This window comes from Psammomys obesus, unplaced genomic scaffold, assembly GCF_907164565.1.
Source record: "Psammomys obesus unplaced genomic scaffold, mPsaObe1.curated_primary_1811, whole genome shotgun sequence".
In the NCBI taxonomy this organism is placed as follows: Eukaryota; Metazoa; Chordata; class Mammalia; order Rodentia; family Muridae; genus Psammomys; species Psammomys obesus.
Genome location: NW_026585797.1, coordinates 32,932,638 through 33,004,466, shown reverse-complemented (window position 1 = coordinate 33,004,466; position 71,829 = coordinate 32,932,638). Strand labels below are relative to the sequence as shown.

At 40.2% G+C, this 71,829-nt stretch overlaps 2 protein-coding genes across 3 annotated transcripts; both read left to right on the top strand.

Moving 5' to 3' along the window:
- Positions 1-5,087: 5,087 nt before the first annotated feature.
- Positions 5,088-16,268, top strand: LOC129670656 (nephrocan). Its single transcript, XM_055599225.1, has 3 exons — positions 5,088-5,276; positions 12,582-13,483; positions 15,821-16,268. The coding sequence occupies exons 1-3, from the start codon at positions 5,088-5,090 to the stop codon at positions 16,266-16,268; spliced, it is 1,539 nt and encodes a 512-aa protein (XP_055455200.1).
- Positions 16,269-30,339: 14,071 nt separating this feature from the next.
- Nus1 (NUS1 dehydrodolichyl diphosphate synthase subunit) lies at positions 30,340-60,472 on the top strand. 2 transcript variants are annotated; one of them, XM_055599401.1, is made up of 5 exons: positions 30,340-30,942; positions 47,908-48,033; positions 48,887-49,036; positions 53,685-53,746; positions 54,587-54,680. In XM_055599401.1, exons 1-5 carry the CDS (start codon positions 30,507-30,509, stop codon positions 54,614-54,616), a joined length of 804 nt encoding a protein of 267 aa, XP_055455376.1. In that variant the 5' UTR covers positions 30,340-30,506; the 3' UTR covers positions 54,617-54,680. The 2 variants fall into 2 exon arrangements, with proteins under 2 accessions (XP_055455376.1, XP_055455375.1); XM_055599400.1 differs by lacking the exon at positions 53,685-53,746 and adding an exon at positions 57,840-60,472 and having other exon boundaries at positions 30,344-30,942; positions 54,587-54,686.
- Positions 60,473-71,829: the final 11,357 nt, after the last annotated feature.

Below are 71,829 nucleotides of genomic sequence, written 5' to 3'. Positions count from 1 at the left end.
TGGAGAAAGACAAAAGAAGACACTTAAGGTCACCTTCTAGCCTCTCTATATACATGGCTGTGTACATGCATGTGTACTTGTATGTGCGTGCACACACACATGCAAATTAAACAAACAAACAAAAAACAAAACTCTTTCTGCTAGGGGAGGAATGCTGTAACTGGATAATGTTGGTGGTTAAGACAGTCCACTATTTACCTAGGAAATTCTAAAAGCAGTTGCTTTTCAAACATACCTTTGATAAATGCAGCAGGGCATAGCTAAATAGATTTTATACTGTCTAATGGGTTAGACATATTGTTTAAAAAACATTAGTCTTTAAATTTCAAGTAATTTTTCCAACATATTTAGCAATATTTAGCACATTTCCAAATATTTAGCAATATTTTATCTTATTTTTTAAGTCCAGTATAATTTAGGCTTTAAAAATGATATTTTTTTTCTGTTCCACAATTAAAGGGTCTCTCTCAGGTGGTATATTTTGTATGGTGTACCCAGAGTTAAAGCATGACAAAAAGTTTTCAGTTCCCATTACTACATTTGTATTCCTTTGCACTGTTAAGACTAACTTTTAAGTTCTTTTCCACTGTGACCTGCTCCATACTCTTCATTTACTCTCTCCCATGGGTCATTATCTAAAACCACTCTTTATCAGTGGCTATCAGCATTTACCGGTCATTGATTCTTCTCTTTATTCACTGTCAAGTCATTGTTTGCTTCTCAGATTGTCAGTTTTCACAGATCAAACACAAACTCCCCCTCATTTACCTCCTTCATTTATGTTTCTAATAGATTAATTCTATAAGCAGCCTCCCCCAAGAGGTGCATTCTCAATACCCTTTAACATATTCTTTCCTTTGTACTTCAAATTTAGAATGCAAGAATGCTTTTTTGTTTGTTTTGAGACAGGATTCCTCTGTATATCCTTGACTGTCCTGGACTCACTTTGTAGAGCAGGCTGGCCTTGAACTCACAGCAATCTTCTTTCCTCTGCCTCACTGTGTGGGATTAAAGGCATGGCCACCATGCTGGGCTTACAAGAATGCTTGACAGAACTATTTTTGAGATTTCTTTTGTAGTCCAGGATGGTCTTGAACTCACTATTCTTCTGCCTGAGCCTCTTGAATGCAAGTGTGTACTGCTGTCCCCAGCTATCTTCATTTTATAAGAGAAAGCAAAACAAAAAATGAAGTGTATATGGTTTTTGTTTTATTTTAACACCTTTGTTCAACATGCTCCAGAATAAACAATTTTGAAAGAATTGTGTACACTTTTTTAAAACCCTTAAAGTATTTTTTTAATCTAAGAAATCCATGTTTCTATTTTTGAAAAACTTTCTGTTTACCATTTAGTTAGTCAGTTTGTAGTCAGAACACGAGCTGATACTCCAAGTGCCAGATCCGGTCCTATTTAGGTAAGTCAGTTTCTTTTCTGGACTTCAGTTTTTGGTAGATAATAGAGAAGAGATTATTAAGAATATTATCTCTAAGTTTTCTTCTGATGCGGACATCCGTTGACAGCCATTAAAATTCATCCGAATATCAAAACAGGAGTTAACTCCTCCCTTTAACACAATAGGAGCACTCATTTAAATGCGACTTCTGCAGAGTTCTTCATGATGCCTTTTGTGGTAATGGCTCCCAATATGTAATTTCAGAGTACGGACCAATTATGTTTGATCCTTGATTGTGATAAATCAGGAAAGGTCAATATCCATTCGCTTTTCCTGCAGTTTTTCTTCTTTTAAACAATTGCACTACTGACATTTTGAACTGTAAACATTCCTTCCTATGGGTGACACCCTGTTCCTGTAGGGTGTTTAGCAGGAGTATCTCTGCCTGTTTCCCACTAGAGGCCAATGACACTGTCCCTTCCCCGACAGTTTCATGACAATCAGAAATGTTTCACTTTGCAAGTTGTGTTTCAGGAAGGGTCCATATGTTATTGTTCTTGATTCTGGTCATAACTTAAGGAAAACTTTCAAACCGTGCCTGGAGCTCTTGAAATACTGCAAATAAAAGGAGAGGAACTCCTTGCAGCAGGAACCCACTTAGGTGGCACCTTCCTTGATTTCCACACAGAATAGTCGCCTCTACGAAAGAAGAAGTAATGGTGTCAACATCAGAAGTCTGAATAAGACCCAGGAGAAGCTGCGGTTGGAAAATCAAACCATTGTTGCCAATGAGAACTCTTATGTCAGGGTCATGTCTTTTAGGAACACTGGCCTGCAAGATTTATTGAATGCCACTGGAGACATTCCTATTGCTGGTAGCTTCATTCTTAGGACCTTCACTGACCTCATTCGAGCAACTTTCCAGGAGGTGTGTCTTCTAGCTGCTACAGGTCCCAGGGACTGACTGGCAACCCCTCACAGAGGCATCTTTTGTACACAGATTCTCCTCCGCAAAGGGAACATGGCCATTTCATACAGCCATGTTCCCCCAGCCGCTTTGGTGCCATGGATGATGGCTTGGGAAGTTCTGTGCATGCGCAGCACCATCTCTGGTAAGCATACGTGAGAGAGGTCATGCCTGAACGAAGGAGATAAGAAAGAAAACAAAGGGTCTGCTGAGAAGGCCATGACCAAGGAGAAAGGTCATAGTGTAGGGTCTGTGTCAGCTTCTGAATGCAATCGGGCTCTGCCTGAGGTGGAGGACTGCTCTAAGGTTCTAAGTGACAACTGTGTCTACACCCTGAAGACCTGAGGGAGTGTCAAGGCAGCTACTGGGGACTGATCTGTAACTCTCACTGCTCAGGCCACTGAATGAGTTGGCACAACCACAGATTGTTTGTGAGGTCTTCTGCAAATACGCAAAATGGAAAGAAAGTGGATAGTAAAATAAACAGTTTCTGAAAAACAACATCAAAAACCTTTCAGTGGAGAGAGACAGTAATAAAAGAAGTCAGGAAGAAACTGGGTTTGGAGAAGCTGAACTAAAAATCTAATCCAAGCCCAGTTCAAACGCAAAGACAATTCCTTGAGACTGTTGTTTTCTGTGCTGAAAGATTAAATCCAGATTTTCGATGCATATGGAATAGAGCTGTTGGGAGAATATTGTGTTTCTGTGCTTGAGCAATATATTGTATTCCTCTATTGGCATTTCTTTCCTCCAGAAAACCAGGTAAAAACATCAGAAGTGTTCTGAACTCTCTGATATGAGGAACCATATGCCTTATCCTTCATCTTAGGAGACTCAAGTTCAGGGACAAGAAACCTGAACCATATGTGGCTAGCCCTTGGTCAGCGAGTAGAAGCTCCAGATGTCAGTAGAAAGAAGCCGAACAGTGGGGCATTTCCTGTGGCTATTTCTGTTTTTCTTTTCTTTTCATTCTTTTTTTTTTCTTTCTTTTTTTTTCTTTTTGGACAGGGTCTTCCTAAATAGAACAGACTTGCCTAGAACTCACAATCCCCCTGCCTCAGTCTCATGAGTTGGAATTATGGTACTCTGCACTGCCAGGGCTATGGTTACTCCCTCGCACAATAAATAATCAAAGGAGTTCTTAACCTCCAGATTAGATACTAAAAAACATGAAAGTAATTTTATGTCATCTGTTTAGCAATGTACAGACACACATAACAAGTCTAGTGACAATTTCTCTTGTCTTTCCAAAGCCTAAGCATAGAAAGGGGCTAGAAAAGTAATGTTTAACTTTGAGATAGGAATAAAGCTGATGTGTCCCCCTCCTTGCTATCTTTCTTAAAATTTTTATCACATTTTGGTGTGTGTGAGAGAGAGGGGACAGAGGAGAGGCAGGCATGGGGAGGTCAGCGGACAGCTTTTGAAAGTTGCTTCTCAACTATAGGTATCAGGAATTGAACTCATATCATTAGGGTTGTAGGCAAGTGCCTTTACCCACAGAGCCATCTCAACTGCCCTTTTAAATTTTTCTTCCATTTTTTTTAAGTCAGTGATACACTTTGATATTGGGAAATTTTGAAAACTTAAAAAATAATTATTATTAGACAAAAGCAACAAGGTATTTAAAAGCAAAACATTGATAAAAAAGAAACCTTTCACCACTCTTTGTCTCTGATAAAATAAAATAACACAAGAAAATAAGAAAAAAACATCAGGAAGACACATAGTAGCAGGACTCTGGAAGTCAAATCAGTTGGTTATAAGGTCAAAGACAATGCTTGCAAATGGCACTGGTATGTAGAGGGCTGAGGGTCTCTGGAGAAGCTTTTTGCAGTGAAGTGTTGCTTTGGAGCACTTGCTGAGGCTCAGCAGCATGACAGAGTCCAGATCTCAGTTCAACACTTGCAAAGGCTTCAGCAATGCAGTGCCCAGTGCAGGACAAAAAGCCACAGCAGAGAACCACACTGAATAAATGACCCTGTCCATCTACACCTTTACAAGATCCCACAATCAGCAAATCCCTGTGAAGAAAATAAAGACCCTCTTGCCATTACTACAAGAAGAAACAGATAATAGGCTTACTTGGTGTTTTGTTTTTAATATAGTTAATATTTTGAAGTGAGAAAGAGTTTTTCTCAAAACATTGTATTTAGGTGAATTAAGAGATAGATAAACCAAGCTCCTTATCTGTGGCTCTAAATATTTCACATTGCAACCCATTGTTTCATCTAGCAATAAAACGTCACTGAAACAGTAACAAGTAGAGAACCTGCCTGTTTCCCCTTAATAATTAATGTGAGAGGAGAACACCTGCTTGCTTAGGTCCTGAAAAAATGGTTTTAATATAGGGTCATAGAAAATGCAAAGGTTTTATGGCCCACTATAAAACAGCTCTTTGTCTTTTTCCACTAATTCCTTAGTGTCACATTTAACAAAACGAGGAAACTACAGATAATAGAAGTGTTTGCAGTTTAGACTTGCAAGTCATAAATAACATAGGGTTTTGTTCACCTAGAGATATTAAGGCAGCTTATCAATGTTTACGCCCTTTTTCTTTGTAATGATTGCTAACCCAGACAAATGGAGCAAACGGAGGTTTTTCTCCCCCTTGTCTTCTCACACGGACAGAGTACACATTCATAAGATTCTGTTATCAGAGTTCCTAGTATAAAGAGTAAGGTGTCACCTAAACAGTTGGTTGCTACCTGCAAACCTCTGTTTTGAAAGATGCACCTGCTCTGTGCTTTTCTTTTTTGGCTCTCTCTTAGCAATGGCCTCAGTGCTAACTGTCCAGGACGATGCAGTTGTGATTCTATGCAGTCTGTACAATGCTACAGGCTCATGGAGGTACCGCTGGGCATCCCTTCCACCACCAAGAGACTCTACATTAGTCACAGCAGAATCCAGCACCTTCAGGTAACAGTGTCCTTTCCCCATTGAAGTTGCAATGATTTAATTCTTGGAGCAGGGTGTGGGATGAGTATGAGGATTTTTAACTTGAATAATCCTAATTGTAAGGTGCTATATCTCAAGTTAAGCTGTTGTGCTACCTATTTGTTGGACATTAGTGAGATGTTCTATGCCTCTAGATATTTCTTTTTAGGGAACTAGCCACATAACACTCTGTCCTGAGAGTCAGAATTTTATTTTGTTTTTTATGCAACAATTTAAAAATCAAGCTGTGACAAAGTACACATGAAGAATGGGCTCTTTCTTAAAAAGAACATTGTCCTGGAGAACAAGTCCTTTCAAAGGAAAAGGTTTTATTTTGCCCCATAGGTAGCAGAAAAGAATGTCATAAGACTATGTAAATGAAATGGCAGATCGGACTCATTCATACAAATCCACAGCCAGCCAGGTACCAGGGCTTTGGGAGAACCCAGATGGAGATACGTTGGATTTAATTTTGTCAAGTCCGGTGCAGTTCTCATGATGTGGCTTGAATTGTGACTCTGGAAACAGTACTACCAATTTGTCTGACTTTCAAAAGTTAAGAGAAATTTTACTTTTGATCTTTGGTGTTTGGGAAGGCAAGGGAGGATTAGGGTTCTCTCTAGCTAGATACATGACCATCTTAGACAAACTACTAGCAAACATCTGTGTCTCATTTTTTGTATCCTTGATGAAGTGAGAAGGTTGCATTAGATATGTCCTCCTCTAGACAGAAACATCTATCACGTTCTGTTTCTTTCTTCAGTATTAAGTGCATCTTCTCAGATGATCAAGGCCTGAGATAAGAAACTAGCTCTTTGAGAACTAGAGAGCTAACTCCTCTATGAGAGGCTTTAGGTTAAGCTATCTGACCTCCCAATAGAGGCAGCCATGCAGCTTCATTTGGTTAATTTCTTCACTCAAGTTTAACAAACTTTTCCCCTAGTTTATGTTCCCTAAATGGCATGGTATTACTATCGAGGCTCGACGTGCACGATCAGCCTCATCTGTTTGCCTTCCCCTTCTACTCTAATAGCACCTAATACCAGAGAGCAAGTCTGACCTTGCCTGTCGGGTCTTACCATTTAAACAAGACAGCTGGGTAAATGTGAGACACTTAAATATTTGTTCTGCGAGCTAAGCTGCCTGCAGAGTCTGGTAATAGTCCTATTCTGCCACTTTGTTGTCAACTGATGACTCATCAAATTCTGTTACTAAATGAGTCATTTTGTCACCCCTTTAGGCTTATGGAGCAGTGGCACTGCCATTTCCATGACTTTAACTCTGTCTAGTTGTCTCTTGGAAGGGCAGGTCACATCAGAAAGATTGATGAAAGATAGATTGTTCTGTTGAGGAAACAAAAAGCTCCAAGTGATGATCATATTTCACTTGTATACACTTAATACAATGTATAGTCTACAGTAAATAAAATGTATATTCCATTTATTTAGTTTGGGCTTAACAGAACTAGTGCCCATATGTAAAACAAGCAAACAAACAAAAAAACCCATCTTTGAGTAAAACCTTGGGTTATCAGTAACACAAATTTTATATGACTTAATTTTAAACACTAATATAAGCAGCATTTTAATGGAGTTTATTACTTGTTCATAAAATTTAACTGTTTGGGATTATGAATGTCATGTTTGAGATTCAGGATAAAAGCCTAAAAATTCTGCTTCTGCCTTTAGGAAAAGGGGATTTTATTCATCAGATTTGCCTATAAAAATTCCTGCTTCTCTGAGGTTCATGTTTTTGGCCCATACTAGTCTTCCTTTTCCTTTTGCCTACTTTACTCTGTATGTCTGACCTCTTCCCTGCTAGCTCATGGTCTTTCCCACCATCCTCAGTCCTGAATCTTCTTGGGTGTCTTTAGTCGCTAGGTAGATGCTTAGTCTATTGTCCCAGTATCATTCCTCTTTGTTCTCAAAATGTATCTTTCTTCAATTCCACATTACCTCAGCCATTTTAGTTATGTTGCTTGTTTCTATGAAAATCATGTCTCATACTTCCCATTACCCTGTGACCTTCTCCACTTGGGAAATCTTGACCTCTTTTCCATTTAGCTGCCTCTCTTTTTAACTTATGGAGACTTGGAGCCCTAACTTTACCCATGTTCTCCCAGATATTGAGTTTATTTCCCATCTCCCTTCTTCCTCTGCCCCTCCCCTCTCTATATTTCACATTTAATTGTCTTCTAGAAAGGCCTCAATATTAAAGGCGGATGGTAATTCTCCTCTGTTTCTGCTACACCTAGACAAGTGGGTGCTGCTGGAGAGGTTCACACAGCCAGATGGTTTGGAGCCACCATGAATACAAGCTCTCCTACCTCATCTGCATCTTGTTAATGCCTTTTCTTCTTTTAGTTTCGTGAGTGCTCATAATCTTCTACTACTCCAGTGCAGTTTTGGGTTTCCTAGTCAATGCTCCTACCCCATTCTCAACAGGAGCCTGTTTTTCCATTCTATTGAGAGGTCATGACAAACCTCTCTTTCTTCACTCCTGCTCAGTGTGTGCTAACACTGCATCCCTCTAACCTCTCCCCAGACCTTGCTCTGGGTGTTCTCCACCCCCACATCAGCAGTAGCCATTCCTCTGTAGCTCTTTATTCTATGCCACACACTTGCTCCTTTTATTACAACACTAAAGTCCCCATATTTCTGCTCCTCTTCTCCCTACCACCTTCTGTGATTTTCCAGACTCTGCCTGACTCAGCTCCCTTACCTCTTGTTTATTTCCTAATTCACTGCTGTCCTCCCTATTCCATACAACTGAGATTCTAAATCTTGGCTGCACACTTCCATTTTCCAGAAATTTGTGCTCTTTTTGCCTGTTGTGAAACTATATAATCACACTTCTCCATTTTGTCTTTTTGTTCATTTATTTTTCTCTACTGTTCTCCTTCCCTTTCACCCCTTTTGAGGTTTCTCAATAAGTCCTAATTACTAAACAATGATCTTATGTGACTTCAGTGTATCTCAGTGATGAAGGCTCCTCTACCTGAATCCTTAATACAAAGCTCCCCCACATTTCAGATTTATTCATCTGGCATTAGGCTTCTTTACTTAGAGACAAAGAAGGATCTCAAAACAACATGCTTCAAACTGAATTCAGCCTTTCTCCCCATACTTAGAGTCTTCTGTGACTGATTTATTTTACTTAATAGAATATTTTCAAGGTTCATCCCTAATGTAGTTCATGTCAGAATTTCCTTCCTTTTAAAGGTTGTCTGGGTTTTACTGTGTTTGTGTGTTTGTGTGTGTGTATGCACATATATATGATAGATTGTTATACCCTGTAGTCATCAGACATTTGTATTGTTTTTTTCATTTTGTCTATTGTGAACCATGCTACTATGAATGCTTGTATTTCAGTACCGAAGTTTTTTTTTAACCTAATTTTATTTTTTTTGTTTTTAAAATTTTATTTATTTATGTGTGGGTACTATGTTTGCATGTATGCCAGCATGACAGAAGAGGGCCTCAGAACCTAGTATAGATGGTTGTGAGCCACCATGTGGTTTCCGGAAATTGAACTAGGACCTCTGGATGAGCAGCCAGTGCTCTTAACCCCTGAGCCATCTCGTCAGCCCCCCAGTACAGAATTTTTTACATGGACCTAGATTGTCCTTTTCTTTGGTATCTATATAGGAATTTTTTTTTTCATGAAATGGGGACTCCAGTAGTATTTTGAAAAACTGTCATCTCATCTTCCACTATGGATACCTGATTTTGCATTCCTGTAACAAGTTTGACACTTTCACTTTTCCATAACCTCACCAATATTCATTGTCTTTTTCTTTTTGATTATAGCTATTTTAATGTGTTTCAGGCAGTATTTCATTTCAATTTTGATTTGTGTTTCCCCAATGTCTAATAACATTAAACGTTTGTGTTTTTATTTTCATTTGCTTGTTGGTCATTTGTATATTGTTTTTGGAGAAGTATAAATGCAAATTATTTGCTTATTTTTAAATCAGGTTACTTATATCATAATTATCAAGTTGCAAGCATTCTTCAGATATTTTAAAATGGCTCTCTTACTAGAGAAATCACTTGCAATTTTTTTGTCTCACAGTCTGTGGGCTTATCTTTTTTTTTTTTAACACACTGAATTTTTTAGCTTTAAATGAGTCTAGCTTCTCTTTTTGTGATTCACTTATAGTCCCAGCCTCATATCTAAAATGTTTTGCCTCAGCAAAGATTATGAATAATTATGCCTATAATTTCCTCTGAGAGTTTAAGGTTTTAGCTCTCATATTTAGGTCCACAATCTATATCTAGTTAAATTTTTATGTGTGGTATGAGAAAGGAGTCATCCTTATTCTTTTGTAGTCTTCATCTATTTCTATCACTATTCACTATTTTATATTTACTTTCAGGACACAGTGAAGTACTTGATTGTACTTAGTGGAAGACAGGAGAAACAAATGATGCCAGTGTATCATGTGGGCTCTGCCAGGCCACCAAGTTCACTCCTGTTTTGGAGAGTACAGATTCAGTTCAGTTTGTGTGCACATCTGCAAAACAGAGCTAAATTTACCTCACTATTATCGTTCAAACTTCTACAAGCCCAAGTAACATATTTTACTTTATGGCAGAGGTCAAATGTGAATATAGTTATGGTAGTAAATTAAAATTATTCTACTCTACATTGTGTGTGTGTAAGAGAAGTTATAGTGGTTTTTAACAGGGTAACTTAACAGTGAAATTACAGGTTATTTTTATTATCTTTCCACATTTTCTCAGAGATTTAAGATAGGTTATAGAGACCAAGTGTTCCTTTCATAACCAGAAAAAAATTTCAAGACTGCTTTAGAAACAACTTGATGGTTGCTTCATATAGGTTAGAAGTCATTTCTTTGTGGGGTTGGCAGTTTTGTCTTATATTCAACCTATGAAGAGTCCAAGGATAGTGTGTATGACTCCCTTGGGTGTGTGACATTGGAACCACAACCAGCCCCAGACTGAAAACATCAGCAAGGCCTCTGAGAAAGCCAGTAGAAACACACCAGCTACACACCACACTCTTGCTTCCTCTTAAAAAAAAAAAAAAAAGAAACCTGAATGAGCTACCAGCTGTGCCAATAGCTCTAGGGCAATTGCATCTCTCTCCACTTTTGTGAGTACATCTTGCTGAGGTCATGAAAAGGGGAAATTTAGTCTGGATAATTCATTTTTCTCATTGTCAACTCAGCAGACTCATCCCTAGTATTCAACATCAGTGGAAGGCAGAGGCAGATGGAGGCCATACTGGTCTACAGAGTGAATTCAGAACAGCCATAGTGGTTACACAAAGAAACCCCTTCTCAAAAAAATAAAAATAACTAAATACATAAAAATTAAAAATAAAATAAATTGAAATTGCTTGCCCAAGCAGCAAGTAAAAAAATAATTTATTTTTTATTTATTTTTAAAGATTTATTCATTTTTTAAAATTTTATATAGATGAGTGCTCTGTCCGCATGTACATCTTCATGAGAAGGGGTTTCTTTGTATAACCACCTGCCTCTCCCTTGCAAGTGCAGGAATTAAAGCCTGTGCCACTATCCCATGTCAATTTAAATTCCGTAAGCCTTGGCTTTCCTCTCTGAAGAGTCAATGGTCATACATTATAAAAATCATGATCAATCAGTTTTAAGAAAATGCTGGCTATTTTAATTAATAACCATCATAACTAATCTATGCTGACTCTGAAAAAAAAAAGGATAAGAAAATATATCCCATGTTCAATAAAGGAAAAAAAAAAGAGAATAAGGTTAGAAATGCGGCAGCATCTGTATGTTATCTAGGCCACTCTCTGAACTTTTTAAGTAGAAAGGAAAGCAAACTGAGACTCTGACAACATGGCTTGTCTAGTCCCAAAGTGAATTGACCATCCAGATCCATGCCAGCTCTAAGATGATTCTTAGGAATTATCAAGGTTTAGAAGTTCCATTGAAACCAGATTCTTCTTTGGGGATTCTACAGGTCAAGAAGTGAAGGGCTGTGTCTATTTCTGACTTTATATGAAAGATAAACACCCAGAAAAGTTTTTTTTTGTTTTTTTTTTTTTTTAAGAATGCAGCATGAAATAGAACAGAATGCTTAACTTGGGGGAAATTCACCACTGAAATGGGAGACCTGGACAAGATCGTTGATAAAGCACCCATTCCTCCTATCCCCCAAAAAACTGTGTGGATTTGTGTCCAAACCTTGAGTTTCTTTTACAACATATTGTTTAGAGGCCAAGTACAATACAAATGGTGTAGCTGAGGAAGGGCGGACCTTGGTCAGCTTCTCTCACTTTCTAACATAGTTTTCTCATCGAGATACTAAAATTGGTGATAGCCAACTTGAAGTGTTGTTGGGAGGCTGCTGGGAATATTTCAGAAAGTGGGTGGCAGTTGTAAATACTGAGCAAATTAAAGAAAAGAAAACTTGCTGTGGAGATAATTAATGTGGACTAATTAATGTGGTTGTTGAAGTGTTGAGAAAGTTCTAAACACCAGCAGCAATATATACTTCAGTGCCAATGTGCACTGTCAGGACACACGTATACATTTGTGTCTTTGGGGATCTTTTTCACTGGTGAAGTATAATCCGGGGATAGAAAATAGGCTTATTTTCCAAATGCTGACATAACAAAATGTCCCGAGTAATATCCTAATGACAGAAGAGTCTATGACATTCGATTTTTTTGCTTTTCATGTTTTCCTCTTGTAATCTTAGGCTTAGAGACTTTTTTTTTTTTTACAGTTGGTGAAATGTTTGTAGGTTGTTTAATTTCCAGCTGTTGAAATGCAATAAAAGAACGCTCTAGGGCACGATGCAATTGTGTAATGTGTGAGCACTTCTGCCTCGAAAAGAATTTCCTGGGTCAGAAAAAAAGTGTAGTAAAAGTTGACCAATATCATCTATTGGCCAAGAGTGTGTGAAAGAGTAATTTTAATGTCTTACACTGATGAAGTCTGTATTAGTCAGGATTCTCAAGTCCTAAGTTGGGAGGCAGATGTGAAGGGAAATCCAGAAGAGTTGGAGGGGAAAAGTAGAGGTGGTAATGATCTGAACACATGATAAACATACACGAAATTATCAAAATATTTAAAAATTATCTAGACTTGATTTGAAATTATTATTTTAAAAGGTAATTTAAAAACAAATGTGAAGGGCAGTCTGAAATATGATTAGTATTGAAATGATAATGTGTGTGATTTTTTTTTCACAGATTCTTAGTTTATTTTTCTCTTTTCTTGTCCACTCCTGTCTGTCTCTCATCACCATCACTGTTGTCATTATTGCTATTTTGCAGTTATCTAACTTTACTGGACTGTTGGCTCTGGAAGATTTTATTCTGCTGGCCAGTGGAACAGAGTCTGTGGAAAATGATACCTTCAAGACTCTAAGTGGCTTAAAGACCCTAGAACTTTGGAAAAATAAATTGAGACGGGTCCCCAGTGCCCTCCCAGCCAACCTTGAAGTGTTAAAATTAAATGATAACTCAATATGTGTTCTACATGGTTCAGATTTTGAAGGACTGGGGAAATTAAAAATCCTGGAACTTAAGAACAACTTGATCTCTGCTCTGTCTCCCGGCATGCTCTCCTCACTCACCAATCTGCAAAGTTTGATGGTGGATGGTAACAACATAGCATCTGTAGCTGGACCACTGAACCTTCCCCATCTGAAGTACGTGAGCATGGAGAACAATAAACTCCATCTTATACCAGGGAATGTCTTCTCTTCTCTGCAGACTTTGCAGTACCTCAGTTTCAGTGGTAACCTCCTGACTAAAATTCCTACAAATCTACCCCAATCCTTGCTATCTTTAAAGCTGGAGAGGAACCAGCTCAAAGTGGTCAGGTTTCGAGATGTGAGACACTTGGAGAACCTGTCCCATCTTTACCTGTCAGAGAACTTCCTGTTCTCCATTGATGGGGTGCAGATGCTTACCAATTTAACCGTTCTTGAGGTGTCCCAAAACCGGCTTCAAATGTTGCCTCCCAAGCTACCAGCAAGGCTACAGAAGCTCGACTGTAGCAGTAACTTCATTCAGAGAGTGACAGCGCCAGAATTCCAGGACCTCAGAGACCTGAAACATCTGTTTCTAGACAACAATGTAGTCAGCTTGTTTGAGGCTGGAGCCCTTCAGAGGTGTTCTCAGCTGTCCAACCTGGCCCTGGAGCAGAATCTGCTGTTGTACATACCTCTGAGGTGAGTGAGCACTGTCATTTCCTGTAGACACCAGAAAGCAGTCGCAAGACACTGGGACACATCAGCTGCTTATGCAGTCAGAAAATAAAACTAGGGGTTAGGGACATATATTTCCAACAGTGGTTTAGAATCCCCAGCCTGCAAACCAAATCCATAGGGAATTAATTTTGTTCTTGGAAAAATACACACAGATAATATCTACCCTGACAAACACAATATGGGCACACAGTAAAAAGTACCTCTTGATTTCTGAGAATGCGGTGTGCAAAACTGGGTGACTGGGCATGGGTAACCACTAGCAAGGACATGAGGAAACATTGATGGGGGATAGATGGTAAGAAATTTTTGTTTTAAAAAGCATCAAAGTAGTACTTCTGTGGAAAAACTATAATGTAATTACTTATTTTGAATTACTTACTGGGGAGTCTCAAATTATTCTCAGTTATATGGCCCAAGGGCTTAAGCAGGCTCTGTGTAAACTTCTGTGTCCATGTGAGTGGGTGAGTCCATCAGCCTTGATCTTACTCTCTGTTTTCAGCTAGGCAACTGCTTTTTTCTTTCTTTTCCCCTCTCTTCTCTGGTCCTTTCTTATCCTCCCCACCTCTTTCCTCTTTCTTTAACTCTTCCTTCCCCTCCTTCTAGTTTCCTCTTTCTCATCTTCTCTCCTCACCACTCACACTCAAATATTCCCTTTGCAAACATTTTTCCTTCCATATACAAGTTACTTCAAATGTTAATCATTCTCTTAACCATACAACCACCCCCATAACTATTCAACCATCCCCTCAACTACTCAACCACCTCCATAACTACTCAACCATCCCTATAAACTACTTAACTATCCTGATAACTACTCAGCCATGCTTTTAGCTACTCAACCATCTCACTAACTACTCAACCATCCCCTTAACTACTCAACTATCCTGATAACTACTCAGCCATCCCCTTAACTTCGCAACCATCCCCTTAACTACTCAACCATACCCCTAACTACTCAATCATCCCCTTAACTACTCAACCATCTCCTTAATGACGCAACCATCCCCTTAATTATCCAACTATCCCCTTAACTATTCATAATCCACTCATAAGTTTACGTCTGTGGGCATGTGTTTTTGTGGGGCACAAGGCTCATGTGGCACGCACAGAACAGCTTACCAGAGTTGGTTCTCTTCTTCCATCATGTGAGTCCTGGGTATTGAATTCAAGTTGCCAGCCTTGGCAGTGGGTACCTTCATAGTGGAACCATCTCTCTAGCTCCCCAGTATTCAACTTTCATATCTATTTAAAAATCTTAAAATCCTTTCAGCACTTCATCTTAAACAAACAAACAAACAAACAAACAAACCCAGAAGGCTTTCTGGTCCTGCTCATTATCCTTACCAAGTTTCTTATAATTAATATAGCAACTTCTGCTCCCATACATTCACATGGCTCCCACTTTGCCTAATTCATGGTTAGTCACAGTGATAAACAGGAAAGGAAGAATTATCTTTAATATGTATAGACTTTTTTTCCTAGCTGGAAAGGAACTTTTTGTTGTGTGTGTGACATCTGTACCCACTTCAGAACATTAGAAAGTGATCCCTGACTAGGGAAGTCAACATTTAAAATACGTAGATAGTGATTTGAAACATGAACTTTGACTTACTCTTTGCCGTCTGTTTTCTGTGTTGTTTTAAAACCATCTTGTCTCAGCTTTAAGACTCCAGTGTTAGGGAGATTGCAGTCTGTAGCATAGCTGCAGAAGCTTACCTTCTTTCATCTTTTGACTTTGAATATGTCTTTTACTATATGAAAGTTTTTAAGTTTATTGATTTATCAGTTTTTAATAGCTTCTAGGTTTTTGAGTCATGAAAATATTTTTAAAAATAGAATTAGTAGTCTAATTTATTTTGATAATTTTTATAACCACACAATAGCTCATTGTTTTATGATTACTAAAATACCAGGTATTAGTGTCCTTGCTTTTTGTTGTTATAATTCAATATGTTACAAACACTTGCAAATAAGTATTTATTTGTTTTCATATTATTTCTTAGTGGGAGTCCAGGCATTACTGAAATTTGTTACATATCACTACATTGTTTCTGAAATGGGACCTAAACAGATGATTCCTAAACAGTTTTTTTTTTTTTATAACTTTGGGAGAAGAAAATTTTAAAGTTTAAAACCAAATCATGTTGTAATTTCATACATTAAGACATACAGCTTGTTTCCTTCCTTGTAAAAGGAGGGAACTGTACAGAGAAGTGGCTACTGAGTGTTGGCTGGGAGGTTTTGAACGATGGTTGATGGTTGTAGCCTCCTGTCTCATGCTGTTTCTTAACTTTGCAGGCTCCCTAAAACTCTGGCCAGGCTGGACCTCAAGGGCAATGCCATCCAGGACATGGCTGAGAGGGAGCTCAGAGACCTCAAACAGCTTCAGGTCCTCAACCTGAGGAACAACAAGATCTCTGCCTTAGACCTCAAGGCACTGGAAGGGCTGCCTCGGCTCAGGCACCTATACCTGGATGGAAATCCCTGGAATTGTACCTGCAATCTCCTACGAGTCAGGGAAGTCCTGAAGGCCAAGGGCACGGATGTGAAAGGAGGACAGTGTGCGGCCCCAGCAGAACGACAAGGGGAGAGCTGGATGTCCTCCAAGAAGATCCTGAAACAGTGCGAGCATCACTTAAACCAGAACGAGAAAAGCAAAGAGAGCAAGAAGAAAGCAAAACAGGAAGACTCTTCCAGCAGTAGACTCAGTGTGGATGATGACGATGATGATTATGAAATAGATTAGAGATGACCTTTGCTTCCAGATTTGAAAATGATTTTTAATGTCCACTCTCTTAAGCAGAAACACACGATCATTTAGATATGCAAGCTTTATTCGTAAGTGGTTTTTGTTATTTTTGAAAATGAAATAAGGGTTAAGATTAGTTAAAATGTGGGAGAAAAAAAAGTAGATGTTTCACATTTTGAAACAATTTGTGTTTTAGTCCGAATTCTAGGCAAATAATGTCAAATAAAATTATCATTTAACCAACTTCCCACAAATAGAGTATTTCATTTTACCAAGTAATTGTTGACATTTTAAATATGAAGCTGCTGCTAATGGCCTACACTACAAACTTCTACTATAAGCAACAAGAGCAGACTGACCAAGTGCAAAAGAACTTACTAGAACAATTCATAGTAATTCACAGAATCAAAGGAAAAACTGACAAGTTTGGTGAGAACAGTGTTGTAGTAATATAAAATGGCTGTTTAGCTATTTAATGCTTATTATTAGTATTATACCTATGATTATCTAACCCTCTATCACAAATAATAAGAAGCACCTGTTAGATTTTATAATTGCATTATTTACAGGCAGATACCTGAATCACCTCATCATCCATCACCCAGCCCCCATCCAATGTCATTCTCCTTAACCATCCTATATTCCATCTGTAACCTTATAAATATTTGCTTTTATTCTTTGTCTGGGCCTTTTCACGCCATTATTGGAGTCCTTCCTCCCAGGCCCCACATGGTTTTTTCTCCAGGCTAACCTATCTTGGCATCCTCCTTCTTCCTTTCTCCCAGTCCCTCAGTTTCCTGTGATTCTCTCAGAAGTCCAGGAATCTGAGCCACCCCTACTCCATTTTGCCTTGTCCTTGGTTAAGGAACAAATCAGGTATAATATTTTAGGCAGGTTTTCACAAACAAGTATGGGTTTATCCTGCGGGTGATATCTAGATCTTGAGCACCAGTAATTAGCATTAGACCAACCTCCAAAAGAACAGTGTGTTACCTTCCTCGAAGTAGAATGAAATACCTAGGAGATGAACAAATAATCAGCAGGGAAGGTTTGTTTTGGTTCATGGTTTCTGAGCCATGATTGCATGGTTATTTGGTGCGAGCTTGTAGTGGAGGAGGCCTTGTTCACCTCTTGGCAAACAGGAAGGAGAGAGAGAAGGAAGCCAACTCACTTGACATGTTTTCAACTAACCTCCAATCACCTAACTTCCTTCATCTACTCTCCACTGCTTCAAAGTTCCATCATTTCAAAGTGGCATAGTGGGTGGGGGGTGGGTGAGCTTTCAGGAGCCATTTCAATTTCGAAGATGGGAGCCAGGGGTCAGAACTACTCGAAGGCCTCACACAGAAGTATGCAATGGAGATACCCTTAGCTTGTCCACAGCTCTCCTCTCTGGAGAATAAAGTGCCTTGTAATACTTTTAGAGTCTGTGTTCCTTCCGTTAAAATCTCTATCTTTGGGAGTGGTGGGGAAGGAAGACATTTGGCTTAGTTTGACATATATATTTGACTAGAGGACAGAAGGTCTTGAGAGTCCTACCAAATCCAAAAGAAAAGTAGAAGAGGAAGTGTAAATGAGTGCTATGTTATCACAGATGTCTCTGCACAGTGCTTTGAATTACAGCCCTCAGTTTCTCCAGGTTAGCCACAGTCTGCGCTGTGCCTGCCTGGTTTGCTGCACGCTCTTGAGGGCTATTGAGAAGCACCAGATGGCAGAACAGTTCTTTTCTGTCCGTTCATTTCTGGGTATAATTTGATTGTAAATGCAGTCGAAACCACATTCAAGGTTAGCTTTTGCTCTCGTTAGAAAAAATTTCTGTGCAATAGTTAAGGAAGTTTTTCATCAAATACCCCTCATGGCAGATAAAATAAGTAGTAGGGATCATGAAGTTGAGCAAGGAAGCCACCAAAGACAGAACTTTTTCCACTGGCATGTTTTAAATTAAAATTTCACACAGATTAATACATTATTTAATTTACATTTATATTTTCTTTCTTCAAAAATATTTATAAAAATTGAAATTCTTTGAGAGGAGTCCTATGTATATTTTCGTTTCTGAGACAACCCAGCACAGACATTTCCTTCCCCACTGCAGAAATACATAAATAAGAGAATTTATACATAATTTTCCTTACTATTACACAAGCTGGATCCATAGTTCTCTCCAAAGAAGATTACTTATGTACGATGTGTAATCAGTTATGCGTTCTAACTCCTCCTGGATATTTATTCTCAGTTCCCAAGCTGCAAGGGCTTAAGAATGAAGCTGGTCTTTTGCACATGGGGGAACTGGCCTGGAGGGGTTCACAGACAGGGAGAGGCAGAGCCAGGGCTTGGTCACACTTGGGTTGTTTGTTTTCAGGGCTCCCCAGCACTGAGCCCAGAGTAGGATGCATGCTGAATAACAGCTTTACATGGGACACACCCCAAACCTGCATCGGCTTTTGGTCTGAGTGTGCCCTTCCACCATAGCGTTTATTGCTGTGTGTGTGTGTGTGTGTGTGTGTGTAGAAATTGAACCTAGGGCCTTGTAGATATTAGGCAAGTTCTCTCCTATTTATCAATTTCCCCATATCTTTTGAAATATTTTTTATTCAGAAACAAGATCTTATGTTGACCAAGTTAGTCTTAAACTCACTCCGTAGTCCAGGCATGGTTTGAAGTTGTGATCTTCTTGCCTAAGCTTCTTGAGCCGGGATTACAAGCTTGCACAACCAAGCCCAGCTTACTTCTAAGCCTCTCATATAAGTTACATAAATTTTACCAGTGCTGAAAAGCAACAACAACAACAAATATATATATATATATATATATACACACACACATATAACCCTTCCCACCTCTACACACACATATACACACACACACTTTGTCGAGGATGATAGTTCAGTTATGTCTAACATCATTTATTTAAATTAGATAATTTACTCAGGAAAATTTGCTTAACCAAAAATACACATATCAATGAATCAATTACTATGCTTGTAAGTGACCCAGAAATCCCACATTTTTTCTATCATATACTTGTAGTTTGATGAATATTAAAAGCTGAATCGTTGCCAGAGTATTAACCCAAAAACTAGAGGGAATGGCGCAAGTGGCCCAAAGCACAATTTATGAAAATAAACTTTATGTTACTGGTGACAACCCAGTCCTAATAATGGATTATCTTACCAGTTTGATGCACAGATTTTGTACTACTTCTGAGCCCTGGGTTTGCCTTCATTCTAGATGTATCTGTTTTTGACAAAGAATAACTCATATGGTAGATTTTTCTCTAAGGCAAAATATTATTTTAATATATTTCCACCAAACACTGTTCTTAGGAATCCAATATAGGGGACTTGATGCAATAGCCATTATTCAAATTTCCAGGTAAGTCACCTTGATGACTAATGCTCAGTGTCAGCTTGACGGGATTTAAAATTGTGTAGGAGCTCAAGCCGAAGGCATTTCCAAGAAGGATTAATTGGAGAGAGATTCACGCTGAATGTGGGTGGTTCAATCTCATGGTCTGGGTGGGACTCAAGACTCCAAAAAGGGAAGAAAGACCAAGAAAGGGCACCCCTTTCCTCTGCTTCCTGATTCCCCTAGATGTGAACAAGCAGCTGCCCCTTTGTTCCAGCTGTTGGACCACGCTGGGGGTTATGCTCAGCTACAGCTGAAATACACCCTTTCGTTCATTTTCATATAAGCTGTTTCTTGTCTGGTCCTCAGTTACAGAAACAAGAGAAGTAACTGAGACTGTCACTGACCAATGTCTGTACAATGTGGATGTTCATACTGGATCTAGCATAGGTTCAGAAAATACTTTATGGTCATTTGGCTTCAGCCATTTTCTTCCTAATAACTCCCACCCCTGTGCCTGTACTGGGTCACTGCTTCTACAGCTTATGCTAGTCATTTCTCCTCAGCCACTCTATTATTATTATTATTATTATTATTATTATTATTATTATTATTATTAGTGTTGGGTATTGAGCTTAAGACCTTGGGCAAATTGGGCAGGTGCTCCACTTCTGAGTTAATCCCCCAGCACTAACTCTTTCTTTTAATTAATCACAAAAGCTACTGAAAGCAACTTGAAGACACTGTAAGTGTCCATGAGTTATTTAGAATGTAGCTCATGGCTGGAGAGAAGGCTCAGCCATTAAAGGCTAGGCTCACAACCATGAATATAAAATGTAGCTCATGATAATGATTCATCTGGAAATATGATGAAATTATGGAAAAGCTATTTACTTTACAGGCTGTGTATTGTTAATTTAATTGATTAAAGGTTATATTTATTAATTGTTTTTAGGTATTATACAAAGTAAGGGGTTTGATGTGAAAATTTCATACACGTTCGTTATTATACTTGATATAATATTTATCTCTCTCCCAGATGTTCTACCCCTATTGTTGGTCCTATTCTCCCCCCAGTGTCTCTCTCCTATATTCATGTCACATGTATCCCACTACCCTCCCTTAATTGCTATTTTTTTCCTGTTAGACTTTTTCTTGCCCTTTCATGGTTCCCTTTCTACAAGAGTTATATTTTGAAAGAGAATTTTACAAAAATTATTTCCTCCCACTGTTGTATTCATTCCTAAGGGGTGAATGTTAAGCTGTTTCCTCGTCATTTCCTTTGTTTAGGGATGTAAAGAGTGTGAGTACTCACTATGATACCATCGTGCTTTTGGCTTACTTATTGGTTGCATATGTCATTGTGATAAAATATGGTTTAAGAGTTTTCATGAACATATCTTCCAGGCAACTCCATTTTGAGGAATGGATTCTTTTTTTTAATTTTTATTTTTATTAATTACACTTTATTCACTTTGTATCCCCCCATACAAAGTGATCCCACCTTTCCATCCCCTTCTTCACGCATGCCCCTCCCCAAGTCCACTGATAGGGGAGGTGAAGAATGGATTCTAATAATATACTCATCTACTTAAGAAGCAGGCTATACACAAAGATATTAATTTAGTGTTAGTAATAAAATAAAAAGTTTATTGACAGAAAACTAAATAAATGTATTGATATAGAGTGAGATTATCTAAAAAAAAAAAAAAACCAACAACCAAGGTGTAAAGTATGTGAATGATAACTCCATTACACACACGGACACACACACACACACACAGACACATAGCCAAACAGCTGGGTCTTCATGAGGATTCCCTAGCAATTGGAGTGTCTGATATGGACTCTGTTGCCTTTGGATCACTTTCCCCTAGCCGAGCTGCCTTGTTTGGCAGTGGGAGAGGCATGAAACTGTCCTGATGAGACTTGATGTGCTGGGGCAGGTAGGGGGCTCCCCTTTACTGAAGAGAAGAAGAGGGGGGAAAGGGGGAAAGAAGATGGGAGGGTGAGACCGGGAGGAAAAGAGGGAGGGGGCTGTAATCTGGATATAAAGTGAATAAGTTAATTAATTAATGAGAAAATAATTATTGACTAATATCTCTCATCAACACAGATGTAAGCAGTTTGAGAAAATGTTAGCAAGTCAAATATAAGAATGTAAAGAAAGAATCATATATGTTGACCATATAAGACTTAGTCTAGGGAAACAGCTGGTTTAGAAATCAAAAATCAACTAATGTGCCAGGTGTGGTGATGACCTGTAATTCCAACACTTGGGAGTTAGAAACAGGGGTGTCAGGGGTTCAGGACTACTTCGGGCTACACAACGAATTGGAGGACAGCCTGAACTGCATGTGATCCTTTCACAAAAAAAAAGCAGAAAACCCCACAAAAAGTCAACGGATGTAATTGGTTATGTCATTAAGATAAGGAAGAAAAACTAAAAACTCTTTTTATACTGGCACATCCTGAAATTCTTTCCTGTGTCAAAGTCAAGCATCACATTTCCTTTTCCATTTTCTTTCTTTCTTTTTGAGACAGGGTTTCTCTGTGTAGCCTTGGCTGTGCTGGACTCACTTTGTAGACCAGGCTGGCCTCGAACTCACAGAGATCCTCCTCTGACTCTTGAGTTCTGGGATTACAGGTATGTACCACTGCACCCTGCTAAGTATTATACACCAAATCTACTGAGATTTTTGGAAAACAACTTTTCCTCCTGCTACAGGTATGATCATAAATGGCTACTAGAGTAGGACTTTAGTAAAGAAATAACAATGTCAAGGTAATAAAACTCAATCATTTTACAACATTAAACACAACCAATGTTTATAGGTTACATTAGGTTTATAAAGTTTAAGTTGTGAATCTAAAGGCTAATCAACTAATTTAAATATGTAAATCAATACTAGATGACCTTAAAGAGTGGCCAAAGATTGATCCAAACAAAGTGTTTAGTCTATATCTACATAATTTTAGGAATTCATCAAGTATACTGGGAAAGCAAAAATATTTCAAAAGCCGTATAATTTTTTAAAAAGTTCAAAGTTGACAAGAAGACATTTTTATCAAAAATAATTTTGCCTGGAATGAAATGTACTTGCAGCTCCCTTTTTTAATTTAATTTAAATTTTTTATTATTAGTTACATTCTATTAACTCTATCCCAGCTGTATCCCTCTCCCTCATTCCCTCTCAATCCTACCCTCCCTCCCTCATTTCCTCCCTGCCCCTTTCCAAGTCCACTGATTGGGGAGGACCTCCTCCCCTTTCATCTGACCCAGGCTTATCAGGTATCTTCAGGGCTGGCTCTTGCAGCTCTCTTAAGGGTTATACTCACAGGTCTGTTCTTTTTTAGGGATGGGAGAAAAAAAGCTCAAGAGAAAAAGAACCACATATTACATTGGCTATTGAAAACACACTACACAGTCATGAATAAAATCTCTCATGAATTGTTAATCTAGAAACAAAAAGAACAAAACTGCAAAGAAACACATTTCAGGATAGCTTTCCCTCTAAGATCAGGACTAAGGCTGTCGACTTTTCTTGTCACTCTTTTTTTTTTCTCAAATCATGTCGAAAGTGCTAGCTAATGCAACAAGCCAGGAAATGAAAGCTGAATGAAGGAAGACATTGTGGATGGCAGGGTTGAAGGTGTAGGGCATCCACAAAGCTGTTACTAGAATAAGAAGGCACTGTAGCAGGGTTAACAGAGAAAGCCGGTCACGTCTTTATGTACCAGCGACAAACAAGTGGAATTTGAAATTCACAACACAACACACTGTTCATATTGGAATCCCAGTGAAATATTTAGGTATAAGCCCAGTGATGATGCCTGCTCCTTCTGGGTAGCAAAACTATAGCCATTTCTGTTTCAGGCCTAACAGCCACATAATCTCAGCTTGTTGCTCATATAGAAAAAAGAAAATCTCTGTACAAGGTCAGGTTGACCAAAAACTATGTTTATGTTCAACATACTCTGTGACCTTGTTGTTTCCAGAAATTCCCCAACCATAAGCTCAGATGGCCCTAACAATAAACTTTAATTGGGACCAAACTAAAGATCAGATACAACTGACCTTTGTCTAGTTAGCAAAAATAACTTGAGTCAGAGATGACTATCCTGTTTCACTGTGCTCCCTGTCCCCCTACCCCCATGTGAGCTAATTGTGATTTTCACTCTTTAAATATGCAATACAGCTTCCCCTTGGGGACGTGCTTCAGATCCCAAACTGACCGCCTCAGAAAATAAAGCTTTCATTTTAAGCTTCTGTATCTGAAGCGAGTTTTCACAGCTTCCACTCTGAACCAACACCAATATGTTCAATGTCTGAAAGTGGATGAAGGAATGTAAAGGAGAGGGCTTGGGATTGTGGCTCAGTGGTGGAGCTCTTGCCCAGAAACTGCAACTCTCCAGCTCTATGTCTCCTCCAAAAGATTATTCATCAAATGAGTTAAAAAAAAAAAAAGTAAACTTAAAAAGAAGTTAGAGAAAAACTTACTGAAAAAAGAGATAGCTAATGATCTTGTGAAGAAAGACAATTTTGTCCAGAGCTGGAATTTTTTCTCAACCTGGTCTATAAATTCAACGATCTGATTCCCAATCGAAAATCTCACCAAATTATTTAATGGGTATTGACATTTTCCTCAAAAATAATCCTATCCTGGCCACATGACCCACCAGTTTAGTTGAACAAGGATCAAGCTCTTTTCATATTTACTCAAATAGGTTTGAATAATAGCTTTATCTATGAGTATCCTAATTTGGAAGTGATGAAGATGCTCTTCAGCAGGTAAACAGATACATCCAATCAGACCATGGGCATTAACACTATAAAGAAATGAGTTATGGGATCATGGAAAATCAAGAACAACCTTAATCTATAGTAAGCACATTAAGAAGGCACTATGAAAGCCTGTGCAACTTCAACTGCAGAACATTCTGGAAAAGAGACAACTGTGGAAACAGTGAAAGGATGAGCGGTTCTCAGAATTTGGACGGAAAGGGCTGGAATAGGTTGAGTACCATGAACTTTTAGGACAAAAGGTGTTCCCTATTAGAACACAATGAAGGAAACATTGTATAGTTTTCAAAACCCAAGAATGAGTCCGTAAGTCAACTGTAGCTTGTGGGAAACAATTATGTGTCAATACACAGTCATCTGCTGTCCTTAAGAAACTGAAGCTGAAGCCCGTGGAGCACTAGGGAGAGGCAGAGGCAGTCAGATCTCTGTGAGTTCCAGGCCAGCCTGTTCGGCTGTCCAGGACAGCCATGGCTACACAGGGAAACCCTGTCTCAACAAAACAACAACAACAAAGATATTGAAGCTGTGTTGGGCAGTGGTTACATGGGAGCTGTATGTACTGTGTGTCATTTTTATTTTCAATAATTTTTTTTTTTTAAAACCTCAGTATGTTGCTTCCAGGCATTTTTTTTTTCATTTTGACTTTCTTTCTTTTGAAAATTTTAAGTTTTCATTACCAAGGATGTCATTACAAATGTTAATTAAAACTCAGTTTCACTATGGGCACTGGCACGTTTGAAAAATCCTGTTTTAAAAATAATCTTCATTATTTTTGTTTGTTTTTATTCTTCAAGATCCCAAAGATAGGCTATGGCTCTTTATTTCATTTTTTTTTTCAGAGTGGAAAATTTTATATGAACTGGTTTCAACAAGAAAACAGGTGGTGGCTGGAAAGATGGCTCAGTGGTTAAGAGCACTATCTGCTCTTCCGGAGGTTCTGAGTTCAATTCCCAGCAACCGGTGGCTCACAGTCATCTATAATGTGACTGATGCCTTCTTCTGGCATGTGGGTGTGCAGGCAAAGAAAGCACTCATATACATAAAATAAATAAATAAACCTTAAAATAAAAAAAAAAAAGAAAAAGAAAGAAAACAGGCGACTACTTAGAAGCAAGAAGAATGTTTCTGGGAGCAGTGGCCAGGAAGGGAGGAAGTGAGCGGGTTTACTCCCTTGTCAAAGTAGAAGCGGGACCCTCAGAGAAAGGACCAACTTCTCTCCATTCAGAGAGGAGCCCAGACACCACCCACACTTAGGCAACTTTAGGACAGCAGCTGAGGGCGAGATGAAGGCGCCAAAGGCTCGGCCAGAGAAAAGGTGGGTAGGAGTTAGGAACCAGGCCCTCTAGGTGACATCACCATAGGGCATCATGGGCTGAGGACTCTGTAGACAAGGGTATCAAGAGAACATAAAGCCACTCAACACATCCCTGGTCTCCTCCGAGTTCTGGGAGCTGGCAGAGCTGGCCACCCAAGCACACCTCTTCAGCTTAAGCATGAGGCTACATATACCAAAGAACATGCCGAAGAGATTGCATTAGTCGGGTCTTCTGAAGCTGGCTTGCACTCGCTGGGCCTGGCCAGGCTTACAACTCATCACTTTGCTGGGCCTCTGTGGGTCTGACATACTGTTGGTGGACATAGCAAACTGAAGAGGACGCTGCTCCTCTCTCACTATGTAGTGCCTCTTTATTTTTACCAAGAGGTTTTTTAACCACTTAGTGGGAGGGGAAAAAAATTCATGTTAAAGGTTATTTGCAGGCATTCAGCCATAAGGTTACAGTTCTCTACAATAGATATTACGTAGATTGAAATTCAGTCTCTCTCCCCCCCCCCTTTTTTTTTTTTTTTTTTTTTTTTGGTGCGGCTGATTAAATTACTGAACACTCACCACAGATCAGACACAGGACACATTCTAAGCTCTCCATTACTTGAGTTCTAGGGACAATCAGAAGAAGCCAGGAGCACCATTAACCAGAAACCAGGAACATCATTAGGAACCTTCCCAGTGCTGTCTCTACTTTAACAAGTTTGAAGGAAAGAGTGTAAGGAGCTAAGTGGGCTGAATCAGGCCTGTCAAATCACAGCTTGGCTCCATAGTCATCGTTCTTCGATTTCTAAAAAAATATTTTTCAACATTTTACTTCTCACTTTTATGTGTGTGTGGTGTTTCGCCTGCATGTATGTCTCTGTACCACATTCATGCAGTGCCCACAGAGGCCAGAAGACAGCGTCTGATCCCCTGAGACTGGAGTCACAGAAGGTTATGAGTGCCTATGTGGGTGTTGGGAATAGAACCTTGGTCTTCCGGATAAACAGCCAGTGCTCTTGACTACTGATCCATCTCTCCATCCCTTTGTTAACTATTCTTAGTTATCTGTAAACTGTAAGCAAAAAAATGCTTCCATCTGGTGTATACAGATTATTTGTTTATTGTGATAATTAAGTTAAGCAACACATCTTATAACTGAAAGGTAAAAAAACACCGCTGTAATATTTGGAACTTCAGGCCTGTCTGAGGCTATATAACTCTACATCATCATTTATTTTTGTTACTTGTCAAATTTAGGGTGTGTGAGGTTAAGTAAAGACTTTATTTTTTGAAATGTGAATTTCCTTAAAAGGTGACATTACAATAACAAAATAAAAAATAAAAATATTAAGAAAAAAGAAAACAATGCAGTATGAGGCATTCACTGTGGCTTTTCTGATATTTCAGAATATCAGCTGAGAGTGAAAAACATTCTCTGAGTGGAGAGATGAGCCAGGGCATGGGAATCACTGCCTGATGTAGAGTCACAGTGCTTTGGCCATGCCATACTACTGTGTCTTGGATGTACTTTTACTATTGCCCAGGTCTAATGAGGCAGAAATATACCCACACATCCAGTTACACAAGTCGCTTTTATTACAGGTAGGCAAGAGGCAACAGAAGAAGTCTAGGACTCATGATGTCTATCCCAAAAGCTGTCCAGAGAGGATAGAATTTCACTTTCACTGCAGATGAGGCACTGCAGAAGGTGGCCTGTGCTGGATTTTATAACCTGTCCCACTTGCTAGGTTATATAGTACTGAAGGACATCATTTCTAGGGGACTATTAGAACAGAAAGCCAAGTGTTGAGGCCTCAGTATCTCAAGATAATGTAACCAAACACATCTACAGTTATTTCTTAGAACTCTAGGGAAGAGGGAGAACTATGCCAGTGCAAAGTTACACAGAGAGCTGTCCTGCATAAGACAACTTCATCTCTTGTCTACTGAGAGGCACAAAAGTAGAACAGTGGTCCTCCTCTGCTGCGGGGTATTTGCTCACACTGGGAACCTGGAAGATGATAGTCTGGAAAAACCCGTTTCTAGTTGTGCTGTAGTTCAGCCCTAGCATACACCTTTATTCCAAAAACTTTGTTTAGTATAAACAGGTAGTTGTGGTATGGCTCAGCCCTGGTACACAACTTTAATTCAAGAGCTTTCTGTAAACAGGATTAAATAAAGTCAACCATCAGTCAAGAGGCAGAGCAATCAACCAGTTGACAGGGAGGGAACACAAGGAAAAATAACCATAGATAGTGAGAGGTCTGGAGGACAGAGGGAGAAACACATAGCAAGTAGAAAGGAGGGACATTCAGTTTGAAGGGTTTTTAAAGACATCATGGAGAAGTAGAAAGAGCTTTCTCCTGCTAGGATGTCCACTGAGTAGGGAAGTCAGCTGAGTGTTTTCTCTGACTCTCTGAGCTTGTAGGCTTTCACCCCAGCATCTGGCTCCTGAGTCTTTATTAGTAAAATCAGACATTTGGGATTTTGTTTAAAAACAACACTCTGCCACTCTATCCCTGTAGGAGGCTGACCATCCCTAATATGGAGGAGTCTTCAACTGGCTTCTGCTATTTTAGGAGGAAAACAGTTGCCAAGAGGTGAAGGATCCACACATCAGAGGGTGATGTCAGATGGAGACATAATGAGGATCCTCTTGCTTGAGTTTGTAATCCAGGGCAATAGAGCTCCCATGCTGTGACAGATCTGAGAACTGGCCAACAGGATATAAGATCGATGGCTTTAATCTTGCTGCAGTAGCAAGCACAGGGGGCAAAGAACGAAGTACATCAGAGGAACATGAAGGGTGTTCAGGCTCAGTGAGAAATCGGAGATCATCTGGGCAGAAGAACATTAAGTGGCAGCCAGTTCACAAGACCACCTCTTGCTTTCCTCTCCCCCACTTCTTTACTCTCAGAAGAGCTGTGCCTAGCCAACTGAGAGGGAGGGAAGTGTGCAGGGTATGCCTCAGACCTAGCTGGCACTTCCTCAGGTGGAGCTGCCAAACTCAGGAAAAACTTACAGATGGAGCTGAGATTCAAGTTTTAAACTAAAGCAAATCTTACTAACAGAAATGAAACCAATTGAAAAAGGTGACGATGTTTCCCAATGGGAATGGAGGGGTATACAGAACATAAACTGGCTCTATTACGCAGATTCAACCATGTATGTCTATATATTTGTGTGAAAATGTAATACATACATATGCTATAGGTACACAAGGTAAGCCTAGAGAAATGGGTTGGGATCTGAATAACACCAAGCTGGGAAATGGGAATTCAGAAGGAAGAACCTAGGCAAAAGAGGCAATAATTGCCCAGAACTGCTACAAGGGAAGCTCAGAGCATCCTGGAGGATTAGTTTAAGTGACGACTAGAACTTAGGCCTCTAAAATAACAGAGCTGGAGGTCACTTTACATTAGGTGGTCCTGATGCCTGAGCTCAGGCATCGTTCCCATTTCCCATCCACTGACAACCTAACTGGAGGTCGAAATTAGTTTAGTGAATAAAGCGCCTGGGCCATCAGGCGGCAGGCCGCCTTTTACGTACAAGCTGTGGCCAGCCAGTAAGGATTCCGTAATTAAGCTTTTCTGAGACACTTCTCCCCGACCTTGGCTGTTAGATTATTGAAACAAAACGGACCGCACAAAATTGGAATTTCCATAAGGGTCTCATGTTGAGAGAAGCAAAAGGCTGGAACTTGGAGCCAGAAGGGGCCTTGTCTCTGTAGGGGGGGAAAAGGGAGAAGACTTCACACAACTTGCTAAACTCTTTTTTGGACTGGGTCTGCTGTGATGGATGGGTGGTACACCACCTTGACCAGGATTGTTTAGCTACACGTATCTCTTGTTTTCTAGCTGGGATGAAACTTCATTTCAGGGCCAAGAAGATAAACACCACATGCATAAGTTCTCGTGTATATGGACTCTGATCTTCTCTTTTCAGTGTGGCTGCATTGAACCAGGTTCCATTTTTTCTGCCCTTCACTGTCTGCTGTTTCATTGTGTATTGAGGATGGGCCACCGGCAGAGCTTAATCTGTTAGGGATGCTAGGACCTGCTTCTGTCCTAGCAATAATGCTATGGCAGTTCTGCTTCCGGGTCCTATACTGAAGGGCCTCATTCCCACTCTGGGAGGTTTTGTTCTGGTCGGAAGATTGGACAAAAACCTGGGATGAGACCTCTCCAAGAACACCCTAGACTTTGGGAACATTTTCTATTTGGGGACCTTGGTTGATTTCCAGCATTTTCACATGCTTGACGAGGTGGATTCTCTCTCTGTAATTTCCAGTTGGGAAACAGTTTGTCATGACCGTGAGAGGAGATGGGCAACAAGGGATGCCTAGGTCATCAGGTCCGAGGAACAGCCCAACCCTCTAGCACTCCTTGGACATCCCAACCAGAGAGAGAGCCCAGAGTCGTCGGCGCGTCGCCCTCCTCACCCCGAGGGGGCGCCAGCGTCCCGGAGCCCGCCTCATTCTCAAGCAAGCCCTCTCCAGCTGCGCCGCCGCGGTTCCAGCCTCGACTCCCGGCCGCGTCAGAGTTCCCCGGCAGCCAATCAGAACTGTCCATGTACTAACGGGGGCGGGGCTGCCGAGGGCGGAGGAAGATGGCGGCGGGGGCCAGCTGAGGTGTTGGCGCTGGCGAGGGGCTCGGGCGCGGGGGGTGGGGGGACGCGGGGCGATGGCCCGCGCCGGCCGCCGGGGAGGATAAGACGCCGTCGCGCCGCGGGTGTGGGCCGGAGGGAGGAGACGGTGCCCGAGCGCCCCAGGAGTATGACGTGGCCGTACGAGCTGGTGTGGCGGGTGCTGCACGCGCTGCCCTGCCTGCACCGCACGCTCGCCTCCTGGCACCGCACGCTCGCCTCCTGGCTCCGCGTTCGCTTCGGCACCTGGAACTGGATCTGGAGGCGCTGCTGCCGCGCCGCCTCCGCCGCGGTCCTAGCGCCGCTCGGCTTCACGCTCCGCAAGCTCCTGGCCGTCGGCAGGAACCGGCGTCATCACCGGCACCCGCACGGGGGACCCGGACCGGCCGCCGCCCACCCCCGGCTGCGCTGGCGCGCGGACGGCCGGTCCTTGCAGAAGCTGCCGGTGCACATGGGCCTGGTGATCACCGAGGAGGAGCAGGAGCCCAGCTTCTCGGACATCGCGAGCCTCGTGGTGTGGTGTATGGCCGTGGGGATCTCCTACATTAGCGTCTACGACCACCAAGGTGAGGCCGGGTGGGAGATGGGGTGCCAGGGGCGCGTCCGGGTCTGGCCGGTTTGCCTCTGGTGGCCGTGCGAGGCCGCCGCCCTCCAGGCCCTGCGAGTTTCCGTGGCCCTCGGCCCTTAGGTATAAATCACGGTGCTGGCGCTTTCGAGGAAGGGAGATCAGTTTGATTGAACTTTGGGTAAATCTTTGATTTTGGTTAAGTGTATTTTTAACGTCTGAAAATACTATAGTCCGTTATGTAGATGGTTATCTATTTGGCTTTGTTTCACAAAAGAGGGAGCTGATGTTCAAAACATTAACTGTTTTGCCCAAGGTCACAAAAGTAGGAACGGGGAAATAATTATAACCAGTCTGTGTGCTCTTCAAAGTGTCACTTCAAAGGGGTTCAATGCACTCATCTTAAGTGAGACCAGGCAGTGGAGAATTTATACATGAGCCGCATCGTAGGTTTTCCAAATGAGTTCTTGGAGTTTGGTGGCATTTGAGTTGGGTTCCTCAAAAGTATGTGAGAGTTTAGATAGGCCCGGAGCAACATGGGGCACCCCTGTCCCTGAAGCCTGGAATCACATGTCATCATTTTTCCTCAGCGGCCAGTACAGTACTTAAGGGGTTGTCTTTCTGGACGTTCTAATCGAGGCAACGAATGTCACCAGAGTTTTGTTAAGTACAAAACTACTGCATGGAGACAGGCCTAAAGCACTATGCCAAATAGATCCCTTGGAATCTTGTCTTGGTCTCATGTGCTTTCTCTCAGGCTGGTGGGGAGGAAGGCCCACACTCACAGTGGTGATGGATGACATTTGGGGAGTATAGTTACTTCTAGAAAGGAGGGAAATTCGGAAGAGAGGAACTTGAGAGTTGGTGTAAAGGAGATGAAATTTGAGTAGGGCATTGAAGAGCAGGAGCGAGGTAGAGTGGAGGCTTCTAAATGTCAGGCTTGGATTTCGGTTAATCCTCAATGCATTGGTGTTTCCTTAAAGATAAAGATGTGGCGAGGAGGGGTTAGGAGGATTGGTATGCAGGAAAGAGAAATGACTGCTTTATCCCTGATTTGGTAAGTTCCCTGCGTGCTTCAGAGCAGCAATTTGAATTTTACCTTTAAATCTCCCTTAGCTGGATATTTAAGTGTAGGGTTGGTGAGTGTAAGTAGTTATCACTGACACCTCATCATCTTTCTTACAGCTAGCAAGGAGAGCCCATCCTGAAATGACGATTTGCCCTACAGGGTCAGAGACTGACAATACAGGACTTCCTGAAGGACTCAGGAGAACAGTAGAAGTCAAGGCGATGACAGCCTTCCCTGCCTGAGCCAGTGCAGTCAGTGGTGTGGGGTATACTAAGGCAGTAAAAAATGAAAGTTTAAGAGTTAAGTGATGTGGGTTGACTTACATCCAGTAGGAAGGAATAGATAACAGCTGATTTGTTTGACTAGACTGCCTCGGAAGCAGGATTACAATACAGTCACACTTCCTTGTTCCTGCTATTCCTGTTACAGAATTTCTGCTGTGACTCAAGTCCTGTGTCATATGCTCTTAGAGGGAAAATTATGGGCAATGAAAAGATGTCGACTTAAACCAAGTTTTGAGTGAGAACTGAATGGAGATTTAAGGAACAGTTTTTACTGAATAGACTTAAAGGATTTTGTGTGCTACTAGAAAAACATTTTTATGTGATAATTTCATAGTTTAAATAAGGGATCTTTAATTTACCTATCCTGGCTTTTGACTGATTCGTTATTCAGCAAGCCACAGTTGGGTATTTTTAAATGCCATACCTTTCCAGGCATGAGTATTCAGGAGCAAATGAAAACAAAAGCTAAGATTTTAGTAAAAGTCTGGCATCTAATATAAATGTGTTGGAAAGTATCTAGTTTTAGACACATAATGAGGAAAAATAAGGGAGGGGAGAGGAGATGATAGCTGAAAGGCAGTGATGTAGGAAGAGGTACACTGACCAAGGGACAAAGACTTGACTAGATAAAGATATTTAAACTTTATTTTATTTCCTTCAGTATGCTTCTATTTAAGCTTGTTTTTGTATACTTAGAGAAATTTGTATTTAGATATTTAGAAAAACATATACATCAATGCTGCATTCATACCTGCCTTGGTATAGCAGCCTGCGATATGAAGAAATAAGGGTAAGAAATGATGTAACATTCAAAGAAGGATGTCTACTATGAATTAATGCCACGCTGCTACATAAATCAGAAATGACATGTGAGCATGAAGGACTTTATTTAGGGAGAGGAAGGGGAAATTCCCCTAGAAGTGCTCTTAGCCTGGGTGGCTCTAGGAAAGAGGGAAGGTGACATGTGCATTGGAACTAGCAAAGGTAGATAGGGCTTGGGGCTTGAGCACTACCCTGTCCCTGTATGTGAATTGGAAATGCCAGCTGTTTGGTGGTTATAACAGATAAGTTTCTTAAACAGAGTGTTGGGAAATAAGGTAAGGTGAATGCTCGATAGCTGTTTTATATATACATTGTTTGGTAGAAATCTACCCCAAAGCTCAGTGTTTTAAGTAATTATGTGTTGACTGTACTATTGGGCAATTTTCCTTGGGGTCATTACATAGACTGTAGTCAGATAACTGGCGGGGACGTAAAGGTTGTCATTATGTGTCATCTATTTTATGCCTGTGTCATTATGTGTCATCTATTTTATGCCTGGTTTGTAATGGCTGCAATAGGAGAGAGATGGCCGCCTGTCTTCATATGGTTCCCACATGGCTACTGTAGGCTTCCTTATGTAATAGAGGCCTCAAAATGATCAGGTTACCTTCAGATCACGTGTTCCCAGAATCAGACCAAAGCTGTAAGGTGGCAGGACCTAGTTTAAGCAAGCAGTCACTCATCTATCTTGATGAAAAAAGTTGAGTTTACTTCTCAGTGGAAAAAAGGCTTGTGCCTCAAGTAACAGAGGAGTTGCTAGCAGCCATCGTGGAGACAAGCTTATTGATTTAATTTTCTCCTAGCCTACAGCTCTTCAAACTCCTATCTGTATTTAAGCACCATTCATTCTGATTATGATGGGTTATAGGTTGCTTTTAAATGTTAGACTAAATTATCTATTGATACTTACCTACTTTGCTTTGTGTCTTCCTGTGAGCTGATGACAAGGTCTTGGTAAGTTGGCCTTTAACTAAGGCTCTCTTGCCTCAGTCTTCTCTAGTGCTGAGATTACAGGCATGTGTCCAAACGTGGCTTGTTTTGGTTTTGAAATTTCTTTTGAATTGAGTTCTTATGCTGCCCAAATACCTGGACTCGTGTGATTATACTGCTCTACCTTCCTAAAGCTGGAACTGTTCACCTCATCTAGCCTGGTTTAAAAACAAACAGCAGCAGCAGCAACAGCAAACACGTTTAAAAGAGATAGAACTATATCCATTTTTTTTCTTTTTTTGGTGGTGGTGGTTCTGGGAATCAAACTCTGGGCTGAGCTACTCAGTTAAGCCTTACTTTTTCATTATACTTGCAGACTTTTTTGATTATGTTAATTTCTGCTGTATTCATTCGTTGGAAATTGAAGTTTACTTAAGAGATTGGTCAGGAATTTTTGAGCTCAGTTCTCGTAAGGATAATTGACTATTTTTGTCTACATGGTTATGACTTAGGAAATGATTAGGACAGGAACTGTGTTTAAAAAAACTGTTTCTTAAGTGTATTTGGTGTTCCAGCCTTAGGGTTGTTATGCCTTCTTGTGTTCACTTGAAGTGCACAGTGCTCCAAATTGTTTGGATGGGTACCTGTTCTTACTGCCAGGTTGTGTTGGTACCATGCTTACTGTAGGGCTGCTTAGAAGCATTTTAGAATGAGTCCTTGAATGTTTATAGGAAATACTGATTCATCACACTTACTGATCAGCTGAATTGAGGTAGTCCGACCCAGGCATCTCTATTTTTATCAAACTACTTATGTGGTGTTTCTGCACAGTGGAGTTTGACCTTAACACAGAACAAAAGGTGCTCTGCCACTTGCCTTATGTAACAGTTTCATGGGCAGGATGGAGATGTAGCTTAGTGGATGTGATACAGAGACCCTGCACACATCCACCACACTCGCCTCCTCTTTCTCACTGCTGTTTATGCCTGAGGATAACTTGGGAGTAGTCTTACTTATAAAATGAAGTGAGTCAGCAGGGCATTATTTTCTGTATGAGATTTAGCAACAGGATAGCAAAAAATATTTTGTTCTTTCTGCATTTATCTCTTTACTTGTAAATCTCTCCTGTGCAGTAGTTTTTGGTTAATTTTTCTCTCACTAGCCCTGAAGGGATTGCCCAGTGCTGCCCCAGACTTCACACCCTCGTTCTCACCGATCTCTGTCCCTCATATTACACCCACCTTTAGGTTACTTGCTATCGCCTCCTCCTGGAGTGCTCACTTTCTTCTTTGCAAATGGCTGTATCCCTCGGATCCTTGTGAGCCCACCCCTTCATTTCCCGTTACTGTCTCTTGCCTCTTGGTAGTCAGTCTTGTGTCTGTCTTACTTTGTTCCTGGATCTACTTAGAATGTTGGGTACCTCTAAGGGTACTTGTATTTTCTTAGTGTGTATCTGCACTTCAAGCTACACAGGTATCTCTTTCCCTTTTCGCTCCTCTTAGGGCGTGTTGGGCAGAGCACATTCTCTGACTCTAGAGAGAGCTATGCCTCCCACACACAAGTGTGAGGAACTGAGGTGCAGCCAGAACCCTTCAGAAAAGTAAATTCGTCTGTTTTACTTTGGCCTATGACATAGATACTAGCAGAAGGTATAATAACTCTTGATTTTTCAAGACAGGGTTTCTCTGTGTAGCCTTGGCTATCCTGGAGCTCATTCTGTAAATCAGGCCTCACAGAAATCCACCTGCCTCTGCATCCTGAGTGTTGGGATTAAAGGTGTGCGCCACCATGCCCTGCTGGAGGTATAACTCTCACTATGATTGTTCTCCTTGTGTTGAGTTATAGAGATGCCAGACATACTGAAAGTCCGGTTATATTCATGATTGTATTTGATACACTGGACAGTGAACATGGAGTGTTTGTTGTAGAAGGGAACCTTGGTTCCTACCCCTCACCTTTGCTTACTTTTTCCTAGAACTTTGCATTTTATCTGACCATCCTGAGATGTCCTTGACTGCTTTTTCTTGCAAAGGACTTTTTTATCAAAACCCTGTGTAGCCAAGGCCACCTCCTTGGTAGGCTCTTTACATTATTTCATCCCTAACTTGCTTTGTGTCTGAAAGATTCTATCCTGCTTTGTTTTTTGATGTGAGGAATGATTTTGTTCTTAATACTCTTCTATTAAACTATAGTATTAGATCTATGAATTAAGCCTTTTTTTAAAAAAAAAAAAAAGATTTCATTTATTTATTTTCAGCATATTAGCCCTCTAAGAGGGCAGTAGAGGATCTAGATGGTTGTGAGCCACCATGTGGTTGCTGGGAATTGAACTCAGGACCTCTGGAAGAGCAGACAGTGCTCATAACTGCTGAGCCATCTCTCCAGACCTAAATTAAGCCTTTTTATTTTTAATTTGTGTATGAGCTCCTCAAGTGTAGGTATTCTTGGAGGCCAGAAGAGGGCAGTAGATCCTCTGAAGCCAGAGTTAAAGGCAGCTAGCTGTATTGGTGCTGGGAAGTGAATTTGGGTTCTCTGCATGAGCCATATATACTTTTAACCATTGAGCTATCTTTTCAGCCCCTTGTATTAAATTTTAATAGTAACATTTTTTTTTAAACAGTTAATTTGGTATGGAGCTATATGTATTACAGCACATTCATGGATGTTAACAACCTGCAGGAGTTGGTTCTCTTCTTCTACCATGTGAGGCCTAGGAGGATTGAACTTGGGTCTCCAGGCTCAAAGACAAGAACCTCTACTTGCTGAGCCATCTCACCATCCCCTTTGTTGAATTCTTAATGTGTACTACATGCTAGAATTTGAACTAAATTTTATTTAAAAGCTTTTGTTCTTGTAACTTTAATGTTGATTTTCATCATTTAGAGAACAGACAATAGTCTCTTTATGTACTGACTGTATTGCATCATCTTTAGGTCTTGGCATCATGGCACTGATATACAGGTGATAGAAACTTTTTGTAAAAGGCATTTTAAGGCAGATAGTTTTCCTTGTCTTAGCTGATCTACATGTTCACCCTGAGCTATAGGATGCCTGTTTAATCACCACAGTTTGACTCTATGGAGCGCTTGCGCTCCATTGACCTGTGCACCAGATAAGCAGAGTTAGGAAGACATTCCTACTTCACAACGGCACCTTTAGCTGGAGATGTTGTTTGTGGGTGGGTGCTTGCCTCGTGTGAAGCCCTGTGCTTGTTGTTGCATCCCCCATATTGATGAAACAGACACATAAAATAAAATGCAGCTGGGGCTGAGAAAATCTGTTGGTCTTCTTCACCTAACGTTCTTATGTTGAAGGGCTTAAAGCCATTCATGAAGGCCCCAGTACATGCTTGTTTCCATGCTGCAGTATGTTAACATTCCAGAGTAATTGTTGACCTGTGAGGTATCCAGAGGCTCTCCGTTAAAATCAAATAGTTTAATGGCTTATAAGGATTTGTGTTTATGGCTCTGGTAGTCATGTAAAAGTTTAATATTTCTTTTCATTTAAAATAATTGTACTATTACGTATATGTTTTCTTCTCCAAAGAGTCCTCTCCAGTAGTGTGATGGTTGTGTGTTACAGAGGTTAAATGAAGGTAAGCAACAGGTAATTTAGATCTGTAGGCATTGTATATAAGAATATATTACTTTAATTGCATAGCTTGAAGGAGCTTAATAACGAGGAGAGACTGTTTCAGTGTTATTTTTCTTTCTTTTTCCTAGAAATCCTTTTTGCCAGATGTTTTTTTTTTTTAAAAAAGATCTGCTTCTACAGAAGAAATAAATGTAAAAATTCTAACATCAAAAGATATGTTAAATGTGTATTTTAAAAGTCATTTTATAGGGTTGATAAGCATTTCATGTGAGTTGTGACAGGACCTTTAAGTACAGTCAAGATTTGGTGAATGAGTACTTGTTTAAACTCCTTGTTTCCTGGTTCTCTTAATTTGGACAGGTGTTTATGCCATGTCTTATTGCTCAGTTAGTGTGCACATGCTTGGGCATACGAGTGTGGAGACCTGTGCATGATACCACAATGCCATTTTCCTTTCACGTAGAGATTCTGGAAGACTTCACTAAGGAGTCTGAGAGCAGTTTTGTACACTTATAGATAGATGGGTGGACTTAATTCTGTTTGAAATGTGCTGTGCCTGGTTTCTGTAGCACTGTGTTTGCTTGGATGTCTTGATTCATATCTGTACCTACTGAGTCTCACGCCTGGCTTCTCCTTTGTTTCTCTTCTAAATGTGAGGTACATGTGAGTCCTTGTCTTTCTGCTCAACTTGGCTATGATCAGCTGGGTAAGTGGATATGGGCGGCTTAGTGCTGCCTCAGGTGTCTCTCCTGGTCATGATTCTAAGTATGCCTGTAGTTTGTACCGTTAGCCCCCACTGCCTCATAACTTCAGACTCTCTGTCTTCAATATTACATGTTCAAAACAATAATTTTGAAAATCCTCCCAAATTTGCCCTCTATACTTTCTTCCATGCTAGAAAATAAGACTCACTTTCATCGAGCTATTGATGTTGCAAGCGCAGCTGAGTATTCCGTTGAAGGTGTAGCTCACCATTAGCCCTTCTCAGCCTGTATAGCTTAGTGTCCCACTTACATTGGTGTCACCTGTCCCACCCAAATTTCAGTTGCCATCATCTTTCACTTGTGGTACTAGCCCCCTGATTGGTCTTTATTTAAATTCTGACCCCTCTATAATTCATTCTTCACCTATCAGAAAAATAATTTTCTGATGTGTCATAGGTTGAGGTTGAGGACCTGTCAGTACTCCGCCACCATGCTGTTTTTAGCTCTTGATATTTTTCTGAGAAAGCATCTCAGTCTAGCTCAGGCTAGCTTTGAGTTCACTATGTTGTCAAAGGGGGCCTGGAACTCAACATTTTTTAGCGTCCCAGGCTTAGTGTGATATGATAGGTATACACGATGCCTGGCTATAGTCTGTTTTATTTTTATATAACCTCGTTCAAACTCTGAAGAAAACACTAGTAGATTCCTATTGTACTTAGAATGCTTTATTCACTACCTGGACTAATTCGCTACCTCCTTGAGTTGTATTCTTTTCAGTGTCTCTTTTCTCACGTAATATCCCAGTTTCGGTTTCATCTCTGTTGCTGTAATAAAGCACTGTGACCAAAAGCAACTCAGAGTAGGAAAGGGTTTATTTGGTTTATACTTAAAATTTACAGTTCATCATTGGAGGAAGTCAGGGCATGAACTCAATCTGAAGCCTGCTGGTTCTATCATAAGCTTGAGCTTAGCTGCCTTCTTTGGGCCCAGCACCATCTTGGGGAATGGTGCCACTCATGGTGTGCCGTACCTTCCTGTAGCTGCTACCAATCAAGAGAGTCTCCCACTGACATGTCCACAGGTCAGTCTGATCTGTGTGACCCCTCAGTTGAAACTTTGCAAGTGACTCTTGGCTGTGCCAAAATGATAATTAAGTCAACTGGGGCAACACTTTCCACTTTCTTGTTAATGTTCATATTGGTATTCTTCTTTCCTTTAAAAGATGAACTCTGAATGCTCAGAGAATATACAGAGCTATGTCTATAATAGCCGGCCTCTGAGGAAATCCTGATTTCATGTTTGGCTGATGTTTGTGGTACCTGAGATTCAAACCCAGGGCCTTAGAGCATGCTAGGCCAGTGTTCTACCTCTGAACTACATTTTCCAGAGCCATAAATACCAACTTCTCTATTTTGAGACCGGAAGAGAATCGGCCAAAACGTTTTTGGTAACATACCATGATTGAGATATCCAAGAGAATGAAGCAAGGAAGGCTACATGGTGCATCAGTGACAGAGCAGCACAAACTGCATGGCCACTTACTACAGGAGTGTTGTGTTTAGACATGCACCAGGCACATGTCCAGTGTTATTATGGGGTAGGGTAGGAACATTCCAATATGTTATGATGGAAGGTCAGAGAACATTTTCTTGTTGTCTAAACTTTGCATTTAGTTTTTAGAACCACAGTTACAAACATTTCTTAAAATATAAAAAGAAACACGGCTCCCAAAGCACATAGCTCATGTTTATCAAGAAACACACACATGCACACACGCGCACACACACACACAAAGCACCTACTTTCCCCCACCCCAAGATGCAACTTTCGTAGAATAAGCGGTTTTCTTTCATGGAAATTGGATGTGTGTGTCCTTGTGTACATGCATGTGTTCTCAGTCTTTCATGAACCTTTTCTATTGGTATTCCTCTGGGAACTCATGCCTTTGTAACATAGTTATAGAGCAACAAAGTGGAAATTCCTTACATCATTACAAAACCTACCTTAGATTCCCAGCTTATTTTGCAAGAATACGTATGTGCCCTGTGAACCTTCTCAAGTCTTTAAAAAAATAAAGAAAGAAAGAAAAGTGCCATGTAATAGCTACTTCTGTTGCTGCGATACTACTCTGTGGCATACTTCCTACAGCAAGACCACACCTCCTAAGCCTCCCCACACAAAGTCACCATCTGAGGACCAACTGTTGAAATACATCAGTCTAGGCAGAGGGGAACATTCATGTTCAAACCACCATATACTATAGTTCTCAATTTTTCAAAAGTTAATCCTTGTGGGCTTTGAGACAGCCCAGCTAAATGTGATTGCTGCTACACCTGACAACCTAAGTTGCATCACCAGAACCCTTGGCAAAGTGGAAAAACCTCTCTACACAGTTGTCCTCTGACTTGTATAAACTTGTATGGCGAGTGCACCCATATACCAACTATAATAAATACTGAATGAGTAGTAACTTAGACCTAGATTTCAGATCAAATCCTTTAATACCTAAGGGCAATTGCTTGACCGTCCAGAGTATTTCCCAATGGTTAAAGGGTAGGATTTTTTTTTTCTTTTCTTTTTCTTTTTTTTTTTTTTTGGTCTTATTATGTATCTCAGGCTGGTTCTGAATTCTCAGTCCTTCTGCCACAGCCTCCTAACTGCTAGGATTATAGTCATTCACCACCAGGTTTGGCTTAAAATAAATGGTTAAATTGCAATACTATATTCTGTTTTCTCAAAATTGGGTTTTCCTTAAATTGGTTAACTCCAAATGGAAATAAGGGTTTACCTTTTTCATTCCATCTTCTTAGATCAGTCAGTTTAAGTTGTAGAAGGCAAAAAAGGTAGATTATAACATGAGAAAAAAAACCTTCCACATGCCTTGTGCTATGTGGAAAATCTATGTCAGTCAAAGCCAGCCTTCTGTCTTGTGGCCTTTCTTGTGTATCATGTGAAGTTTGTAGGCCGTGATTGCTACAGAGAAACGAAAGCCAGCAGTACTTACATACTTTGTGGATGAAATAAATGCCATAGAATAAGATCAGCTATAGGGGCCGAGCTCTGCAGCATTAGGAATCATTTTCCTCATTGTCTGTTTCATGTAAGCCTCAGACAGGAACTATTTTAGCTGTTAGACATGTCTGCTCAGCTCGGCCCAGAGCAAGGTTCTAAGTTTCTTCAAGTCTTTATAGAGAGACTTTGTTATTGTCCAGCTCTACTGCTCTTTTTTGTGAATTCTGCATGCAAGCAGGAAGTGTCTGTTTGTGTTGAGAGGTTCCTGGAAACCAAAGTTTCCATTCAGTGATCTGTCCCTTTAGGCTTTGTTGTTAGTTGGACTTTGTGCACTGATAATTTCCTAGGTAAACCCCAAGCTTCTTTTATATGGAAGCTGACTCTGACTTGGGAAAAGAGATGACTACTGTAGCAACTCACAGGTAGGAATGCATTTCAGTAGTGGAGATGTTAGTTAAGTTAGTGCTACTTTATAAAATGCAATATGAAGTTTATTAAGGCATTTGAACAAAATTCACTAGAGGAGCTGGGGGAAGAATGAGACACTGGAAAAGTCTCAGGAGAGGAATGACACTTCAGCCTCCCTGTTAAGAATTGGGAGAATTGTACAGGGGTAGGCCAGTGAAGGTCACACAAAGGATAGGGGTTGGGGTGACTCCAATCTGTTTGAGAAGCATAAGGCAGTTCTTAATTTTGCTGATTATAGAGCTACAAAGAAATAGATTGACTTATTTCCTAACCATGTATTATTTTTACCCGTTTTCTGTGGAAGCATAGACAGCAGTGTTTATGTTGATTGGTTTATTACATTTTGGAGCTTTGAAGATGCTGAAGTTGGAATGAACCAAGATGTACCCAAGGCTGAGTAATTTGGTAGCCTCATGAAACATGCTGAAAGGGCAGGGAAAACCTGCTGGAAGGTATTTGTGAGGTCATATACAGAAGGCTGCGGTGACTGGAAACTACAGTGACAGTGGACAAAAGGAACGAGGGTGTAGAAACCATTGCTGTTGAGGAGCCAGAGATCTTAGCTTATTAGTGGCATGAAGGTGATGATGCTACAGAGTGGGAATGAAAGGTCATGCTGTCTTTAGAAACAGAACCGCAAGCCTTCCCACCTGCCCACGCACCTTTGTCATCCATTTACAGCTTTCACTGTACCTGTTCTCCATGTCTTAACCCAAAATGCATTCGGCTTAGGCTAACTATTACAGCCCTCCACCCCCTTTTCGATGAGGTCTCAGCCTTAAGCTGTAGCCAGGCTATCTTGGATTTAGACTAGGCTGGCCTCAAACCCACAGTGACCATTCTTGTGTTAGCTTCCTAAGTGCTGGCATTGCAGATGTGAGCTGTGGTGCGTTCCTCCACCTCCAGTTTGCTCCAGTTGTTTTGAGAGCCAGCCTTTTAAGACATACTACCAAGTGTTCACTCTGCTCATGTTTACTTGTTGACAAACCTTCAAGGCAGAAGTGGGTGTTGGAGTGACCTGGACATATCGGCAACAAAACAATACCTTCTTAGTGAAAATTTGAATGTTTATCCAACATGGATGCCTGTACATTAATTTTACAGAGATGCTGCATTATTTTCTTACTAGGTTTCTTGGCATACCTTTTAATATGCACCCTAAATTGTGCCATGCTTATTTTCCCCTTGTCCTGCCCCCTAATGGTTTAAAGATTTCTCATTGACTAGACTCATTCACTGCACGTGGGCAGTGAGCCAGCTGAGGAGTTCTGTCCATTTGGGATGGTAGGAGGACAAAGGGTTCAGTGGAAAGGAAAAGGAAGATGTTCAGGGAGCACTCTGATGGCTTGCCATCAACAGAGAGGGCGAAAGGAAGCAGATGCTGATGCCAGTGCATCAGAGAAGTTGAGAAGGGAAAAGTAAAGACTGGGACGAGCTAGGGTCTACTTTGGTGACTGAGTACACCATCCATACCTGGGATTCCAGCACCATGGAGGCAGAGGCAAGGAGACGCAAGCTCTGGGCAGAACCGAACATGTGGCATTAGAGTGCTTTCCTAGAATTCAGGAGGCTCTGGGATGCCTTCAAGATAGCAAGATTGTTTATAGCACCTTTGCATAACTGCATTATGTGTGGAATCCTGTAGTGGTCTGCTGCCTATCTATACATTGCTTGTAAACTGTTGGATACATATTTGGCAAGCAGTATGAAATAAAAATTAGCCTCGCCTCACCCCTTTTCTCATAATATTTGCATCAGCAGCCTTTGTGTGTATTTCACACATTCCAGACTATGCTTAGTCTTAGCATTTGCCCTATCTTTTTTTTTTTCCTTAAAGGTTTATTTATTATTTATACAACATTCTGCCTGCACAACAGATCTTACTATAGATGGTTATGAGCCACCATGTGGTTGCTGGGATTGAACTCAGAACCTTTGGAAGTACAGCAGGTGTTCTTAACCTCTGAGCCATCTCTCCAGTCCTATTTACCCTATCTTAATGCCCTCACTGTATACATCTTTTTGATTTCCTAGATTCAGTGTAGCTCAAATCTTGCTTTAAAAAAAATTGTTCTACATTATTTATTTATTTATAGTGTGTGTGTGTGTGTGTGTGTGTGTGTGTGTGTAGGGTTGTTTGTTAGTGAATATGCGCCAGAGCATGTCTGAGCAGGTCAGAAGACAATTGTGGGAGTTGGCTTTTCCATCATGTGGGCTTTTGGGATTGAACTCATAGCAAGCACCTTTGTCCAAATGCTGAGATACCTTGTGGGCCCCTAAGTCTGGCTTCTTCTACCAAGCCTTTTTCCTTTGGAATATACTGCTTTTTATTACTCCTTGTCTTTGTCAGTTTTCTCTTCTTTGGAGTTAGTTTATGTTTCAAAGGTTTAGTCCATTATCATCATGGTGGGAAGCATGGTTGCATGCAGGCAGACATGGTGCTGGAGAAGTAGTTGTGAGCTCTACACTTGGATAGACAGGCAGCCGGAAGGAGAGTGAACCACTGGGCCTGGCTTCAGCTTCTGAGAGCTCAAAAACCCACCGCCAGTGGCACACTACCTCTAAGAAAGCCACACCTATTTCAACAAGGCCACCACATCCTAATATTTTCGAATAATACCACTACCTGTGAGAACCATCATACTGTTTTTACATGGATGAGTTTTCCCCTTCTTCCCTTCTCTTTCTGACCCATTCACCCCTACCCCCACTTCTAATTTTCTTTATAAGTTAGATAATTAAATGTGTGCTACATAGTTTTATTTTCGTTATAAGGGATGTGATGGTAACACATTAGCTTCTGTGTATGGTTGGAAGAGCAAAAACTTTTTTTTCCTGTACTTCGGTTTAAATTTTCTTTTTAAATTTTTTTATATTAATTACAGTATATTCATTTTGTATCCCAGCTGTAGTCCTCTCCCTCATTCCCTTCCCAAACCACCCTCTCTCCCTCATCTACCCAAGTCCACTGATAGGGGAGGTCCTCCTCCCCTTCCCTCTGACCCTAGTCTATCAGGTCTCATCAGGAATGGCTGCATTGTCTTTTTCTGTGGCCTGGTAAGGCTGCTTCCCCCTCAGGGGGAGGTGATCAAAGAGCCAGCCACTGAGTTCATGTCAGAGACAGTCCCTGTTCCCCTTACTAGGGAAACTCAGTTGGAGACTCAGCTGCCATGGACTACATCTATCTAGGGGTTCTAGGTTCTCTCCATGCATGGTCCTGGGTTGGAGTATCAGTCTCAGAAAAGACCCCTGTGCCCAGATTTTTTGGTTCTGTTGCTCTCCTTGTGGAATACCTTTCCCCTCCAGGTCTTTCTTTCTCCCCCTTCTTTCATAAGACTCCCTGCACTCTGCCCAAAGTTTAGCTATGAGTCTCAGCATCTGATTTGATGTCCTGCTGGGCAGAATCTTTCAGAGGCCCTCTGTGGTAGGCTCCTGTCCTGTTCCCTGCTTTCTCCCTCTTCTGATGTCTGTTGCATTTGCCTTTCTGAGTGAGGATTGATCATCTTAACCAGGGTCCTCCTTCTTGCTTAGCTTTTTTAGGTGTACAGATTTTAATATGTTTATCCTATATTATATGTCTAATATCCACTTATAAGTGAGTATATATCATGTGTGTCTTTCTGTTTCTGAGATACCTCACTCAGGATGATCTTTTCTAGTTCCCACCATTTGCCTGCAAACTTCCATGATTTCCTTGTTTTTAATTGCTGAGTAGTATTCCATTGTATAAATGTACCACAATTTCTGTATCCATTCCTCAGTTGAGGGGCATCTGGGTTGTTTCCAGATTCTGGCTATTACAAGTAAAGCTGCTATGAACATGATTGAACAAATGTCCTTGTTGTGTACTTGGGCATCTTTTGGATACATGCCTAGGAGTGGTATAGCTGGATCTTGAGGAAGCACTATTCATAATTATCTGAGAAAGCGCCAGATTGATTTCCAAAGTGGTTGTACAAGTTTACATTCCCACCAGCAATGGAGGAGGGGGTTCCCCTTTCTCCACATCCTCTCCTGCATGTATTGTCACTTGGGTTTTTGATCTTAGCCATTCTGATGGGTGTAAGGTCAAATCTCAGGGTCATTTTGATTTGCATTTTCCTGAAGACTAAGGATGTTGAACATTTCTTTAAGTGTTTCTCTGCCATTCGAAATTCCTCTATTGAGAATTTTCTGTTTAGTACAGGATTACTTGATTTTTTTACTGTTTAACTTCTTGAGTTCTTTATTGGTGAAGATCCTTTCCCAGTCTGTAGGCTGTTGTTTTGTTCTGATGACAGTGTCCTTTGCTTTACAGAAGGTTTTCGATTTCATGAGGTCCCAATTATTGATTGTTGATCTTAGAGCCTGTGCTGTTGGTGTTCTATTCAGGAAGTTGTCTCCTGTGCCAATGAGTCCTAGGCTCTGCCCCACTTTTTCTTCTAAAAGATTTAGTATGTCTGGTTTTATGTTGAGGTCTTTGGTCCATTTGGATTTTAGTTTTGTGCAGGGTGATAAATATACATCTATCTGTATTTTTCTACATGTATATATCCAGTTAGACCAGCACCATTTATTAAAGATGCTGTCTTTTTTTTTCCCATTGTATGGTTTTGGCTTCTTTGTCTAAAATCAAGTATCTGTAGGTGTGTGGGTTTATTTCTCGGTCTTCTATTTTATTCCATTGATCCACCATTCTGTTTCTATGCCAGTACCATGCAGTTTTTATTACTATTGCTCTGTAGTACAGCTTGAGATCAGGGATGGAGATATCTCTAGATGATCTGTTATTGTACAGGATTGTTTTAGCAATTCTGGGTTTTTTTTTTTTTTTTTGTTTTGTTTTTCCATATGAAGTTGAGAATTTTTCTTTCAAGGTCTGTAAAGAAGTCTGTTGGTATTTTGATGAGAATTGCATTGAATCAGTAGATTGCTTTTGGCAAGATGACTATATTCAACATTTTAATCCTACCAGTCCTTGAGCCATGGGAGATCTTTCCATCTTCTGATATCTTCTTCAATATCTTTCTTCATAGACTTGAAGTTTTTTTCAAACAGGTCTTTTACTTGGTTGGTTAGAGTCACCCCAAGGTACTTTATGTTGTTAGTGGCTATTGTGAAGGGTGTTGTTTCTCTAATTTTTTTCTCAGCCCTTTTGTCTTTTGTATACAGGAGGGCTATTGATTATTTTGAGTTAATTTTGTATCCAGTTAATTTTGTTTATCAGCTGAAGGAGTTACCTGGTAGAATTTTTGGGGTCACTCATGTATACTATCATATCATCTGCAAATAGTGATACTTTGACATCTTCCTTTCCAATTTGTATCCCCTTGATCTCCTTCAGTTGTCTCATTGCTCTAGCTGGAACTTCCAGTACTATCTTGAATAGATAAGGAGAGAGTGGGCAGCCTTGCCTTGTCCCTGATTTCAGTGGGATTGATTTAAGTTTTTCTCCGTTTAGTTTGATGTTGACTATAGGCTTGCTGTATATTGTCTTTACTGTGTTTAGGTATGTGCCCTGACTTTAAACATGAATGGTGTTGGATTTGTCAAATGCCTTTTTGGTCTCTAAGGAGATGATCATGTGATTTTCAATTTAAATTTTCTAAATTTTGCACTTAATTTTTTTTCTCTGCACATAACTTGTACTACTTTCTCTTATTAAAAAAGAAATCAAATTGAGGCAGTAACATTTACTGTATATAATAAACCTGCAAAGAAAAGATGTTAGACTGGGAATCAGGACCAAAGACATTCTTAGACCAGCCCCTTCAAGATGCTGAAGTTCAGTTTCCTAGTATGTAAATAAAGGTCTCAAGTAAAGCCTCTTAAAACCTTCCCAGGTCTTTGTCCTGTTCACATATTCAAGATCCTTCCAAGCAGCTAGCCCTTGCTCTTTTTCTGACTGAGCCAAAAACCAGACTTGTATTAACCAGTGCTGATGTCATGCTTTCCTTTTTTATCCTAGTTTGAGACTAGTCATTACTGCTTAACTTGAAATATATTTCTGGTCTGTTGTTGCATCCACAGCAGAAATCTGTCAGTCATTGAAGAGCGTCACCTCACCTGGTCGTGATTTATTTGCTCATAATTTTCTTTTTAAGGTATTTTCAAGAGAAATAATTCCAGATTGATGGATGAAATTTTAAAACAACAACAGGAACTTTTGGGCCTAGATTGTTCCAAATGTTCACCAGAGTTTGCAAATAGTAACGACAAAGACGATCAAGGTAAGTGTGTATGGGCATTTGGACACAGGACAGGTTTCAGGTCAGATTTTGTCACATTCTTTAGTCTTGCTCTGTTGTTCTTTATTATCAATAAATTATCTTGGTAGAAGATAATTTTCAGAAAATGATAAAATAACAATTGACATTAAAAAAAACGAATCCACATTAAAGAATGTATTTAACCAGGCAGATTTTATCGTCCTGTGAATAGCGATGCCCAGGAACAGATACATTTAAAATAGTGAGTTTATGAATCATGGAAAACTGCTTTTTGTACAGGGTAATATGAAAGAAGGTTTATAAGTAATACTTTTGTATTGCTATCAGTTATCTACGGTTCTAACAGTTCTAAAGCAGCTTCCAGAGTCAGATGCGCATATGGGCAGGGCGCACAAAAATCACTGAAAGACAGTTCTTTAGTCTATAGTTCTCTTTTATGTTATAACTAAATTGACTATGGGTGTAGATGGCATTTTTAGATAAGCAGAAGTTGTAGGCAGCCTCTTGTAGATGGTTTATTCACTGGACAGAGTTACTTTTAGGATTTGGAAACAGTGCTACATAAAAATAGGCCTGATCTATCAATCTTTCTGTCTGTCTGTCTGTCTATCTATCTATCTATCTATCTATCTATCTATCTATCTATCTATCTATCTATTAGACCTGGAGTGCATGGCTCCGTTCAGAGGTGACTAGCAGGTGTGTTTGGATACTGACACTGAAGGGCTTGAGTGGTTTCTAGTTATCACAATTGTATCTTTGGTTTGAGCTTATTTCATTAAACTGATTTTGAAATAAATATGGAAGAGTGTGCTTTACCTATTATAGTGTCTGTTTTTTTTTTCCTCTCTAGTTTTAAATTGCCCTTCGGCAGTGAAGGTGCTGTCCCCAGAAGACGGAAAAGCGGATATTGTGAGAGCTGCCCAGGACTTCTGCCAGTTAGTAGCCCAGCAGCAAAGGAAACCCACAGATCTGGATGTAGATCTACTAGATGGCTTACTTAGTAAGTAAGAAATGTTTCCCCAAGACACAGATGAAAGTAAATCTGGGTTTTGCCTGCCCTGGTGGTTCATACCTTTAATCCCAGCATTCAGGAGGCAGAGGCAGGCGGATCTTTGGGGTCCAGGCTAGCTAACCAGTACTACATAGTGAGACACCATCTTGGGGTGGGGAGAAAGGGAGGCTTTTATTGCTGAACCACTTACAGTTCTAAAGAAAAGTCTTTTTTATTTTATTTTGGGTGTGTGAATTGGCACATGGGCAGTGGTAAGAATGATTGGTGGAACACCTCCCCGAACCTGAGCCATCTTGATGGCTTAAGGAAAGGGTTTTGAGAATTTTTTAAAAAAGCATTATTCTTGGAAGTGGGTTTTAGTGTGTGGGTCACTCTTTTTCGTCCCTCTTTCACTTCTTTCTCCTTTTTTAGTTTGGGCTTTTTGTTTAGCTTAAACAACTTTATTGTGAGGCAGTCTCCCTCCAAATATAGCTTATTCATCTTTCCTTTTGTGTTCATTCTATTTGCTCAGCAGACAAACCATTGCATGTGTCATATTTTGCTAAAATACAGCATTACATGTAAGTGCACATACATAAATATATATATACATCCCCTACCTCACCCCATCCTGCTTATGAAAGTCTTTGGTTTGCTGTTTCTCCCTGAAGTTCTGTTAGGAACTTTTTGCCCTAATTTTAGTTTGAAAACATGGACGTGCTTTTTTTTTTGTAAAATATAGTTTGTAAAATATAGTTATTTTATTAAACTATTATTTTATTAAGATAGTAAGAGGAATATTTTTACTTTCAATAAATAAGTTGAATATTGCCATTTCATCTAAACTTTGATAAGATTAATAGATATAACTCATATTAGTAGAAACTCATTGGAACTTTTAATAATATTTAGAGTGCTAAGAAACTTGTGTGAACAAACTTTGAGACCTGCAAGTTAACAGCCTGGAGACTGTGGTATATATTACCAGTATGTCAACATCATGAAATTCCTCTAATGTAATTTCTGTCTTCTGTATAAAAAAAATACAAAATGTTTCAAGCTATAGTACGGAATCAGACTGAGAAGATTTAAGAACAGGGGCCTGGGGAGGTGGCTCAGGAGTTAAAGTATTTGCTATGTAAGCCTGATAAACCGAGTTGAGAGCTCCAGGGCCCATGAAAACTATTGGAAGCATCTATAATGCCAGCACATCCCACTGGGAGATAAAAGAGGGAGACCGTAGCATCACTAGAAGCTCATCCAACTAGGCTGATGTCAGGAGAAGTGAGCAAGAGGGCACCTGTTTCAAGGTGGGAAGTGAGGACTACACTCAAGTTCGTCCTCTGCATGCCTACATGCTGTTACACACATGGCTGCACTCCGCTGCCTCTCCTCCTTGAGATACAAGAACAAAAATACAAACTGCACAGTTTAGGGGAAAAAGTGACTCTTACTCTTGTTGACAGAAAGAAACTATAGAATAATTCTGAAATTATCATTTAAGTGATCGTAATAATAAAGATATGCCTATACATACTGCCTTATCATAAGTATTTCTACACATTGCCTTCCTGAGTTACCCTTCACTTGGACCTCTGGATTATATTGCTCGTACTACCAGTATTATTTGTTATAATTCTCTCTGCTAATGAGATGGGAAAAGGAGACAGACAAAATTACAAAGCTAGTATAGTAAGAGGTTCAGCCAGCACAGACTAGGACTTGCAGATTTTAAATTCCGCATTAAACATTTGTGAAACCACAGAGAAGTTGTACTTACCATTCAGAGTAGTTTCTTTTACCTACTCCAGTGGTAAAACTTTTGTGTTTGTGTGTGTGTGTGTGTGTGTGTGTGTGTGTGTGTGTGTGTATGTGAAAGAGAGAGTAAGTGAGCTTTTTGTTTTCTTAATCAAGTTGTTTTCTTCATATAATACATTTTGATCATGTTTTTCCCCCCTTCCAATTCCTCCCAGATCCTCCCCACTGAACTTTATGTTCGTTCTCTCCCTTTAAAAACAAACAGACAAAAACAAAACAAAGAATTCACAGCAAAAACAGAACAAAACAAAAAACCAATAAAACCATACAAAAAAAAAAAAAAAAGAAAGAAAATCAAAATAAACAACCTAAAGACAAAATATGCACAAATAAGCCAGGTGTGGTGGCAGAGACAAGCTCAGACAAAGCTGAGGTGAACACACAGTTTTCAATCTAGGTTATACCGAGAGGAAGCGTGGTGTTTGTCTTTCTGAATGTGGTGTGTTTTGATGAGGCGGGTTCTCAGTGCATTCATTTTGTATATTTTCACTTGTCTACCTGTTTAGGTTTAGTAGTCATCCAAGGACTTGCACACTGGCTATGCATAGACAGCTTAAGATTCTAAGACTCTAGGGATCTGTGCATGGCACCTGAAAGTTGCCCTGTAAATTGATAACTGTTTCTCAAGTTGTCCTGGCCCTGTCTTTACACTGGGCTTTCTTCCCATGCTTCCCTTTTGTCCTTCCCTCCATGTGGGGATTTTGCCACATAGTCATGGCTGAAGGATTTTATGTGAGCCCTATTTCCAGGATCTTTTGTTAGTGTCTGGACATTGAGCCTGTACCCTCAAACCAGTAGAACTGTGAGTGGTCCTATTCATCAATCCCCTTAAGTTTCACACTTGTAGCTAGCAAAACGATGGACATTGATTGTTCTCTGCTGCAGGTACCTTCCAGCTGTCATTTCTGTCCACATCAGGGCAGTGAGAAGCAAATCCCCTCCAGGCACTCTTTCTGCAGTTAATTGGGGTTAGAGGTGCATGGGTTTGGAACAGTCCCAAACAAGAAAACAAGTTCTTAGTTGAAACTCTTATCTGCTTTAACAATTGTAGTTTTAAATGGTAATTGCCTGCCTTTGGACAGTATCCACTGCTCTTGAAAGACTGGTTTTGTTGAGTTATTTTAAGACTTTTTTTTTTTTTTTAATGAAGAAGATCTGTTAGCTCCACATTTATCAGGCACCTCTCTCTTCCCTCTCTCAGAAGAGAATTGCTTTGTAGGTAGCAGTGAGTTTGGTTTCAGTGTTTCATTTGTGTCTAGCATGAACTTTTTTTGGTTTTTTTGCCTTTATTTTTTTAATTCTTTATTAATTACACTTTATTCACTTTGTATCCCCCCTGTGGTTCCCTCACTCCTCCTGTCCCAATCCCTCCCTTCCTCCACCCTCTTCACACATGCCCCTCCCCAAGTCCATTGATAGGGGGGAGGTCTTCTTTTCCTTCCTTCTGATCCTAGTCTATTAGGTTTCATCAGGAGTGGCTGTGTTGTCTTCTTCTGTGGTCTGGTAATGCTGCTCCCCCCTCAGGGGTAGGTAAGTAAAGAGCAGGTGAGTCAGTTCATGTCAGAGACAGACTCTGTTCCTCTTACTGTGGAACCCACTTGGACACTGAACTGCCATGGGCTACATCTGTGCAGGTGTCTTAGGTTCTTTCCATGCATGGTCCTTGGTTGGAGTATCAGTCTCAGGAAAGACCCCTGTGCTCACATTTTTTGGTTCTGTTGCTCTCCTTGTGGAGTTCCTATCCTCTGCAGATCTTGCTGTTTCCCCCTTCTTTCATAAGGTTCCCTGCACTCTGCCCAAAGGTTAGCCATAAGTCTCAGCATCTGCTTTGATAGTCTGCAGGCAGAGCCTTTTAGAGGTCCTCTGTGTCAGGCTCCTGATTTGTTCCCTCTTTTCTCCTTCTGATGTTCATCCTCTTTGCCTTTCTGGATAGGGATTGAGCATTTTAGCAAGAGTCCTCCCTCTTGATTAGTTTCTTTAGTTGTACAGATTTTAGTAGGTTTATCCTATATTATATGTCTATATGAGTGAGTATATACCATGTGTATCTTTCTGCTTCTGGGACAGCTCACTCAGGATGATCCTTTCCAGGTCCTACCATTTACCTGCAAATTTCATAATTTCCTTATTTTTCATTGCTGAGTAACACTCCAATGTGTAGATGTACCACAATTTCTGCATCCATTCATCAGTTGAGGGGATCTGGGCTGTTTCCAGCTTCTGGCTATTACAAATAAAGTTGCTACAAACATGGTTGAGCAAATGTCCTTATTGTGTACTTGAGCCTCTTTTGGATATATGCCTAGGAGTGGTATAGCTGGATCTTGAGAAAGCGCTATTCCTAGTTGTCTGAGAAAGCGCCAGATTGATTTCCAGAGTGGTTGAACCAGTTTACATTCCCACCAGCAGTGGAGGAGGGTTCCCCTTTCTCCACAACCTCTCCAGCATGTGTTGGCACTTGAGTTTTTGATCTTAGCCATTCTGATGGGTGTAAGGTGAAATCTCAGGGTTTGCATTTCCCTTATGACTAAGGACATTGAACATTTCTTTAATAGCATGAACTTTAAAGGGACTTTGTCAGAGAAATGATGGGTATTACTACTGGGTGAACTTATATAATCCAGTCTTCCCCATCTCCTCTTGTTTTGGTGTTGGGCTAATCCTGCCCCGTTACCAGCTCTGATCTCTTACTTGTCACAGAAGGACTGATCCTTGGAGAGATTTTTGAACCAGAGGAGTGTGACAGAACTGAGTACACAGCAACTGTTAGAACATGGGTCTCTTGGATTATAGGGTCATAACTGTTGTACCAACTACTGTGTAGACTTTATTTTCACAGATGAAACATCCATATCTGCCCCTCCTCCAGCCAGGTCTCATGGAAGTGAATTCATAATACAGGTAGAAAATGTTCATGTACTATTGAGGCCAGGGTCCACCTCTTGTTTCTCTGAACACTGTTGGAGGCTCTAGGGAACATTGAAGACATTTATATGGGTGGGTAGGAATTGGTTTTTCAGGTTCCCTAGCAAAGATACGGGCATTGAATGAAAGGAGGTAGATAGATACCTTTCCTCTTTCTTTTCTTTTTGTTGGTGTTGTGTTTTGTTTTTTGAGATAAGGTGCCACTGTATAGATTAGGTTGCCCTCAAAGTCAGAGATCTGCCTATTTCTGCCTCCTGAGTGGTCTTTGGTGTTTTGTTTTGTTTTTTTAAGATTTATTTTTTATTAAAGTTTTTTTAAACACAAGAATGTAGGTACTCTGGGAATCTGGAAGAAGCTGTCAAACTCCTGAGAGCAGCAGTTGTGAGCTGCCTGATATGGGTGCTGGGAACTGAACTTTGGTCTTCTAGAGGAACACTGTGGGCTCTTAAGCAGTGACCTACCTCTCCAGCCCCAAGATGGCTAATTCTTTATGAGCGTTTTATTTTCTGTAGTTTCTCAGTTCTGGGGCCAGTATAAGCACTTATGTCCCCAAAGCAGTGTCCTTTCCAAGATGTTAAGACAAAAGAGGGTTGGGAGAGGAAGAATGACATTATTTTAGATGATAATCAGCACAGTTGGATGGACTTTTGGGAATTTGCATATTTGGAGTGAACCTAGTTCTCATATTTGTTTGGAGGGGGGGTGGGTCTTGGGAGATGAGGACTCTGAGGGCAATAGGCAGGGAGCCCCAGAAGCCCTTGTCATGTTTGTGTGTAAATGGTACATGTTAATTTCATGTATGTCTTTATTCTAAAGGTTCACATGGTTTCCCTGATCCTGATTTAGTGTTGAAGTTTGGTCCTGTGGACAGCACATTAGGCTTTCTTCCCTGGCAAATCAGATTGACTGAGATTATGTAAGTAACTGAAAGTATGTTGGTTCTGTTCTTAGCATTGATCCTAGGATTGTACTAGATCTAATGGAAATACCTCATCTTTTATTTCAGGTGCTTAAGCATGAGTGGCAAAATAAAGGGTTGTAGATGAATTAGACAGTAAAGTATGTGATTGTGCAGATGTTTGGTATTGACAGTAATTATATTAGGGGATCATTAATGAGCAATATCTGAGTGCTAGAGTTGTCGCTGAACAGAAAAGGTAGGCATATACCCAGGCATGATACTGATAAAAATTTTGTATCACAGTGACAGTAGAAAGAGAAGCAAAAGAAATAATGGTGTTTAGAGATGTGAATGAAACGAGGCCTAGGGCTTTAGAGTCTAATGGTTTTAATAACAAAATGAGTAGGCTGGGAGTGGAAACAGCTGGAACCCGTAGGTAGTACTGGAAAGGTAATTTTGGAAAGTTTGTTTGGCTATTATGCCTAAGAGTTGGACTAAGGAAAACATAAATTAAAGAGACAATTGAAGCAGTCGTACCTATGATTTTGGGACAATGAAGGGAACAAAATTACTTATATAGAATAGGGTTTGCACACTTCTAAATAGCTAGAAAATAAGTATATTAGATTTTTCAGGTCATATAGTATCTTTCTATTTAACCATTAAATTTGCCTGACTCAGCAGATACAGCTAAATCACAGACATCTCATGAACAAGTATGGCTTTTATTTATAAAAATAAACTGTTAAGTTGGGCATGCCTATTAGTTTTCTGTACCTGGGAAGTTGGTGGGGGGGAGGTGGGGAGAAGGTTGAGGCCAGCCTCTGGACAAGCCTGAAACCTTGTCTAACAAACAAAACAGGTAAGCAAACAAAGAGTGTTATTTTTGACCCTGGTTTAGAATAAAAGAAGGACTCCCTCCTCCCCCAGACAGGGTTTTTCTGTTTAGCTTTGACTGTCCTGAAATCTTGCTCTGTAGACCAGGCTGTCCTCAAATTCAGATCTACCTATCTGTTCCTTGAGTGCTGGGAGTAAAGATGTGTGCCACCATGTCTGGCTAGAATAAAAGAGACTTAACAGCTTTAAATATATTCCACTTCTACATTATGAGTGGAAAAGTACTAGAAATCATTTGTGCTCTGAGAATTATTTACCGAGTGTGACTACGCACCCTAGCATTTTACTAATTGTGGTAAAGCTTCAGAGAGGAAGTGCAATGACTCCCAAGGTATTAAGCTGAATGGAAGAATTATTTTGAAAGGAAATCTCAAAGTAAAGGGAATCCTCACTTAGAAAGGGGAGATGCAGATGATTTCAAGGCTGTAGACTTTTTAATGGACTGCTTAGTAGGACACACATATGCAGGGAATTGGTGACTGGATAAGGTTAAAAAATGAAAGAATTACCAGTGTCCTAGAAGTGGTTGACCCTGTCAAAATAAAGGATCTCTCCAAAGTACCCTTTAAGAAATGCAAGTTCACTAAAAGAAAAAAGCTATCAAGTGAAGAGGCTTGAGAGCACTGTTAGAGTGTGGATGACTGTCCTGCCACCTCACTCACTGCGCAAAGATGAAAGGGGAAACAGGCTGGGTCGAGTCCAGTTCTCAGGCCTGGTTATGCTACAAGAGGCCTGTGTCTATTGTCACCAAGGTTTTCCAAGACCTCCCAGGAACTTCTCAGGTCAGTGTCAGGAAGTTATCTGGAAAGTGGTTCTGGGAGAAGACTGTTAAGAGGAGGTAGGTCTTGTCTCCGCTGTGTAGCTCAGTAGTGCAGCTTGGAAAATTGGACTAATCTATCATTATTATTATCATTATTAAGATAGGGATTTTTTAGGCCTGGCATTTCTGTATAGACCAGGCTGGTCTTGCACAACAGAGATCTGCCTGCCTTTGCCTCTCAAGTGCTAGAATTAAAGGCATGCACCACCACACCTGGCTACTGTTACTTTTTAAATGAGCATTTTAATGTAGAGTTGAGGATTTAAATAGCACAGGTGACAGATACCTAGCACATAACAGGTTGTCCATTGTACCTGTGTCTATACATTTGTCCAATATTTTATTGAGTTTTGTTTGTATTTGTGTGCCATTTAGAAGACTTAAGATCATGATGTCAGATAATCTGAGATGTCAGGCATCTCAATTCTAAAGTGAGCATGCCAGGAAGCATTCAGTAACATTTGAGACAGCAAGGGTAGTGGCACACAGTGCTTCCTGAAGACTGGTAAATAGGGCAGTTGCTAAAAATGTGGAACATGGGGGATGCTAGAGGCTTAAGGGGGACAGGAAGCAAATTTTAGGAAGAATGCTATCAAATAACATTTGAATAGATACAGTAGATACAAGGTTGGCAACAGAGATTATTATTTTCATTTGATGTTAAGAGATTAGAAGGAAAGTTGGTCACTTTAAAAATTCTTGGCAGTTGGAGGAAGGATAGTAAAGAGCTGTAGTGGAAGAGAACTGTAGGGTCAGGGATCAGGTAGGAGGGTTTTTATAGTAGGGTATATTTGTGTGTGTGTGTGGGGGGGGTTGTGTGTGTGATGTGGAACTCAGAATGTAAATCTGACCATGTGTTTGACTCTTACATTTTTGAGTATGTAAACCTCATTATGAAGATGTACAGAGTGGAGGGCTTTTTTTATGTCAGTTTTTGAAAATTATTTCACATAAAGTACTTGGAGCCCTCTCGTAGTGTGTCCATTGTGCCTTTCACATGCTTGTCTTCACAGTGTGGGCGTTCCCGTAGCAGTTGGCAGTGGTTACAGTTCATTGATTGGTTGCTCACTGCATCACTGTGTGGGAGTGCATGCAGCTCTAGCTGAGCCGAAGCCTGGCTCCCACAAACTGTCCTGGCTTCACTGTGGCCATGTCGAGTTCTTACAGTGAATCTGAGTACATTGTTAATACAGATTTTTTAACCTTAACATAGGTTTCTGCATTAATGCATTGTGACTCTAACTCACTGTAACTGACTGTTCTCTTGAATAGAGAAGGGCAGATTATGTTTGCTTGAACTATCTTTCAGTGAGGTTGATAAGAAGATTAAACTATTCTGCAAATAATTTACTTTTTTCTGCCCTTAGCTTTCTTTCTTGGCTAAGATACCCCCTCTCCATATTACAGTGTATCATCTAATCCCCTTCTTGTGTTTTGTTTTTTCTTTCCAGCTCTTTGCCTTCTCATCTAAACATCAGTTATGAGGACTTTTTCTCCGCTCTTCGGCAGTATGCAGCTTGTGAACAGCGTCTGGGAAAGTAATGGTCCCTGATTGCGTATTATGAATCCAGGCTTTTGGAGAAAAGGACCCAAGTGACTCTGATGTTTACAAAATACCTATAAAACCCTGTACACACCTAGTTCATATTCCTCATAATTTATCAACAAACACAAAAAAGTGTCTTACTTGAGAGCGAGTGTGTGTGTGTGTGTGTGTGTGTGTGTGTGTGTGTGTATGAAAATAAATTTATAAATGGGGGCACATTGGAGAATGGAGTATATAGACCTACAGTTCAAGCAAGTAGCAGCAGTGTGTGTCTTAGCAGCTGAGAGATTTCGGGCATAAAGGCTTCAGCTCCTGCTACTTCCCTGTTTTTGTGGGGAGTATAGGGAGTGAGTACAGCTGTTCTAGTTGTTTTTTTGGGGGGAGATAATTTTTGTTTAGTCTTTCTTAATGACCAAACTTTAATTTCTAAGAATAATATATTGAGTTACTGAGAGGAAGTATTCTCATTGTGAGCGGCATTCAGAGGCTCTGGATGTTCACTCGTTGAATATTTGCTCACTTGCAGAGCGAAGGGAACATCCTCAGATTTCCGTCCATTTCATTTCTTCATTACAGTAAACAGTATGACTTGAGAGGACTGGTTTGGTGTCTCTTCTGGGTTATAAAGATCATACTGAAGTATAGAATATAAAACTTTTAAATTCTGAATTAGGCAGTTAAAAACCAAAAAGGTAAATAAGCAGTCATCTTAAAGATGCAAAACTTCCGAAAGAACAGTTTTGATTTTCTTATTTGTGTGATGAATAGTATGGTATATAGTACCCAAAGCATTTTAAAAAATGTTTCCATTAGCTTTTTGTTTAAAATAAACATTTGTGAGAAGTTACCAAGGCAGCTTTTCCTCAGAAGTAACCTGCTCCTCTCAAGTGGCACTGGGATTTTCTCTTCCCAGTTAGTCTCGTGACAACTGCATGAGGGTTAAATGGGATATGGGGGCTTGTCTGAGCATAACTGAACTTGATCTTCTGTGTTCTCTTGTATTACAGAGAACAGCACTGGTTCTGACAGAATTGAATTCTTGACAGGTTAATGTTTTGTTTTTTTTTTTCTACACTACTAATCTTTGGATGGAAATCATTCTTTATATTTGATGGATAGTTTTCAGAAAACTTTTATCAACAAACATACAAGAGTTATGTGCATTTAGAATAGAGTGGTTTAAATACTAGGCCTCAGAAATCTGAAAAAAATAGCAAAGGACATGGATTTGGAAAATAATATGGTCTGGAACTGCTTGTCAGACTCTGAAGAATACATGTTTCAGCTTTGGATTACAAACCCCATTTATGATTTTTAAACTATACTTGAAATAAAATGATTAAAATGAATTTTGGTCCAGTGACATTACTTTGCACTTCAGTTTTGATTTTTTTTTTTTTTTTGTACAAAATTTTAAAGTCTTAATTTATTGCCAAAATTTTGTGTGAAGCTACAATGTATCTAAAGGTTATTAGTGAATTCTCTGTTTCTGTTTCCCTGTGCTGTGTGGGATTTGTGTTCCTCTGGTTTTATTTCACCATGGCAGGCTAATTTAAGGCAGTTTAAGGCCTTTTATAAACATGATAGGCCTTTATAGACTATGCACAGCTTTAATAAATTAAATTTACTGGGCCCAATTGAAATAAGAGGATTCAAGGTTTGTTAAAATGAAGTTTGCCAAGTTACCCTTTGGAACAGAGCCAAAATCCTAGAGTTGAGTTTTTATACTTTCTTCCTTCTGAAGTGTAACAGCAAAGCAAATCCATAGCATATGACCCAAGACTGTTGTGGCTTTAGGAAAAATTTCGTAAGCAAGCTGAGGGTTTTGAATTTAAATCTAGGCATTCAGGAATCTTCTCATATCAGATCAACTGCCAATGCAGTCTCCACAACCTGAAAAGCACTGGGCATTCTTCAGTTCCTACCAGGATCATCCCGAGGTGGCTGTCATCAAAACTCTCTTTGTGCTCCCAAGGAACTTCGTGTCCATGTGTATTAAAGGTTTTCTCTTTAAATTGTTTCTTCTTGACACACTCCACAATGGAAAAGACACCAAGTCAAAGCTACTCAACAGATGGTGTGTGGCATATAAAGAGGTTAGAGGGATTAACTTCATGTTGGAGTCTGATTGTAGATTGAGCCTTGAAACTGAATAGTTAATTGTTTGAAGTTGAAAAGCTGATTATAATGTGAATAGCAAATTCTGGTATGTTGTGACTAAGGCTTAAGAATGCCTGTTTCTGACAAAATATTCCATTATTAGTGAACAGTGCCAAATAACACTGTGCATATCGATAATTTCCCATTTGAATGTATGAATGTGTGTTAATTAGCTGCTCCCATCTGTATGAAGGTTGGTCCCATGCTTAGAGTCAGTGAAGTCCTTGTGATGTTTGTTATGCCTGTAGATTTTGGCGACATGTAAATAATGTATACAGCAAGTTTTTATGATTAAGGAATCAAATTTATTGAATTTTATTATTGAAAGTTGAAATAAAGATGTATGAACCAAAAAAATCAATAAAAGAATATACTCTTTTCATGGACTGTAGTATTATGTGAATGTTACATTTAGTCTGTACATTTGGGGATTCTGAAGTGTATGACCAGATAGCAGTCCCGGAATGCATTCTCATTTTTACTTGGTTAAACATTTGCAGTCTTACTTTGCTTTTTATTTAATACTAGAGTGACATTCAGCTTTGTCTTGGTGGGATTGTCAGGTTTCACAGAAACTAAAAGTTAAATTTTCAGTGAACATAGGAATGTTAATTTGAAAACAAATGTAGTGTATCTTCTTAAGAAGTGCTTTAATTGGAAGAGAAGAGCTGCCATGTCTTATGCAGCATAGTATCCCCTTTCTTAAGACCTCATTGTAGGACACCTTTGTATGCATAGTATTCATCTAGAGCCAGGATTCACCAAAGGTCACATTTTAACTCTTAATAGGAAATGCCTTTAACAAAAGTGACCTCATTGCACAATAGTAGTGCATCTGACTCCCAAAAGTGACTGTAGGAGATGGTTTGAAGGAGAACCCAGGGCAGGTGTTAGCCATTGCTCAAGATTCCAATCAATATCTGAAAAGTGATAAAATTTGTGGAAAAGGAGAATGTGAAAAGAATTTGCTTGAGGCACAACATATGTCATAAAGAATAATAAAATTTAAACAATTCAGGGAACAAAGAGGAAGTCCTCTTGGATACATTTTTTATGGCAATCCTTTCAGGACTCTTTTGTACTTTTATTTTAAAATGTGGTACCATGTCAGGCTTAATAAAGAGATTCTTTTGAACTATACACCTAGAATTTGAGTTTTTCTGCTTGGTATTTGGTTATTTTTTTTAGATATAAGTGGTAATATCCCATTAGCTATGTGGAAAAAAGACAGTCCACATTCATTTTAATGAGTATTTAATCTTCATCCAAATTTTGAAAATTTGTGTTCATTTTTTTAAATTTATCTTACAACAATTTAGAGAGTAGAAATTAATTTAAGCATTAGATATAAAGGAGTGCAAAAAATAAAAATGAAAGGTAATCTCAGCTTTTTTGTTGTTGACCATTCCCTTTCTTTAGAACTAGTTCTGTTAAGACAAGAAACCGGAGCTTAGGAAAGTAAAGAAACAGAATTGTTAGCTCAAGTCTGTAGGAGATGGGTATGGTGGTTTGAATAGGAATGGCCCCCTTAGACTCACGTGTTTGAATGCTTGGCCCATGGTGAGTGGCACTGTTAGAGGAGATGTCACCTTGTTGGAGTAGGTGTGGCCTTGGTCGAAGTGTGCCACTGCGGGGCAGGCTTTGAGGTCTTCCATGCTCAAGCTAGGCCTAATGTCACTTTTAATTCTGCTGCCTCCCAGTCCAGATGTAGAACTCTCAGCTCCTTCAGCACCGTGTGTGCCTGCCTGCTTTCATGTTTACCATCATGACGATAATGGACTAAACCTCTGAAACTGTAAGCCGGACCCAATTAAGTGCTTTCCTTTATGGGAGCTCCCATTGCCTCTTCATAGCAATAAAAATCGTAACTAAGACAATGGGTGTCAGCTCAAGTCTGTAGGAGATGGTTAAGAGTCAGGTCTGTCAAGGAGTATGCCCACGGTGGTTGATGTAGTACTTTTATCTTGTATGGGTTTGGTTAGAGGAGCCTGTTATTTTCTAAGTACTCCTAACAATGCTAGTTCCTTAGGCTACACAGGAGCATGTTAAATTCACTCTATTTAATGGAGAAAAGTGAGGGATTGTAACAGTAACCAAGTATTTCTGCAGTGGATTTCAGATAATTTGAAAGAAAATAGGACATCAAGAAAAATGTTAAAAGTGTTTATCTGGGGCGGTTGGACATAGTTTGTCTAATGCTTTGCGTCTCAGTGGAGACATTTCTTGCCACTTTGGTCAAGAGGGCAAGTCTGTCTTTATTAGAAAACAACGAAAAGGCTTGGCATGCACAGCCCTCCCATCAGAGTCACCCACCCTTAGAGCTGAGTAGAATCTACGGTTAAATATGGTTTCTAGAGTTTTGTCTTTTTTTTCTTCTCTTTTCTTTCTTTAGTTTGGGGAGGAGTAATACTAGATGTTACCCAGAGTCATCTGTTGAGTGGTTTGGTTTATACTAAATTTTTTTTTTTTTAATGTGTTCTTTAAAGAGATGAGCCACACTTGGTAGTTAGGCTTAACTTCTATTCCAAGTCTAAATCTCTTCCTCTATGTCCTGTCTTACATTTCTCTGTCCGTATGTTTGTGTGTGCCACATCACACGTGGTGGTCAGAGGGCATCATTGAGAAGTCAGTTCTTCCACCACATGGATCTCGGGGATAGAACTCAAGTCCTTATCTTGGTAGCAATCACCCTTACACACTAAGCCATCTCGGTGGCTCCAAATCTTTCTTTTCACAACTAATGACATCTAATGTTCCTCTTGTCAGCAACTTTTTCCCCCTCCTGTTTTCTGTGTGTTAAATTCTTCCCCTTAGCTATAAAATGAACATGGACTTTCAGTCTTTGTCATTCGTTCAAGTGGTTGTCTATCACCCTTCACTGGTAAAATAACCCCGAAACTTCCTTTCTTACCACCTCAAGATTCTTGCCCTCTTAATTAGTTCTAGTATCATGTCATCCTTTCATTTAGTTCTGTGTGATTCATTTAATTATGGAACTGTTTGCACAGCTTGCTTATTGGTAGGGCATAGCAACACAGTGACTTGAGATGTGTGTACACTGGAATGGTTGAGTGAAGCTAATTGGCACATTTAGTGAGTGAGTGTGTGTGTGTGTGTGTGTGTGTGTGGTGAGAGTAGTCATTTTCAAGAAAACGATCCATTGTGATTCAGTTACCATGTCATACAATAGATGGCTTTATTCTTTTTAAAAATAATAACATGTTTTGCATTTGTGTATGTCTGTGGAGCGCATGCATGCCAGGTACCCAAGGAGGCCAGAAAAGGCCATTGAATCCCCCAGTACTGGATTACAGATGGTTGGAAGCTGCCATTTGGGTTCTGGGAATGGAATCCAGGTCCTCTGAAAGAGCAGCTAGTGAGTGCTTGTAACTGCTTAAGCCCATCTCCAGCCCTACTTTATTCTTTATGACTGAAACTTTGTGTCCTGGGACAGTCTTTGTCTTCCCCAGTCCCCACTCCACCTGGCTAGCCATCACTTCACTCTATGCTTCTCTGAGCTAAACTTTATTTGTTAACGGTTCTATTCAAAAGCTCTTGTTTCTATCATTTAAAAAGATACTCCTATGCTACAAAATTTCTCCCAGCTCTTTGAAGGAATATCACAATTTGTTGTGTGACAAAACTTTCCTGAGGACACACAAAATACATGTCTACTCACCACTAATAGGGAATCTGTGACAGGTCAAAGTACAGATACCACCAAAGTCCAACTTGGTGAACGGTAGGTTTTTTTTTTTTTTTAATGAAATTTTTTATTATTACAATTCATTCACTTTGTATCCCAGATGTGGCCCCCACCCTTGTCCTCTCCTAATCCCACCTTCTCTCCCTCCCTCCCTCATCCCCTCCATGCCCCTCTCCAAGTCCACTGATAGGGGAGGACTTTCTCCCCTTCCATCTCACCCTAGCCTATCAGCTCTTATCAGGGCTGTCTTTCATAGTCTTCCTCTGTGGCCTGGTAAAGCTGCTCCCCCCTCAGGGGTAGGTGATCAAAATGAGCTCAACTTTTATATACTACATGTAAGTGAGATCATGCCACATTTGTCTTTCTGTGTCTGTTTCGTTTAACATAATGGCTTCTATGTAATCCACCTTAGCATAAAAGTATTACCTTTGTGCATTTATACCACATAGATTGGTTATATATCTTCCTGTGGCTAATGAACATGATGTCAGATGTCTCAATCCATTCATTTTCTTTGATACATGTCTCCTGGTGGGATTCCATAGTACTTTGGCTTTTATCATGCTTCTGTTATTCTGCCACCAACATGCAAGGTTTTCATTTCCAACACATTTCATTTTCTCTCCAAGCAATGTAGGCATTTTAGCAGTCTGCTAATTTGTTTGTACCTTTTAAAAATTATTTTTTTTTATTTTTATTAACTACAGTTTATTCACTTTGTATCCCAGCTTAGCCCCTTTCTCATCTCCTCCTAATTCTTCTCTCCCTCCCTCTTCTCCTATGACCTAACCCCCTTCCAATGATAGGGGAGGTCCTCCTCCCCTTCCAGCTGACCCTAGTCTATCAGGTCTTATCAGGACTGGCGTCTTTGTCTTCCTCTGTGGACTGGTAAGGCTGCTCCCCCCTTAGGTGGAGATGATAAAAAAAAAAAAATTCTTTCACAAATCTTTTGCAGTTTTCAGTGTACATATCTTTTATCTCCTTGTTGAACTTTTTTCAAGTATTTATTTTTTTGTAGTTTTTTAGTAGGATTGCTTTCTAGATTTTCCTTTGACAGCTAATTGCTGGTGTGTGGAAACACTGCTTTTATGCTGACTTATGTATACAGGACAGGAACTTACTTTGTTCAGGCATCAGGCTTAATATTTGTTTAATTAATGAGATTCTAAGGACTCTTTGAAGTCTAATTTGCCAAATTACAAAGTTAGCCTGAATGTTACTAAAGCCAAATCTATACTTTTGTTATCTTTCTTTTTGAGATAGGGTCTTATTATGTAACACTGGCTAACTGGCCATCCGACTCACAGAGAACTGATTGCCTCCCAGGTCCTGAGATTAAAGGCTGGACACAGCACCTATCTCTAACAAGTCCTTATTCCATTTAACACACCTTTTTGCCTGTGAGTTTTTAAATATTTCTTAGTTTCTATACTTAATTTATTGGAATTTATTATTTACTTCTTTTTCTAAAAACTTAAGTCCCAGAGAACCATAAGAATTAAGTGTTTAATCTGTCTGCCATGTTTCAGTTAATTTATTTTGTCTACACTTCCATATCACGATTCATGATTGGAAGCAGTCAGGGTAGGAACTTGAGGGCAGTAGCAGATGCAGAGGCCATGGGGAGTGCTGATTACTGGAAAGTTTGCTCCTCCTGGCTTGGTCATCCGGTAGAACCCAGGACCACCAACCCAGGGATGGCATCACCCACAATGGTCTGGCCACTCCTACACCAAGCACTAATTAATAAAATGCTCTACAGGCTTGCCTGTAAGCTGTTTTGCGGAGTCATGTTTTTCAGTTGAGGTTCTCTCTCAGGTGACTCTGGCTTGTGTAGAGTTAACATAAGAACTAATCAGCATACTCACCTAACCCAAAATATCACCATGTTCAAAAGACTGAAGAGACTGTCTGTGCAGTTTCATTTTTATTCTCTTGAGTCATTGTACCTTTCAAATCTGTCTTATTCGAACTGTCCATGCCCTGACCCCCAGTTGTACCTTATTGTTAGATTGTAATAAATTTCTCTTTTCCAAAGCTGGCCTTTTCTACTTGTTATGTTCAGTTAGGTCATTGTTTTGTTTTGCTGAACTATTACAGTAGCATCCTGTTACGGGCAAAATTGTATCAATCTTCATGTCTAATTGTTATCCTGAAGCAATTCATCCACCCCACCTTCTTCAGGAAGTGTTATGTAGAAATAGAGCCTGTAGAGGAGTAATTGAGGTTAAATAGGTCATAAGGGTAGACCCGGAATCCAACAGAATTGGTGCCGTTTGAAGAAGAAGATGGTAAGCCAGAGCCGAAGGAGGTAGCCATCTGATGCAAGTCAAGAAGAGATCCCTCAGCCAGATGGTGCTTTGATTTGAGAGCTCCAGTCTCCAGAAAAGACTTGATTTTTGTTTTATACACTCAGTGTGTGGTATTTTGTTGTGGCAGCCCGAGGAGACTAACATAGCTCTCAGTGTTTATCCTACCTATCTTAGTTACTGTTCTATTGTTGTGAAGGGATGACCAAGGAAACTAGAGAAGAAAGCATTTAATTGGGGCCTTCTTAGAGTTTCAGAGGGTGAGTTTCACGGTGGGGAGCATGGCAGCAGGCAGGCAGGCATTCTGCTCGAGCAGTAGCTGAGAGCTTACATCTTATCCACAGGTTGGCGGCTGGCTGGGTGAGGATGCAGGGTGACTGGGAATGGCATGGGTTTCTCAAGCCCCAGAACATACTTCATTGGCACTCCTCCCAACACCACACCTAATACTTCCTAACCAATCCACTCTCTGGAAACCAAACATTCAGGGACCCTGCCTCCAATACAACAGAGTACCCACAAAATGGCTGTAGCCGTAGTATAATCACGCACCATTTGCTCTTGTTTATGATACACTGCAACTTTGGTCAGATTATTAGATTTACTAGGAATGCTCTTTCATTTCTGCCTGTTAGAATCCTTTACCTTTCCATTGGACAAGGCTGTGGCTTCTCTGACGTCTTCTCCATTTCTCCCAACTCGATGCAGCTTTGTGTTCATGAGACCTGCCACATAGAATTTTCCCTTTCTGGCCGACACACTTCCCATGTCTGACATGCAATAGTTTCTCAATGAATATTTTAATTCATTACGGATATATATATGAAATTTGTTGTTTCTAACTCCTACAGTATTTAACAGTGTAGGGAGTAAGTTTGAATTCTATTGGTGCCATTAGGACTCCCTGTTTGTTTTATATAATGCTTTGTAGAACAGTCCTTTAACGTAATTTTCCCACAGACTATTTCCTCTAGTCCATTTTATCAAGGAAATTCCTAAACTGTACATTCAAGTCCAGGCACACTGTACTTTCCGAAACATTGGTTTCTGACTTGTTTAAAAGAAGGAGAAGGAAGGGAGAATGCCCTTGAGACCAAGAGACTGCTCTGAATGCTGGCAGTCCTAGCTAGTCTTGACACACATGGGATGAAGAACCATCAGCTGAGGCATTGCCTCCATCAGATTGGCCTATGGACACTCCTGGGAGGCATTTTCTTGAATGCTGCCTGATGGGGGAGAGCCTTGCCATGTCTGAGCGCCTAGCCCTGGGTTAGATAATGAAGTTGTCGGAGCAGAACAAACAGCCAGTAAGCAGTGTTCTTCTGTGGTGCTGTAGGCCTCAGTTCTTGCCTCCTGCTTGCCTGAGCTCCTGCCTTGACTTACCCCGGACGATATAGACCCGTTTATATAGACCCATTCCTCCCCAAGTTGTTTCTGGTCTCTATTTCACATAGCCACAGAAAGAAAACTGGGACAGCAGTATTGATATAATTGTATGCAAATTGTTACTTAGTTTTTGTTTTAAATTAGTGTGTTGTTATTTTTCTTGTTTCTCAGGTATTAGGCCATGCAGTCGGCAAGCACAGCTCTAACTCGTCTTTTTCCTTTTTAAATCCATGTCAGCTAATCTTTCAAGTTTATGTTATTGACATCCAAGCTGTTCTCCTCATTTCCTGTTTGTGTTCAGTCCCCCCGCCCCCACTCCACCCTCCTCCTGACCCCCACCTCCTGATCTTCCTGTCCAGCCGGGAATCATTTCTTCTAATGCTTAATGTTTATGACCTACAGTTTTAATTCATTTTGCTACTTTGTTCCTAAATAATTATTTATTCCTTTTGCTTACTACGTTTTTCTTTTACCTGTCTTTATTGCTATTTTATAGCTTTTAAAATTAAGAAATTTGCCAGACGCAGTGGCCCATGCCTGTAATCCCAGCACTCCGGGAGGCAGAGGCAGGCGGGTTGATCTCTATGAGTTCGAGGCCAGCTTGGTCTACAGAGTGAGTCCAAGACAAAAAAATATATATTTCTTCTTCTTTTTTTTTTTTAATATATATTTCTTTTTTTGTGGTTTTCTTGAGACAGGATTTCTCTGTATAGCCATGGCTCTCCTGGACTCACTTTGTATACGAGGCTGCCATTGAATTCACAGGGAACTCAAGCCCGACTCGTATATTTTAATATCTAACTTTTATTGGAATTTTTTAAAGGTTTATTTATTTATTATATATACAATGTTCTGTTCACATGTACCCTGCATACCCAGAAGAAGACACCAGATCTCATTAGAGATGGTTATGAGCTGGGAATTGAACTCAGGACCTTTAGGAAGAATAGCCAGTGCTCTTAACCTCTGAGCCATCTTTCCAGCCCCTTTATTGGAATTTTTGTAAATATCTGTCAGTCTTGATTTTTATGATCTCTTATTTGCCTGAATTACATATAAGTTCACTTGTTTGCTTGTTTGCTTTGAGACGGGCTCTACCAAATAGCCTGTGCTTGCTCAGATTCGCAGCCCTCTGCTAGCCTCTGAAGTACTAGGATATATGCGTGCACCATATCTGTTTCTAGATTTTAATTTCTTTTGATTTGTGCATTTTATTTTATATGTGTGTGTTTCTGGTCAGAAGAAGGAGTCAGATCCCTTGCAACTGGAGGTACAGACCATGTGGGTGCTGGGACCCGAATTCAGGTCCTTTGATAACAGGAGCAAGTGCTCATACCTCCTGTGCCATCTCGCCAACCTCTGTTGTTAGTTTTGGGGTTTTTTTTTATTATTATTTGTTTTTATTTATGTGTATGTCTGTGTTTTTATCTGAGTGAATGCCATGTTTGTGCTGGGCTAATGGAGGCCAGAAGAAGGTGTCAGAACCCCTGGAGCTGGAGTTACCGTCAATTGCCAGCCAACTGATGTGAGACCTCTGGATGAGCAGGAAGTCTTAATGCTGAGTCTCTTCAGCTATAGTTTTTACTTAACAAATTATTAGCTTCTAAATTGACAGTGTTGTGATCAGAGACTGTTGCAGGCACTCTTTCTAGTTTCTGCATCTCCGAAGCTTTCTTTGTGACATGTCAATTTCTTTGGATCTTTAACATTATTCAAAAAGAACAGATTCTCTGATGTCAGGGTACAGTTTTGGAGATTTATTATATGCACCTCATTAACATTTCATTAGGCCTTTTATATATGTAACATATATTTTCTTGATTTCTTCTGTACTGGTATAATGAATTACTAGTGTGTTTCTGCTGATTCTGCCTTGCCTATATTGTAGTCTATTTTATGACGGTGGTATACCTAGTTTATATTTAGATACTCAGAACTGCTATGTTTTTTGCTTTGGATTCTGGCCACTTACTGTAAAGGTGTCTTTATTTTTTGTGGTGCTTTGGGGCCTGAATTCTCCTATATGAGCTCTTAGGCATTCAAGTCTGCTTCATTTTATTTGCAACTGCCCAGCCTCTTTTGCCTATTCTCTTATTTTTAACCTTTGTGAACAAGGCAAATGAGTTAAGCTTATTTACATTTATTGATCCAGCTTACTATCGAGTGTCTTTAGAGGAATGAGCTTGACTTGCAAATGCACTATTAGAGCCACCTTGGTGGTTTACAGCACCGTGGTGAAGAAGTTGTAAACACAGCTCATGTCAATGATCCTGTCTATGTTTACTGCATTTGTATAATTAAGAATATTTGGCAGTTTTGAGTCCAGGCCAGCCAGGGCTCTGTTACACAGAGAAACCCTGTTTAAAAAAAAAAAAAAAAAAAGGAAAAAGAAAAAAAAAAAGAATATTTGGCAGTTTTATGAAAAAACGTGACTATTCTAAGCCAACAACTTGAATGTTTCAAAATTACCTGATGTCCCTGGGTGACATGGTGTTGTGCCTTCTAGTATGTGTGGGTCCCAGGGATCAAACTCAGGTCAGTGGGACCTTTACCTGCTGTGCAATCTCACAGGCTCTAATGTATACTCCCTCCTTTCTTCAAGGGTTTCTCTATGTAGCCCTGGCTGTTCTGGTTGGTCTCAGATCTGCCTGTCTCTGCCTCCCTGGTACTGGGCTCAAAGGTGTGCGCCACCACTGACGGGCTCCTAATGTGTACTCTTTAAAGGAACACCTTCATTCAGAAAATCTTACTGGTTTTTTAAGGCAATCTCACCAGTACAGCTTGGTGGGAAACAAGGAGAATCTTCATATAAAAGTGTAGAATAAAAATAAAGGAGTATGCCTTAAGTTTTGTGAAAGAATTGGCAGAAGCATCTGTTTAGGCTGCTGCCTTTTCACTGTTCTTTAGCCTAGAGGTGTTTCCCCTCTTTAGTATGGTGGCTAAATATGCTATATAGAGGGAACAGATAGACTCCAGCACAAATTTAAATTTCTGAAATCTCCTTCCTTCATTAGTTTCATGTGCCTCAGTTTTCTCTGTTCTGTAATTTTCTGTTTATTGCCATGTTTCCTCATCTCTCTTTCTGGCCCTAGTTTTCGCTCCGTTGCTTAATCCATGACATGAATTTCAGTATCCAGTGGTATATAATGATGTACCCCAAATCTACTGGCTTAAAACAATCTCTCACTATTCTGTGGTTCAGGATATCAGACAGGGAAGAGAGCCCCAATCCATCCCTGCTTCATGTCATGTCTGCTACAGTGAGCTGTCTTGTGTTTCCTCATGTCTGTGTCAGGTGCCTCCACTAGGAAGTGTTTACCGGAGGGGTCTCCTTGAGTGGTTCTGCTGGGGTTATACATTTAGAGCTTTTGCCTTTCCTGTTGGCTGAGCTTTAGTCCCAACACTTTGAGTAAGTTTCTTTAGGTGTAGTAAAATGGCTTAGTGAGCGCATGCATGTACACAGATATAGACACACACAAACACACACAGACCCACAGACACACACACACACCAGTCCTCAGCACTTAGTCCTTTGCATTTAACGTCAGTTCTGTGACGTTTCTTCTCTACCAATATCCAGCATTTTGCCTGCCTATGTTTCGCTTATTATTCAGTTTGGCAGTTGTTCTACTTAACTCAGTTCCTCTCAGTTTAATTATCTCCCCATTAAAGCTACTCAAAGGTCATTTCTCAGGTTTGTCTTCCTTTTCCTCGAAGCCCCCATCAGCCTCTTTTGGAAGTCATTGCTACCTTTTTATCACAACATTCACCAGTTTTACTCACATTTCCCATGAGTCTGGAGAGGGGCTTGGTTTGTGTGTGTGTGTGATTTTTTTTTTTTAAGCAATTTGTGTAATTTATTTATAAAATCCTTACAGGCCTGAAAATTTGATGTAAAATTTGTCTTTTTGGATTGTTGATTTTTCTGTCTTTTGAGACAGAGTTTCATTACATAGGCAAGGCTGGTGTGAAACTTGTAATTCTTTTCCCTAGTGCTGGGTACAAATGTGTGCTACCATACCTGGCTTAGGTAGTCATTTTAAACCACACACATACACATGCATGCACACAAATACTCTTCTGCTTGAGTAAACCCTGAATAGGTACCAATTAAAGTATCTGGAGTCTTGGTTGAAGAAAAGGATGTGGCTTACTGCATCCCAGAACAGGACACCAGAGCTCAGAAGTGCTTCCTACCCCTGGCCCAGCCTCCTCCCTCTGCTCCTGTTCTCTGGATTGATTAGACTTCACCACATAGTCAGAGCTGGGGAAAGGTAACTAAAGTCATGGCTTCCTTATACAAATGTGGCCCTGCTGTGGGCTGGGAGATAAAG

What these genes read in the sequence shown, in the direction of transcription:
- LOC129670656 (XM_055599225.1), top strand. Translation starts at nt 5,088, where the DNA reads ATGCACCTGCTCTGTGCTTTTCTTTTTTGGCTCTCTCTTAGCAATGGC. An exon ending in GCAGAATCCAGCACCTTCAG is followed by an intron (nt 5,277 to 12,581) that starts GTAACAGTGTCC and finishes GCTATTTTGCAG; the next exon opens with TTATCTAACTTTACTGGACT. An exon ending in CTGTTGTACATACCTCTGAG is followed by an intron (nt 13,484 to 15,820) that starts GTGAGTGAGCAC and finishes TTAACTTTGCAG; the next exon opens with GCTCCCTAAAACTCTGGCCA.
- Nus1 (XM_055599400.1), top strand. Translation starts at nt 30,507, where the DNA reads ATGACGTGGCCGTACGAGCTGGTGTGGCGGGTGCTGCACGCGCTGCCC. An exon ending in TAGCGTCTACGACCACCAAG is followed by an intron (nt 30,943 to 47,907) that starts GTGAGGCCGGGT and finishes TTTCTTTTTAAG; the next exon opens with GTATTTTCAAGAGAAATAAT. An exon ending in ATCAGATTGACTGAGATTAT is followed by an intron (nt 54,687 to 57,839) that starts GTAAGTAACTGA and finishes TTTTCTTTCCAG; the next exon opens with CTCTTTGCCTTCTCATCTAA.